Raw genomic sequence first — 68,659 nt, forward strand, 5'->3', positions numbered from 1 at the left:
AGCTCTTTAATGAGGCCATTAATGACCCTTTAATTTACTCCACCAGGGCTGAATTCATAAAACATTTATGTTCCATTTACACAGGATTTTCCTGAGACTCTTCGGGGCAAGTCACCATCACAGAGCAGGTGGGATGAAACAGAGGGCTCTTCTCTTCTGTTCCCTCTCTTCTTCACCCTGGCGCTGAAGCTCCGCGTGTGTCTTTTAATTCTGCTGGAGAAGCTGCAGGGACCCGGGAGGGAGAAGAGCCATTTTTGACCCCTCTGCATGGTAAATAGATGCAGAGCGCTCTCTTGTATTTCTGCTCTAGGAAAAATGAAAGCCTTTTTAAGAACTAGCTGGGGCATCGACAGCCAGCCTTAAAAAACATATTTTTAAAAAAATCATTACAGCACAACTCCAGTTCATTACTCTCCTGCCCGCTGGGAGAGGTCTCGCTTGCGAGATCAGATTTGCTCTTGGGGTAGTGCTGTTGATCTCGGAGCACCTGGGGGAGATATGTCCCACCAACTTTCCAGGCTGCTTCCCACTGCTTTGGCTGGTGATGGAGGAAAGGACGGGGAAGGCTTAAAGGATGCAGGTACGTAGGTGGGTGCTGAGGCTGCCGATGACTGCTCTGTGTGCTGGGGAGGAAGGGCTGGGAGCTGCTGCCAGGCTGAGCAGAGGCATGCACTGGGCTGCTGGTAGAGGTAGAAGCTGAGATCGCCCCTTGGCATCTCAACATCTCCTGTCCCTGGAGCTGTGGGAAGGTCGGAGCACTGCCAAGGCGCCCATAGGGCAGCACCCTGCCGTGAGAACAGGGCTGGTTCCTCACCCCTATTTGGTGCTCCGTGAAAGCCACACCTGGGCTGCAGGTGATGGTCCAGTCTGGTTGTCCCTTAACCCAAACTACATTATTTGTCTCCAACATTTTTCCTGCTGTTACAAATGGCAAACAAGCAGAGACACCCAGGAATGTGTAATTGCTTGTAATGTCTGAAACAGCTTTTTTTTTAAAAAAAAAAAAAGAAAACAAAACCAAACAAAAAAAAACCCCACACAGCACCTCTTCCTAGTTTATTCCAAAGACCTCACTCTCATTACTTCAGAAAACGTCAGTTTCTAAGCATCTTCAGATAAAGAGAGCCATAAATCATCATAACTGGGGTTCACAGCGTCTTAAGTTTGCTTTTATCAGCCTTCTCATCTGCTTTCTCAGCTTCAGGACTGTTAAGCACTTCTGGGCTGCTTGTGACCTAAGGAGGGTTTCTTGCACCAGCGGACGTAATATTCATGGCAAATTCAGGAGGACAGAGGTACCAGCCCACAATAATCAGTCCTTCAAAAGGCTCTGCAGAGAGAGGAGGGGAAGATGCTCTCAGGCTGTCAGCAGAGGAAGAAGTTAGAGCCTGTTGGAGAGCGTTGTCAAAAATGAATGTTTCCAATATCCGTAAGTGACAGGAACAGTCCATGCCTGAAGGTCTGCAGAGCTGGGTCTCCCTGCAGCATGTGTCTGGTAAGGAGTGGGGACACAGGCTCAGGCGGAGTTTTATTTTCCGTATCACTTGCCATCTCCCCCTCAAATTCAGGTTGGGTTGTCAATCTCATTTCCTTCTTCACCCCTGATTTTGCTGACGCAGGTTAGAAACCTGATGGACCATCGAGGTACTGACACCACCTGCGTCGGTATGGTTCATGAGTCATCCTCCTCGTTTCACAGCTAAAAGGACGGCTGACGCTGATGCCCTCAGAAAGGACACATCAGCAGGAGCATTTGAAACCATGTCAACGCTAATCAGCAGCAGGCTGCATGCACGCTGGTTTGTTATTGTAGGGTGTCTTGCATGCACGGGGTTCTACGCACCGGGTTTGTGATTGTAGGGTCACTCTTTACTTCAGGGGAAGGAACCAGAGAGGAAGATTGCTTGACCTACCTGGTTCATTCGTGCAGAACTGCTTTGCAGCGTAGGGTCAAGTTTGTCAGAACACTTACATCACAAAAAGAAATTATGTCCAAAAGAAATTTTAAACATGGACAAGTAAGAAATAACAAAAAACCACACAGATATACACTCCAATGGAGAGGAAAAAAAATAGACACCATTTTTCAAATATTCCAAGTGATTTTGGAATCTCACACTCAAAAGTGATCTAAGCACTAAAAGCAGTGGGACCCTGACAGGGTAACTGGTCCCAGTTCAAGTCCAAAGTGCCCAGTGTCAGCAACGCAAGTGGTGTTGCAGGAGATCGGTGAATGGGCGCTGGGGAGGGAACCTGTGGCAAGAAGGACGAGGCAAAATGGAAGTGGCTGCCCAAGGGACCGGCACATTCTGGCAACAGAAGGTTGCCCACTGCCTGCCATAGAGGGATGCTCTCCGTCCCGGTGCGGAGGTGGGACGCAGCTGCATGGATGCATCTAGTCTTTGCAGACCACAGAAGCAGGAGAAGCCAAATTTCCTTGCCAAAATCACCCCCAAAGGAGAATGGAGAGGCAGGAGGTGCGAAAGCAACCATGCTAAGGGGAGCCCACGAAGGGAGCCCAGGGGTAGGGTCATTCCTGGGACCCATCAGTGACAGGTGACTGACGGAGAGCAGGGAAAGGAGCCAGGTCTGGGCAGCACAGGGACCTCTCGCAGTCACACAGAGCTGCCTGCGGACTTGGATGCTCCAGGGGCTCTCACTCCCTTCGGCTCTGGCAACAGCTCTGGGCAGCTCCAGCAACAAGTTGCCTTAGCTCGATTCTTATTTTATTTCCAGAAACATCAACGCAGGGATCCCATCCAAACTGGACCCCGAATTGTTTACTAAGCACAGGCTGCCATTTAGTTAGACACACATGGGCGCTTATTATTACATTTTCCTAGGGAAAAAAAAAAAAAAAACAACAATGGTTTAAATTAAAGAGGAAAATATTTAGTGAAAAATCAAAACTTGCGCTCACACAGAGTCTCTGATGCTTCATAACCACTCCATTCCCCGCTCCTCCATCCCAGTTTCCTGCTCAGCGCGTCCCTGCTTACAAACACCATCCCTAGGGAAGCCCACAGCCGAAAGTTTCAATTTGCTTAGGTTACCCACGTTGATCGTGTGGCCAGCCACATGGGGTCAAGACTTGCAGCCTACGAAGTACAGGCAGGCTCTTGAAGCTGCCTACACCCGCACCGATTTCTTAACATCGCCAGGTAGCTCACGCACCTCCAGGGCTTCAAGAGCCAAGACCTCACAGCTACTGCCCTTGAGGGCATGCGGTACTTGAAGCCAACAGACACACCACCTTTATGAGGATCATTTTGTACTTTAGCTAAAACCAGAAATGCACGGTTTCAGCCACACTGGAAGACCCCTAACGCATATATCCAAGAGTGCCTGGAGCTCCTCTGAGCACTCCAAGACCTCCCTCTACCACTACAACTGAGCGCACAGACACCTGAGGATCCTCATGCACCCATTTTCCTTCTTCTGCTTTAAAACCCCCGGGAGAGGGCAGCTGAAACATTTAAAGCCTCAATTTGGTCACTTCGATGGCTGATCAAAAATCCTCCCCACTGCGGGCCAGTGCTCGCAAGGTGTCTGGCCTACTGGTGGTGTTGATGCTGCCTGAAAATCAAGGTGGTTTCCCAGCCAAACCACGAGCTACAAACAGGAGAGGATCAGCAGGCCAGTGGGAAAGCCCTCTTTTCCTTAGTACAGCTGCTGGATCTTATAATCAAGACTATCTGATACCCTGATGTCATGCTAGTAATGGCATAACTCTGTATCAGCCTAATGCCACAATGGGTTTACGAAAAGAGCGGTATATGCAGCAACACACATTCATGCTTGCTAATCTCTCGTAAGCCTGTAAATCCTGATTCTTTCTTTCCCAAATAATAAGTGCAGATCCATTAAGACCCTATCACTAGCTGCATGTTAAATTCTCCTCTTCCTGCCTGGAATCTGCTGCATACCCTACATGTCGTGGAGCAGGGGGACACTTGCCATCCCCTTGTAATGACGACTGCGATGGTGGATGCTTGAAAATCCCACCCTGGGGTTTCTCCCTCACCGGTACCAGGGGGAGCACACGGAAGCAGCCACTGCTTCGCTCCCACTTGCTTTCTGGAGGGTCTGAGGATGCTTTCCAGAGGGCATTTCTGCATCAAAATGAAACGTATTTACTCACAGGCATTCACCTAAGCAAGGGGATACCTGACAGTGTTTGTCAGCCTCCTCCAGCCAGTCCTGGCAGAGTTTTTCATGCCCTTCTTGCCAGCTGTGTCCCAGCGCTGCCGAATCCCCACCTCCACCAGCATCCCCAGCCACCAGCAGCTACATCCAAGGAGTCTTGGTATCAAACAGCACTTCGTAACCATTCCCCAGCCACTGCATGCATACATACATACAACCTGGAAATAACCTTTCCAGGAGTGACAGAGTAATAGTCACTAATTACACAATTAATTTATTCTTTGGCACTAATAAAAAAAATGAATTTGAGTTACAAAGGAGGAGGGGGAAAAAAAACAACCTAAGGATTTGTTTAATTAAAACTACAATGTACTGAAAAACCAAGTAATTTTAATGATACAGACAAAGCTGCAATTGTATAATTAGTAATTAATTACATACCGAAATGACACTTTCCTTTCTTTAAAGCTATTCATTTTTCTTCTTGTTTGTTTTTTCTTTTTTTTTTTCCTTTTTTTTTTTTCTTGCATACAACTGTCTCCAGGGCACACAAATCATGGGAGCGAATTGTGGCGTGGAGCATCATCTACCAACCTGGCTCTATGTGCAATTCCTTACCTGCGGGCAGAGGTGCCATATCCTCTCCTCTCACATCCCGATCCCCACCGAGAAGCGACCGCAGACCTCCCTCCCCGGCCTCTCGCTGCCTGTAAGAGCCGCTCTCTGTGCCGAGAGCCGAGCAAAAGCGGGCAGCACTGCAAATTGTGACTCCAGCCACGAAGAGCCGCTGGGACAAAGCTGACAGGCAGAACAGCTACGGCTTCTGTAGAGGGAGTCAAGGAACAGACTGTTAGCCCAGTGCTATATATATATTATGCTTATATGTCCTGATGTTAACCAATGTTATATATATATATATTTTAAGTATTCATGTATTCATAGCTATAAAGGCCTTTTCTCTACTGGAGCTAAATTGTATAACCGTGACCTATTGTCCCAGAAGGCTTTTTATTCATGTTAAATGGGTACTGAGATTATAGCGCTCCTTGATAGTAGGTGCAGAAGCCTTCTGGAGGAGACAGGAGAAGACGGATGGTCCTATTGAGGCTCAGCGAAGAAACCAAAAACATGAGAACCAAGCAGCTCTGCAGCACAGCTGGCTTCGCATCTGAAAAATCAGCTGGGGGGTTGGCTCACTCCTAGGAGAAGGAGTCACCCAACCTTGTCCCCTCCCCAGGGAGGTGCTAACTGTACCCATGGAGTGGGGACACCAGCGCCCAGCACGCAGCCTTCGCACATTCACATGCCCCCATTTCTGGTGGCTCCAGCTTTCCACGGTGGTCTCAGACTGCTCGCCAACCCCATCTGTTCCCTGACCTGTAAGCCAAGGAGACTGAGCCAGGCTGGCCCCCGTGGTGCCACTGCTTCACAAGCATTCCATGCTGCCTCTCCGACGTGCTCTTCCACCCTGCCCTGTTCCTTGGGGACAGCGTGCCCACTCACATGGTCCCCCACAAACAGCAGGATTTATCACTGGCTCCCTGATACTCACAGGAGCCTCCAGCCCCACCACAGAGCCCAGATGCAGCCTGGCAGCTCCCAATTAATATTCAAGGGGAAACACAACCTCCTTGGAAAAAGCTCTGCATCAGCAAGCCTGCAAGGAGCTCCTGTGCCCTCGTCCCTCCCTGCCCAAGCAGGAGATCACTACAAATCACGTTAGTGAGATTGGCAGGTCCCCCGCTCAGATCTTCACCTTTCTCCGAGGCGTGGGCACCCCTCTGGCTGCTGACTTTGAGTCTCATGGTCACACAGGCGCAAGCAGTGAGATGTTCCCAGCCTGTCTGTTCATTCCCAGCGCACACCAAGGAGAGACGTCAGTTCCACAGAGACGTGTTACCTCCACGCTGTTTTAGGAAGAAATAAGGACAAGGCTGGCCCGGGCGCCTGTGCCAGGACACACGGTGGTGGCCAGGGATGCTGGTGTCCCTTCGCCGTCTCTGGGACTCCAGTCGCTCCGACACAGTCAGGGTGGAAGCGGCAGTCAGCTGGCTGCTGGCTGTTATGCTGGTGCCAGATGGCGGATGAGATTAAAAGAATTTGATTTTCAAATAATCCATAAACCTGGCTGAGCTAATGTCGTTTCATATGCATTATCTTGTAATCCCAGGGAAGAGAACGTTTCAGAGCAAAGAGCCTTATTCTCCCTCCCTGCAAGGACTCTAACAAGCTACAGATAATCCCCTTTTTGTTGGAAGGTGCTTACAGGGGACCTACAACACCCAGAGCACGACACAGGGGCTGCAGCTCTGTGATGGTGCCTGAGAAGAGGACAACCAGGCACCCCGCACCACAGAGGCTGTCTTGCCCTGAGCATCGTAGGGGTGGGAACAGCGCGTAGCAGGGCCCAGGGACACCTTGAACTCAGACCTCTGGCTGATAAGGGAGGATAAAAGAGGGATTTTGCCACCCCTGCCCTCTAACAGCCCATGGGAGCCCATGCTGCATCACTAGGGTAGGGAGGGAAGTACATCCCTTCTTCTAGGTAAACCTACTTTTATAATCACTTTTGGGGATAAACCCCCAAAGCCCAACCCAAATAAATCAAGGGCATGCTGTGCCACCTTGTGGAAAGGATCAGGCCCCCCCAGATGACTGAGCCGCACACCCAGGGTCCATCAAACACACTCCCTCTCGCAAGGTGAGGGACAGCATACGGCTGAAAGCTGGACGCTGCTGGAAACACCTTCACTGCCCTCTCCAAAGCAAGCGCTGCACAACAAGGCCGTAGGAAATTCATCCTTGACTTCTCCTTGCCCATATCAAACACCTACAATCATTTTTTGCCCCTATCCCTACCCCATATGGAGGCACCCCTTCTGCGCCTCCATCCCTCCCTAACGCCCTGCACAGCACCCACCCACCATCCCCCCCCACATGCTGCCCGCCTGCTCCCTGCCTCTTTTCTCTGCCCTAGAAACTCCTTTGAGCCTCCAGTTACTTCTCAAGCCTCCGTGGAGCAAAGATGACCCTTTGCCAATCGCTGGGATCCTCCAACGTGCCAGGCACCAAGCTTAGGTACAGCGGTTAAAAATCAGTGATCCTTACTCCAGGCTCCAGGCTCCCACGCTGAAGTGTGCGAGAGCAAGAGCAGGAGGTGATTTTAAGGGGAAAAGGAAGGAAAGCTCCATGGATGGGATTTCCCAGTCACTGCCTGCCATCTAGTGCCTCGCACCGAGTTGTTTCACAGGCAGCAAGCGACATCTGCCTCCATCCTTGGGGGAATTTAGCTCATAAATTAGAGCCAGCACTGGGGAGGTTCCCATAGTGCTCCTTGCCCTGGGCCAGGGCCAAGGCCAGGGTTTTGGAGTCAAACAGCCCAAATCCTGGTGGGACTTGTCAGGGAAAACGGCCCAGGAGCAAGTGGAAGTGATGATGTGTGCTCGCCCGGGTTGCAAACACAAAGCCCAGCTACAGCAAGCTAACTAAATACAACACACCTTGCTTCACCGCACACTGTTACCTTCAAGGTCATGTCATTGTCGTCATTGGCTCCAAGCAAAGCAGTGCACACAGGCATTGCGTGAAGAACGCCACAGAAAGGCTAAAAATAGGGAGACAAATGGAAGTGCAAGGGAAAGGGGCGAAGGACGAGGGTTGTCAGCTGGGCAGGAGAGTGAAAACCTACAGAAAATCAGGAAACAAAAACAATCAAGAAACATTGACTTTGTGACTCGGATATTCCGAGCACTTGGAGACACTACTGGAGTTTCCCACTCAGTTCAATCCATGGGCAACTGTTGCAGCAGGAATATGGTCGCTACAAGCCACTTGTAGCCTTTGGGTCAGCACCAACAGCAGGTGATTTGGAGTGTTTTACAGAGCTTCAGGCAATTTGCGGGGGCTGATGGTCTCCCTCCCCTCCCTTCAGTAGGGGTCTTCCTGTTCCAGCTCACCTTAGGGGCTGGTCATCTGTCAGCTTCTTGTCCCTCTGAAAGGGCTCTGATACCTACCTACCTACAAAGGCAGGAGAGCACAGGCAAGACGGCTACAGCTCATCACAGTCCTGTTTCCAGCCAGAGAAAATTCAGGGATATGAAATCCAGAAGGGTCTGGGATAGGATAGGCAACATCCATCCTGCTCACTGCCTCCAGCCCCTGCTGGAAGGGCACCTTCTGCTGCACCACATCCCCTAGTTCTGCACAAGGGACAAGACCGGACACTGAGCTGTGAGCAGTGGTAGAGCGGAAAAGCGCGTCCCCATGGGTGCCACCTCCAGCAGTCACCCATGCCACACCCTGAAATGGGGACCTCGCTGTCCCTCCACGCAGGGCGTTGGTGGGATCAGACACCCCCAGTGCCCAGCCTCCCTCCTCACCAAGCCCCTTATCACTTGGCTGCCCGCTCCCCATCCCACCCCGCTGCTTCCCTTAAGCTCATCCAACATTCGCAGCCTGTGCCCTTTGCTAGTACCACAGCTCGGGAAACAATTGCTGTTTTGTGGAGGGGGGCTTTGGGTCTGACACAAATGGGCTGCACTGGTTATTTGGAAAAGGCAAGGAGGGCAGGCCAGCAGCTTACAAACTCGCAGAACCAGATTTACTGATTAGCACATGGCTCCGATTTCCTCCAATGCTTCCAGAAAAGCAATAGGCGACATTAACAAAAGGATTACTCAGAATTCAAAAGCAAATGGGATTTGTGACCCATTATATTAACCGGGGACTGGGGAAAGCTCTACAGAGAGAGAGCACTGCCGGCAGGTCACCAAACCAATTATTAAGAGCTCACAGATCACGAAGCTAGATATATACACACATCAAGATAAATTTCTATTTGCCTGCAGATGCAGGACACTGGCTGAGCCACCCTCTCAACCCAGTGTGCTTTTTCCCTATGTGCCCATTAAACCAGGATTATATCTAGTTACTTTCCCCAATAATTCACTCCCCCCACAGGTTTAATGCTGTGGAATAACATTTGGGAGGGTAAAACCTGAAAGGAGAAATGTAATGGGCATAATTACTTTGACAGATGAGAAAGAGCGGAAAGCAGGCAGGCAGCACATGGCGGGAGCAGGCCAGCAGCGCACACACATTCGCTTGCCACATCCTCCCCAGCAGCAGCGCTGGCCCGTGCCTCACGCCCCGATGTCCCCAGCTTCCCTCTGCCCAGATGCTCGAGAGGGAGAGCAGCCCTTAGACACAAGATAACCCACCTCCGACATCAGCTCTCACCTTAATCTCCGGTAGAGATCAGCTTAAGCTGCAAATTGTTAGCTGTAAAGTCTTTTCCTAAAAACTTTTGCCCTGGGCGATTATGAGATTGGATGTTCATGGCAGCCAGGTAAAGGGCCAGCTCCTATTAGCACACAGTCCAGCTTCTGGAGTAGGCTGTGGTGGTGAAGCCTTGTAGACGCTGCATAAAGGCTTTATTACCTTGCCTAGGTTTTGAAGAAGCTTCGTTTTAATGTTGCTGAATAACCCTTCATATTTCGATGGAGAAATGCCCCTGGGTCTCCAAGCATTGCCTATGAAGTCTTGCCAAAGGATTTTATCCCCCCCGCAAGATCTGTTGGAGAAAAGTAGCCTTGACAGCAAAGCTGTGTCTAGAACTACCTGGAGGGGCTTCCTGATGTCAACATTTTGTACTCATCTCACAAATTCCTGGCTTGCTTTTTGAGGGCTTGGTGTTAAGGATTGGGTATTATCAGCAGAGCTTCTGAAGTAGCAGATATTCACCCAAGTGCTGCCTTCTGCCTGCCCCACTCTGCGTCCTTCCAGTGTGCTGGTTGTGTCAAAACATAGGCATGCTTTCACAAGAAAAGGGAGGAAAAAGGTGTCCTCAAAATAGAAGGATGAGACCTCATCCACTCCTATCACTGGTGATCTCAACCAGATTTTCCACGCCATTTTCTGCTGGGTCTCCGGGCTGGCACAAGCAGAGGACCCCACACTGCTTCTCCCCCTGGCTGCTGAGCACAGCAGGGACGGGCAGCGCTCACAGATACCCCCGGCACTGCCAGAGAAACCTCCATCCAAAGAGATGGATCCCTTCCAACACAAGCATGGGAGCTTGAACAGAACAAAAGCAAAGTGACTGATGCTGCTGGAGATGCCTTATCCTCTGGGACAGGGAGTGAGCCCAGAGGCTGCCCCAGCTGGGACAATCTAACTCCTATCGTCCCCGAGCCAGCCCACCCCTTGTCCTGGCAGAGAGGGACACCACTGGGTGCTCCCTGTACCCGAGCAGCTCTCCCTGCTCTAACAAGCCCATGGCTGTATTTGGGAGCAATAGCAACTCTCCTCCTACAGGTTTTTAGAGAGCAGGAAGCAGTGTAGCCCATGGCTCCAACAGCCTCTCCTGGCTCTGCATGTGTTTATCTTCCAAATGTTGAAGCCTTTGGTTGCTTGGAGCCAGCCAGGAGGAGCAACAAACAGCAGCTTCCTATGACGCGAGAAAGCACACTGTTCTGAAGAGTTCACAGTGTATCACAAAACACGCGAGCAGGGCTCTGCTTAGAGAGCACCAATCCCCAAAACTCCCGCAGACAGAAGGGATATCAGCTAGGGAAGGTATTTTGTAGGGGAAGGAGAGGAAAGCTGTATCTGTGAAGTGGTTTTATTAGGACTTGTTATCACTCGTTTGCTGGAGGGAAGTGCAAGCATCAATTTGTCACAAAGAAAACCATTTCTCTCTTCTAACATGGTGACATAAGCAATGGCTTAGATGCTTGGTGGTTTAGACTGCAACTGATCCTTCCATTTGTTTCTGCTCCTGAAAGCTTTTAGCAATAGCTGCTGGACTGCATCACACCAGAGAAAGGTCATCTTGATGAGCCTCCTTCCCCCTTGGAGGGGCGAAGGATCTGGCTTTTGAGTATCACCCTCATGAATGAAAGCATCCCATGCTGAAAATGGCTTCGAGGAGCAGAAAGTCCCCGCAGTCCGACTGCTCTCCAGCTTCCTCCCCGATGCGCGCAGTCAGGGGAAGACAACGCTCCGACGCTGGCCCCAGCAGCTGCAGCACTGATCCTACCTTGGACTTCTTAGATGAGCCCCGCGTTGCTGCTCTCAAAGTGAGGAGTCACAGGCCCTTTCCAAAATGCCCCTGTCTGGTGCACACTTCACAGGAGAGCTCTTCGATTGATCTGACTGCGCCTTGCGCTAAAGAGCCACAGCAAACTCGGTGCCTTCCCAGGTACTTGCCGCGGCTTCAGATTTTAACAGAGACCTCGTGTGAGGAGGCCTTTGCCAAGGCGAGAAATACCCTCCAGGCTTTGGATGCAAACAAGCTCCAGACCCCCTCGGCACCCGGGCAAACGCTCCTGCGGTTCTGTGTCACATTTGCAAGGGGAGTTTTGTGTTTCATGCTCAACACAGGCGAAACGTTCCCCCTGCTCTTTGTGCTGGATCACAGGAGGCGCAGCGTGGCTGCGGCAGCTCTCTCCCAGCCGCGACTCAACAGGTTTTTTCTGCTCCAGGAGAGAGAAAAGCTCTCTCAGAAAACGTTTTAAGGCTTTGTGCTATCCTTTCAGGAGTTACCAGCAAAATATATCCCACCAGCCTGCCTGATCCAACTTCTGCAACTCTGCAAGGAGTACAGGTATAGATTTGCTCTGTAGAAAAACAGCCTGCAGCCACCGAATTCTCAAAGGAAAATAACAGCCTCACTGATCTATCATGGGACCTCTGGGAGTAGAGAGGAGATGAGAAGATACAAACCATCCTCTCTGCTAGGAAGCCTGCATGATACGCTTCAGCCTTCTCTCTCACTGAGGCTGGGGGCAGAGAGGAGGCCACATAGAAGAACTGAGCAAAAGCACCTGTGATGCAGGATCTGGGATTATTTAGAGCAACTGTCTGAGGGTTTTTAAATAAAATCAACTACAGGGGGACAAAAAAAAAAAAAGACACTGTTCCTATGCAGACTGCAAGCAGGAATTTATCTTGGGTGATGAGAAAACAACAATTTCTGCTTCCAGAAAAGCCCAAGCTTTTCACACACCTGTTACCTGTAAGAACAGAGGCCTGAGCCCAAGAGGAAAAAAAGTAATAAAAAAAATGAAGGAGGCTGTTGATTACGACCTTCACAGTGCTGGAGGGAGCTACACCTCTCTCAGCACAAACTGTGCCCAAAGACTCGTAGCTTGAGCAAACCAGAGAATAAGAACTGCCTGGGTTTGTAGATCAGCAAGCTTTCAGTACAGCCTTTTCTTGCTTTTGTGCTCCTGGTTGTGAGAGCAAGCAAGCACTGATCAAACAGCATTTTATATGCTTTGAAATTTTCCCTCCAGCAACACAAAATCTGCCTTTGGGAAACAGGTCAGAGACCTTTGCAAAGGGCACGCCCTAAGCCTGTGCCCACAAAGCTCTGCTCTGGGGCTGTGCGTTGCAGAGCCAGCAATGGCCTAAACCAGGGTGACAGAGAAAAGCCTAATCCTGAGCTGAGTGCACCCATAAACCCCCTCGCTGGTGGGACACAGCCTGAGGGGAAGGACCCACCTGTCCTCTCTGCAGGAGCTTTCAGTCCTGGAGAAGGCAATAGCCTCCCCTTCGGCAGTGCTGACATCAGACAGAAGCCAAAAAAATCGGCCGTTTTTCAGGCACATATTCTGCTTCGCATTTATTTCCTCTTTGTAAGTGCTCTCTGTCGCAGACATAGCCTCCTTGCCAGGCCTGCAAGGGTGCTTCAGGAAAACAAGTTTTGTTTTGTTTGTAATTTATGGCAAACCTGCAGCTCCCAAACTGCCCAGCGTTAGAAAACAGAAGGCTGCTGTGCTACGCCCCCACCCCAATGGCTTGTGGAGTGATTAAGGATAGCTTTAATTTGAGGCCTGCAGCTCAACAGCTCCCAAAGGATTGATAAAATATATATAGCAATCTCCAGTTCCACCTCTGGAGGCCGAACTCTCTCCCGATGATTAACGACAGCTATTTCCTCCCTCTCTCCCTGATGCTGAAGAAGGCTGATTCTCTGCAAGGTCCAGACAACACACTGACTACCAAACAGCAACATTAACAACCTGGAAAAAAAAACAAACTCCAAGAAATAGAATCAGCGCCAGAGAAGTGAGAGAGCACCACATCAGCCCAGGATAGATCTTCTTATAAACAAATTGGGGTAATAGGGTCAGGCTACTTGAGGCAGACCTGGCTTAGCTGGGTTAGCAGCACTAGCCTAACACCCCAGGAATGGGAGCCGAACACTCGCCAGAGCCACCTTTGAGGCTGCTCCTGGGAGCAGCCTTCCCCCACCAGCAAAAATTAGCCTCTCGGCCCAGACTTAGAGCTGCTGCTCAAATGTTGCCCTCCTTCAGTGTCCGTTGCTACAGCTTGAGGCTCAAGAGGAGGGCAGTGTGGGTGGGGAAAGCAGCGCTCATCGAAAGAAAGAGCTGCCGACTATTCCTCATGCATCTGTCCCCTCCACAGCCACCGTGTATTACAGACTCTACACCAGAGGCAGCTCCAACACAGATTAAATGTAAATAAACTGTGAATATCCCAGTTTCCAGCTCTCCAAAAACCCACCTTGGCCAGCCTTATGTCCAGGAGGGTCTGTTCCCACCTGGACACACAGACAACCCTCCAATGCTGCTCTTATTAAAGAGCAGGTGCCAGAGACAAGCATTAGCCATTGCTCAGAAGCAGCCACTTGAGCTCTAGACTATGACAGGAGTCTGGTGAGGAAAGCGAGCCTCCCGGCTACCACAGCCCCAGGGAGTTGCACGCTTGGGAGAGGAAAAGATCATAACATGTATTTCCAGAAGAGTTGGAGGAGGATTCAACAAGAGCAAAGAATTCCCTGATGTGAGCTTCACTTCCTAGTATAAGTTTTAATATTTATTTAGTACAGGCCCGGTGAAGAGAACTGGGAAATAAGGCAAAGGCAAATTATCCTCCAGAGCCCAAGTTAACATCTCATACACACAGACCATGCAAAGCAGCAGCTGTGTTCCTCCCTGGAGTCGCATCCCACGTCTTCCCCATCTGCTGGAGCACAGCCTATCGCTTATAAGTCCAGAAGGAATCGATTGACTTTTTTCAGGTATTCTGACTTCAAGTAATCTCCCAGCTCATCCTTTGTGACCCACAGGTAATCTTTCTTCAGCTCTGCCTGGGGCAAATCATCACTTTGGAGGAAGGCTTTGAAGAAGAATACTTTGGCTCCTACATTATCCTCAGTCCTGATGGCCCTGGGGAATTTATACTTGTAAATCCCATATGGCGCATTCCCCAGGATTTTGGCTTGAATGTGATCTCCTGCAAGACCCCAGCAACATGAGAGAAAGAAAACAGAAAACAGACATAAGAATACAGAACAACAGTAACCACTCTCCTGTAGTAACAGAAAGACAGCATAAGCCACTCCTTGTTTCTGGTTCAGACCAACTGTTCCTTCTTAGCAGAAATATTGGCAATTGTCAGCATTTTCTCATGAAAAAAAACGACTTGTCCTGGAGTCTAGCAAGTGAGGTAAGAGAGTTTTACCAACCCACATCAAAAAGCAGGGACACGTGGGTTTGCTATCACCCATCTGCGACAAAAGCTGCTACAGGGTGACAAGGGGGAAAGAGAAAGCGTATACCTGGAGCAAGCCTAGACCATTCGGGGGCATCTGGTGATGCTCCAACATCAAACTGTGAGCGCCAGTTCTGGCACCGTGGCTACTGGCAGCCAGAGATCCCAACTCACAGTCTGACAGCCCAGTCAGCCCCCCACATGCTGCAGTTGCTCTGCAACAGTGCACAGTTACAGAGCTGATTACCCAGGACCATGGCTCTTGCCAGAAAGCCCACCCCATTGAGCTTCACCTCTCTGCCATGAAATGCCTTTACCCAGCAGATGGGAGGTGATTTCCCTACAGCGGATGGCAAATATCCCTCAGACAGGGCACAGGAAGAAAGCCACTGGGATAAAGAGGAGGGAGGGTCAGGCACACAGCAAACTACACACCCAAAAAGGTAGCCATGGCTCGCTCAGCTGTGCTTCGCAGTGTCTCTCCAGGCTGCCATTCCACTTGAGGCAGGAGCCACAGCTCCTGGTTACCGATTTTCTGTTTCACCAGAAGCATCAGGTTTCTGTCCAGCTTCCTGTTCAACGATGTTCGATTGTTGTTTTTATCAGCATCTGCCAAAAACCAACACATGCTGGAAACAAAGTCTCCTGGCAGCACTGCTCTGCTGCCCTTGATTCATCAACGCTCTGCATCAAACACCCTTCCAGCAGTAATACGCAAACACGGATACATGGAACTGTTCAAAAATCTACACAGAAATGCTCTCAGTTGCTCTGGAAGCCAGTGCAGGATTCAGCTGGAATCCACTGCTAGACTGCACTCCAACTGTTTCATTTCCAAAGGGAATTTACAGCAAGCAGCCTGGGTCTCCAGCTTAACAAAAATCAACAAGAACGCTACGCAAGTTCAAGAATCAAATGGGCCAAAGTTTCTTGTCTGGAAGCAACATCCATTTTCACCACTTTGCTCTAATAAGGTTGTGTGAACATGCATTTTGCAGCATGGAAACACTGATTCTCTTATCAGACAGTTAACTCCTCACATGCTAACGCTGATGCCATGAAGTCACAATCCTCTTTAAAACAAAAAAGGCTCAGCAAATGCCTTCTCTCCACCGAGTTACACTCAGCTGTGTAAAAAAAACACTCAGTAAATGCCTCCCCTCCACTGAACTCCACTCAGCTGTGTTTGGCTGACAATTAGGGTGTTCTCACCCGCCATGAACTTCAGCCTGTACCTGTTATACGCGGAGCAGGTTTGAATCGCAGTAACTTCTGTTCCCACTTGTCCTCCAGGTCTTGAGCCATGATGACCGTTTTGCCGGGTGCTTCATCATCATCGTACATGCTTTCCTTCCTCCTCCTGAGCTTCTCCTCCTCCTCCAGCTTGCGGATTTCATGATCTGAGTACTGGCTTTTCTCCAGCTCTATCTAGAAGGGCAACACAGAGAATTGTTAAGACGCCAGCACGATGGGCTGGACTTGGCAAGGAAAATCAAGTTATTTCTACCTCAGTAGGATGCAAGACGACGGGAATTTCCCCGAGCATGAGCAGGACTTCCCTGTTCCATCAGGGACACCAACGACATTGAGGAAGACCACGGGAGCGCTACCAACACCCACGATACCTGGTGCAAGCAGCAAATCCAAATCGCGCACAGGGCACGCTGTATTGCTTCATGGTGGGGAGTAACATCACTCAAGGTCCCCCCAAACTGCCTGTACAGGGACATCAGATCCTCCCAGCCCTCGGCCTGTCGCCCCCTCGGGGCTAGCAGCCGCGGCCAGCTCCGCAGGGTGTCCTCCCCTCCAGGCCTGAGGCCATTTTCCTGTCAGCACCCCCTTCTATACCTGCCCCATGAGGGCCGCCATCTCTTCCTCCTCCTTCTCCAGGGGCTGCGTGATGCGGGGGAGCCTCAGCAGGCACATGGCCCCGAAAAGCCGCCACGGCCGAGGCGCGGCAGCGGTACAAAACCACCGACCCCAAGCCGCCGCCGCCGCCACCGGCTGCCTGGGCGCCGCCATGATGCTGCCTCGCCTCCCGGCATGCACCGCACCCCCGCCGGCCGCCATCTTTCCTCCTCGCTCCCGTCGTGCCTTGCGGCGACCTCTCCGGGCGCGCTGCGGGAGCCGCCATGAGCGCGGTCGCCTGGCAACGGCTGCTCGGAGCGGCCTGGGGGTGAGCGGCGGCGGGGACCGGGCCCCGGTGAGGGGTTGGGGGGGGGATACTGAGCCGATCCCCCTTGCCTTGGGCTGCCTGCTGGGCCGCCTTTCCTCCCCGTGATGGCGAGGCCCGGCCCCCTCCGGGCCTGCGGCTCGCCCCCCCCGCAACCAGAGCCACGGGGCAGGCCCCGGTATCCTCCTCACCCTTTCTTTCTCGCAGGGGCCGTGCTGCCGCCCTGTGCCGTGGCCTACGCACCGGCCCCCCGAGGCTGCAGGACTCTGCGGAGGCGGCGGAGAAGCAGAGCGCGACCGACCTGAGGTGAGATACGGCCAGGCCGCGCCGGGAGGGCTCTACCATTTGCCTCTTGCTGGGAGGCTTTATCGCCTTCGGTGGTGTTTCAGGTGAGGAAGGAAAGGAAGTGACTTGATTCAATCAAAAACGCAGCTTGTGTCTTTCAGAGACTTGGTGCCTTCTTTCTTTCCCAATATGAAATAAAACTTTGCAAAGTTTAAAGAGTAAGAGCTTGATAACTCTCATTTTGCTCCTCAGCCCTTTAATCCTGCAGAGGAACTCCATGAGATGGGATGGAAAGATCTATGAAGAGATCCCAATAGCTCACATCAAAGCTACATACAACAAGTAAGCAAATCAGCTGCTTCATTCCTCCTCTCATGCAAAATGAAAGCTTACAACATACCCAGGCTTTGGCCAGTCATCATCTTGATCAAAAGGCTCAAAGGAAGAAAGCCACAGGAGGGATGTCCATGACTGGGAAGATAATAATACCGAATCTGAACCTCTGCGCTGTTCAGAAAGCATAACTGTGCTTATAGTGTCTTTAACAGCAAGAAGATTGTTATTACATATTTTGACTACATTCTGATATGAATAATTAGATGCTGACAGCTTTAATGGAGGGTTACTTCCTCAGTTCTAGCACTGTTGCTGTACAGCTGTTGAAAAAATTGTCATATTCTCTACGAGAGATTGTTGTGTTTCATTAGCGATCCCTAGGGTGACATTTCACTGTTTCTTAAAGCTCTTTCAAATTCTAGAAATGTTTTGTGCTTTTTTTTTTTAATGAACAGAAGAGGTAAAATACTCACAGTGAGAGGTGCGTCTGAAAGGGCTAAGTGGTATATGAGAAATACCTAGATAAAGTATACCTTATCCAGAAAGCTTTTGCCACCTTGCTCAGGTTCTCTAAGGTGACCAGAAGGTCACCACTGGGAGGTCTCTGCAGGGGGTTTGTGAAAGTGGGATACCTCGAAAGGGAGTGCTGAGTTAGGGTGGCATGGAGAAGGGAGGCAGGACTTCTGTGGCAAGCTGTGCCAGTAAGGTGAGCAGGAACAAGCTGGAGAACTAGAGCTTTGTTCTAGCTTGCTTCTTTCTTCTGCCCCTCTCTTTCTGTAGCACCCACATCCAAGTGGTCAGCTTTGACAACAGGCCATTTGCCCGTACGTCCTGTGGCACAGAAGGCTTCCAGAATGCCAAGAAAGGAACTGCCATCGCGGCACAGACAGCAGCCATGGCAGCAGCAGTGGTGAGTCCGCACTGATGATTCTTGCACTCCCAGAGGGGAGCACCAACTGCATCTCCCCATTGCCTGGGTACACACCTCACTCGTGGGCAGCAGCAGCCCAGAGCTCTCTTTCTTAGCGCTCGAGCAGCACACTGCTGTTTGCTTACAGTTTCCCTAGCTTCATCGGACACAGTGCACATCTTCGCACAAAGTGTGTTCAAAACAGCAGTTGGAAATGCCGAGAAGGTGAACTTAGCGGTACAGGTTGTGATTGGGAAATGTAACTTGGAGTGTATTCTTTTCTAGCTCCAGTTTGCAGAGCTCCTTTTTTCTAAGTGAACATCTTTCAGCTGTTTTGGAAATACAGCCCCTGAATCAGCAGCAGTTCAATTTTTGCACTGTAGGGGACTGAGAGGTGGCTGTAATTACTGCCTGAATGTTTTATATTTGCTCTCAGCCACAGGAGAATTGAGCTGCTGCCAGCAGTTCCAGTCAGAGAAAGTACTGTCCTCGCACGTGTAGTTTCCAGCTGCATACAGTTTACTGCAATTGTTCCTAAAAAAACACATAGGTGTCCAGGTGGCAGGAGAAGATGAGGCTGGCTGTGTCATGGTCCTCATTACAGCAGAATGAGGCAAGGTTAAACTGAAAATCCGTATCTTAAATTACGCAGAACTTGCTCCAGCCTTTCATGTCAGAGGTGCTTGGTGCCACTGCTGGCCAACAGCTTATTGTGGTTGACTCAGAGGAATATAAGAACATCTTCACTATTAATCTGTGCTCATCAGAGCCTCATAATAGCTGCATAGCTGTGCTTGGACAGCTTTATTCCACTGCTGTTAAAGTTGTGGCACATTAATTGCACCAGAACACAGAAAGCGAGAGGCCCAGCAGAGCTCCATCCACTTGGTGGCAGCACATCTATGCTTTACAGGAGCTGTTTTTCAGTTTCAATTTGCAGGCCCCTAGAATTTTTGCACTGAAGGTGTGGACTCCTGCACAGCAAATAGAAAGCTTGCCTGCTTTTCTCATTTACCCTCTAGAAGGAATCCACTGATCACAGGAGAGAAATCACTGCATTAGAGAAGGGGAAACATCTTTGAGTTAGCCCTTGTTAGTCTCTTGCCAGTTCAGTCACGTATCCATGGATATGTCATTTTTTGCCCTGGCTTTAGGTCACAGGTATTTTGATGTTCAAGCTTTCTCTGAATGCAGAGTTGACAGCCAAGCACAGAAGTTGTCTTCAAACTGCCATGGCTGTATCCAGGCCTCCTTTTCTCCTAATGTCCTTGTTCAATAATCCCCATATTTGTCTTCTGTGTCCATTACTACCTACTCTTTATTTTTACTTAAAGAATACTATGATAGGGGGTCAAAAGGGAATGAAAGACTCCAGGGGAGCCAGAGCAGCATATCAAAGAGAACACTAACCAGTTGTTCTTTTTGCAGAAAGCACGTGGGAAGGGAGTATTACATGTACGAGTCATGGTGAAAGGACTGGGACCAGGACGCAAAGTAAGTGTCAGAGTTTCTTTTCATTTTTTCCTTTCTCAGGTTTTGTAATTTCAGGCTGGTCTCATGACTACATCTATTAACTTGGTTTTTGTGAAGGTGATTTAAGAATTCATCACTCAAGTGCCTAGTAATAAAATTTTAGAATAATTAAAATTTTAGAGCAATTTCACTTTGGAGGCAGAATAAAAAGCTCTATTTGGGACTTCTTCCAACTAAAGTAGGAAAATTGATGGGAACTCTGATGAAAGGACTGGAGCAGATAGGTTTAAACTGGGTTTTCTCATATGAATTACTTATTTTTATGATAATTACAAAGTAGAACCACTGGAAAAAATTGATTTTTGGACAGGGGACCAAACTTTCTCTGAGCTTTTTCCCTTCTCTGCTGTTCATTGTGTTGATAACAGCATGTCGTCTGCTGTTTTGTTCTTCCAGGCTGCCATCAAGGGTTTGACTATGGGAGGTCTGGAGGTCATCTCCATCACCGACAACACCCCCATTCCACACAACGGCTGCCGCCCACGGAAAGCCAGGCGAATGTGAGAGGAGAATGGAAGACACACTGCATTCAACATCAGTTCATGCAACAGGGACTGGGTTGAGTGTTGCTCCTGTGGCAGATTATGGAAAGACACCCTCCCTGGAAATGCTTTCTGAGGGAAGCTTGAAAAAGAGAGCCCATCCTGGGCCTTAAAAGCCCAGGTAGTAGAAGCTGGTAGTAAAAGCAGGAATACGTGTACTCCCTTAGTGGGAGGCCTCTTGTGTACAAAGTTTGCTGATTAAAATGTTGGTCTTTTGACAGCCGTTCCTGCTGTGTTTGCAGAAGTATTTTGGATTATTATTGCCTCTTGACTGCTCTCTTCCTGTTACCACCGTATGTGGCTCTAGTCTAGCCCTCCATGCTATTATTGCCCTTGTTAGGCAGAAGGGAATCTTGAGGTCTGTACCGAAACAGATCTCCTTCCAGTCATCTGTAGTAAACAACTGCATGGGGTCACGTCATCTTCCTTCCCTCTTTCTCTCACTGCACACGTTTAGGAACAAGGGATGGGGTAACTCTTCCACTTCCCCCTGGCTTGCAGAGCTCAGCGTGCCGTGCGAGAGGCAGCTCTCCCTCTTCGCACAGCGTGGAGCACTGTAGTCTGGATCCATTATTGGCCAAGATCTGTTGAGATGCTTTGTTTCATTCAAGCTGTAGCTGGCCAGCCAGTGCTACTGGCAAACAGAAAATGCCGGTCCTTCTAAAGGGGCTGGGATCTTGCCAGTTTTGATGCTTGCCGTCTCTTTGGTCCCGCCTTGTGCACCACGAACTGGATTTTCTGAGGTGCTGGGTAAAGCAAGCAGGGGGTTAGTAGGCCTGAGGAACAATGAAATGCTGCCAAGGAGATTTAAAATACTTACGTCCCGAACTGTACCTCTGTATATCCACAGGCGGCATGAGCTTGTCGTGGGTCTGTGATGTATTATTGCTGTCCCAGCTCCATCCAGAGAGAATTTCTGCCAAGCAAATATGTCTGAGGCTCTCTGGAGCATTAACCAGGGCAGGCAACAGCAGTAACTGACTACAGGATTGATTTCCCGGATGGCAGAGGCACACCGCCCAGCAAAGGGCAGCTCCTTGAAATCCACACTGCCAGAGAAGCCCTGGCTGTACACAGCATACGCTGGGCAAATATTTCACCTGTAAACAGAGTATTTTGGTGCAGCCAGCAGTTCTACCGCCAACCCAGAATCTTCCTTTCTATTATTTCTCTTTCTGTCGTTCCTCCTTAGTTTCTTAAATTGCATAATTAACTATTCCTCTTTAGAGAAAGGGTACCATGGCAACAAGGCAGTGAACCTCCTTCATGGGGCCGAATGGCATACGATAGGTTTTGAAAGAAATCAGTCTGCTGAGAAGAGCCTGTTGAGTTGCATTTGACAGAAGAGAAGAAAACAAGACTCGGATGAATCCTCTACCTTACTCCAACTGTCTGAATTTGAATAGAGGGTAGGTTATCTTAAAGGGAAGTTCCTTGAGCTGTCACAAATTTGACAGCGAGGAAGAGACGTTCTTCCATAGGTGTTTGACACCCTAGAAGAGCTTCCCCCTCGCTCCAGAAATATGGATGAGCTTCTAGTGACTTCATAGCTCTCTTTTTATGGAGAAGATACCAGGGCAGCTCTAAACCGCAAAGATTAACTCCCCCAGTATCCATGCAGCCAGCTGGGGAAGCGTGTGTGAACGCCGATGTGCCTTACAGCCAGGCTGGGCTGGTTTCTGCGCCAAGCACAGTGACCAGCCCTGCGACAGGAGGAGCACCGGTCCGTGCTGGAGGCTTGTCAGCGATGTACTGTCTAACACACGGAGAAAACCAACCACTGCCGCTCTCCGCCACAAGCCGCTCCTCGCCTCCATGCAGCAGAAGTGCCCACGTCAGATAAAGACGACAGAACAAATTGAAAAAAGAAGCTTGGGAAGAGATTTGCAGTCCTTCCGAAATTCAGGGAAGAGTGGGTGGATGACTTGAGAGTCAGAAAGCAACAAGAATAAATCTTTTGTCTCATCCAGACTTAGAATCAAGGCTGTGCCCTTTGTAAAGGCCACCTCTTAACACTCTTGGTTTCTGAGCGTTTGGGAACATTTTATGAAGTCTACCAATACAACACCAGGGCTTATACAGTGGGAAGTTTTATCTGCCCTCCCTAGTTCTGGTACCTATCCCTACTTCTTCCTCCAACTGATATTTATACAGCACACTCTGAGCTGCACAGGAGAGGCTGACGCTATTCTCCATGGTTCAGTGGTTGGATCTGTAGAGTACCACCAATATTTGTCTTCCAAACCCCCAGCTCCGCGTACCCTCCCCTGAGCTCTCCGGCACAGTACTTCAGCCGCACAGCTTTTTGTTGAAGTCGTGTTTTCCACCCACCATCTCTCCTGCCCTGATGGAGCAGCCCCAAAGCCACGTCCTCCTACCTCAATGCTCGGTCTGAGCTCTTTATCCTGCAGCACATCCCGGGCAGCCGGCGGTGAAGTGGGAGAGCGCAGCTGTACAAAGCAACCTCTCCCACCTCGTACAAGGGCTCAGCCGCTCCTTCCTGCACACGCTGTAGGGTGAAAGAAGTCTTAAAACTCTGTTGTTGTTTGTCTTGCAGGGAATTAATAGACACCAATAGCACTTAATGATTTCCTTACCCTTCAGATGAAACTATTAATTAAGGGCCCGGTTTTAGTCAGCCACTGGTGTTTACCAGTTCTAATTGCTTTTCTTGGCGCCTGGGTGGAATACTGTTTTCTGCTGGCTCACATTCCTCCTGAGCAGCAATTACTTCACTTGTCAGTAGCAGGGCCACAGCATTAGCACCCTCATTAAGGTCACATCCTCTCCCTTTGGGCTTCCCCATTGCTTTGGGACATTCTTCTCTCCACTCCCTCTTAACTTTTAATTCCCTGCTCTCAAAGCAGCCCTTTTCCTGGAAACAAGCTCAGAAGCTGCTACTGACCACAAAGCTTCATCATGGTTCAACCCTGGTCCTTCTGGGGTATTGCCCTCTTGTTTTAACATACCACCTGGATTTTTCTGCATCACATAGGGGCTGAAACACAAAACAGACCTGCAGATAAAATGCTACCTCAGGTCTGTTTACCCCCTAATGAGTGCCATACCACCCTGGGGAGTCAGTCTAACCCAGTTACCCTTCCCTTGGACAGGGATGGCACCTGGTAGCTTGGAAAAATGGCCCCCAGCCTCCTCCCTAATAGTACGTTATTTTGAAAATAGGAATTATTCCCCAATCCCCAGCAACAAAGACTTTTTACCTAGAGCTGCAGCTTTATCTGCTGAATTGGTGATTTACTATTTCTTATGTGAGCATCCCCGTGACAAGTGTCAGGCAGCCAGTTTCGATCCCTTTATGAGATTCAATTAAACCATCAATTAAGTGATGTCAGTGTCCTTTAACAGCTGACTGTATACACAAGCGAGCAAGGAGAAGGGGACAGACCCTGCAGTGCCAATAAACTGTAGCAGCAGGGGTGGTTTACCGCAGCCCAGCTGCAGCTGTTAGGGACATCTGCGCAGGTTTTGCCGGCTTTCCTTCTGGTGTGGGAATACCTGGCTGGAGATGTGCACAAAGCGGGTCAGTGAGTAGGTGTTTATAACCCTAAATCACCCCTGGGTAGCTTTTGAGAAGTAATGGTTCAAGTCAGGTTATGTTTTTGCACTCAGGCTTGGGCAGATAATCGCGGTGCTGCTTTCATGCCTGGCATCCATCCCTGCCTGGCCCCTCTTCCCCTCCCAGCTGCCCCTCCAACCTCAGCCCATGACCTCTCAAGACCAAAAAGAGATCAAGGACCCTCAGATTGTTTTTGTGCTTTTCCGATGTTCTCCTCTCCCCTCAAGAGGCATTAATGGGTACTCAACGGCAGTGGGAACTGCTCAGAGGTTTTACTAATGAACTGCCTAATAGCATCCAAGTTCCCGTGCTGATGGTGAAGCGGGGCTGCGGGGTCCTCTCGGGGAGATGCAGAAGGGAGCCAAGCCTCAATACTATTCCCTTTTTTTTGAAACCACTCACACCTCCTCTGCTGGGGTCTCCAAGCTCCCCCTGCGCTAGTGCCACTTGGCGGGGTCCTTTCCTTTCCCTGGACTTCATAGCTCTCTTCCCATACCCACATCTACTGAGAGTCGGAGGCTGAGCACAGATCCGGGACCTGCACCCAAACCTCTCAGCAGCTACAGAGCCCTGACAGCCATAACTTGGGGTAGCTGCTCCCGACAGCAGCTTCACGGCTTGTTTTTTCCGGAGAAAGGAGGCAGAAGGGAAAAAGGGTTGGGTGCGAGAGACTCGGTTCTAAGCAAGGATGCGGGCAATGAAAAGGTGGGTCGGGAAAGGGAGAGAACATGGAGGCAAAAATACAGGAAGTGAAAATACAACATTAAAAAAAACCTTTTCCTAAGGCTAAAATCTCCCATCGGGTGGTTCAAGAGCCAGCAGAGATTCGGAGAAGGTTGCAGGGAAGGGCTCTCCCGCAGCAGCTGTGCTTCAGGATCGGGCTAGATGCACTCCCCTTTGCTGTTCTCCCAGTCAGACCTTCACATCAGAAGCACGGGGTGGCTTTGCTCCGGGGCCCTCCCTGCCAGCATGACCAGCTCTCTGGGGCTTTCACTTCACCATTTTAAAGAGGGCACAAAGACCATCCCAAAGCTGTATTTAGAAACTGCTCCAAAGCCTCTCCAATCGGCAATGACAGTCCTCAAAACCTTCCTTCCCCTTCCGAGCTGGCTCCAAAATCCCTCCTCTGTGCTTCACCACTTAACGATTCATTTTGTAAAGCCAAATTCTAAGCCAGAGTGGCCGGGATTGACATCCACATCACTAAAGACTCTAGCTTTTGGCCCCTTCTCCCTCTGCCTGCTCCTCTGGGCAGAAGCAGACCAGGTTTCCCACGGCATGCAGGATTCCAGGTAAATAAAACTTGGGGCCCCAGGCAGGAGAAAGACACATATTTCATCCCTCAGCAGGTCCCAAGATGAGGTGGAGAAACAACTCTGACCTCTTCATGCACCAGCCTGCAGGTAAACAACTTGCTCTCCTAATTGCCTGCCATGGCTCTCACACAGCCCCTTGCCAAGACCTAGATGCTGCCTTTCATTTTGCTCCTGCCAAATCCATTGAAGTAAATGATCAATTTCCTGAGCTGCCAGGGTCAAACCGACCAAGGAATGCAAATGACTGTAGATGGGCCAACCCTCTGGGCTTCTCTGTAATGCCAACAGGCGGGAAGCAGCCTGCTCCAGCGCTGGGAGATGCTCTGAAACAATCTGCCCTTGGACATGGTTGTAAAACCATCCCTGTTTACTGAAACCCCTGCAAGAGAAGCAGCGTGGATGGCTGGGAAGATCCCCTTCCTCGTGATCCTGCAGCCAAGAGCAGCAGCGCTCTCACCAAAGGGACAGTGTGAAACTGGGACAAACCCTGCTGGGTCTCAAGCAGCCACACGGCAGGGCTCCTCTCCCCAGCCCTTATCGGAGCCAGCGGGTCAGCACCGACATCTCCTTCAAATCTGAGCCCTCTCCGGGGAAGAAGCTGGTGTGGGCAGAGCCCCTGTCTGGGGGGATAAGGGGGTAGGAGACAGGAGGAGGAGAGATTAACTCGGACTTTGCTGCCCGAAGCCAGATGGGCTGCACTGCAATCGCGCTGTCAACACGACATTTGTCTGCCCTATGTTACAGGAGACCTTGTTTGGCTGCCAGCTGCCCCTTCTCCCTTACAAAGCGGGATTTTACTGGCATTAAGGACTCACCGGTCAGGGCTGAACCAGCGACCTAGCTACGCTGCCACAGCTATCAGCACAGCTAATCTGCACCTTACCCAGCCCTCAAAAAATAGGGCAGCAGCAATGAAGACCACCCTTCACGGCTGGAGATGCAACGGGGACGATGCCGGTGTTTCAGGAGGGGTGTCCCACCATGGGGATGGTGGGACACCATCTGCTGCAACATCCCACAGGATGTGGGTTCAGCCCAGTGGAGCGGGCCAGGGCTCCCCGCCAGCTGCCCCAGGGATGCCGGTGCCCCCCACCTCTCCAAACTCACCATTTGAACCGTCTTCCCGAATCGGTTGCTGGGCGCAGCAAGGCCGTTTCCATGTGAATGGCTGTTTCTCCCCGTTGCCGTGGTGACTGCGCTGGGTGCCAGCAGGCCGGAGGCGGGAGGGCGAGGACCGTATCTCCCCGGCGCTTGCCAAGGGCAGCAGGTACATCTAATCCGGCATCGCTCCATTTTACGCCTTTGAGGAGCACCAAGGAGCTATCAAATGATCAGCTCGGCGGCAGCGAGCAGGCGGTCGGAGGGATGCAGTGCTGCCCACTGCTGTTATTAACACCCTAAAATCATGTCCATCAGCGGCCAGCTAGCTCTGGTGGGGCCTCCCTGCTGTCCATCCAGCTCCCACCCCCGCAAGACCTTCTCGCACAGTCGAGACAGCCGGTCTCACAGCTGTCCTCCAGCAGGGCTCAGGCCTGGGGTTGGATGCCAACACTGCCAGCACATCCCCACCAGCCCCATCCAAGGTAACCAGAAGCATCTACCCAGGTCATCAGGCACTGGGATGGAGACAGGTTGCTGGGCCACCCAACTCTCTTGTACCACTCTGCCTCCCTACCTGGGGTTGTCACAACACGCCTGGATGGTGGAAGGACACCGGCAGATGAGAGGACAAACCTGTGCAAAAGCAGCTTCCAGAGGGGGATGGCGCACTGCAAAGAGCAGGGGCTCAGGGAGTCCTCCGGGCAAAGCCAGGGCTGCTTTGGCCCACGCTCTGCATGTTGCAAAGCTGCTGGTGAGAAAGAAAGAGGAGGACAGCCACGGAGAGTAGAAGTAGCATGTTGCTGGCTTTAAAAAGGCTGAATTCAAACTAGTTCTGTCACCCACAGAAAATAAATTCCTCCAAAGGCTCCAGTTTGTACCTGGACAAAGCCAAATGCAGAAAGTGATGGGGGCTTTGTGTTACCTCCAATTTTCCATTGCCTTGTTGACAATGGATTTTCTTCCACAGTGGCCAAGTGCTGTGCTGCTTCTCCTCTAGGAAAGCTCCCCTGGGAGACATCTCTCCCTGCGGTCCTCATTCCTCTGGCCTGACAAGGGCCCTGGGCACCCACCAAGCATCTCTCCGCCACGTTCCTCTAAAACCATCCTCAAATTTTCAGGTGCACTTGGCAAAACCGAGGACAGCAATCACCCTGCTAGCAAACTGCAACAGCTAGAAGGTGCCCTAGGAAAAGATTTGGCTTCTGGGAGGAAAGAAGAGACACAGTGAAAAATTATCTCTGCACAAATGCAGCAAAGCCTGTAGGCTCACAGAATGTCCTTGACTCCTTGTTAACGAAGCAAGGGCCAACATGCTACGTAGATGCTGCAGCACAGTCCTAAACGGTTGGGACTAGGGGCACTGTGCCCCTTTTCAGTTCTCCTCGCATGCAGGACCACGATAGTCACCCACGAATTACTAGTTTCCAGATTAAAAAAAAAAAAAAATGCGGTATTTTTATGGCAAAACATCAGGAAAAGAATGTGCAATTCAGGGTTTTTCCCACATCGGTATTTTTCTGAGAACTCATTTCCTTACGCAGTAAGTACAGCTCTTCCCCGAGACAAACAAAGGCAAATCAGACCTCAGCCAGCGACCGGCTCTAGCAGGGGACGCTGCTGCCTGGTGAGCAGTCAGCCTGGTGGGCAGGTAGTGCCAGGCTGTTGCTGCTACAATGACCGACTTTGCACAGCTCAGCCCATGTCCCCTGCAGCCCCAGAGCAAGGGAAAAAGAAAAAAAAAAATAAAAAAAATAAAAGCCCTTTCACCATTCCCTCCTCCTGGCCAGAAAAGCTTGTACAAGCATATAACAAGACAGGGAAGCACAAGGATTCAGGCACATCAGCGGCCAGGGCTCTGAAACTCGGAAAGCAAGGCAAAAGCAAACCCACAAAATCCTGTCCCGTTGTTTGCCCACGGGACCATCTATTTGCTCTGCAGTGTCTGGGTTATCGGCCATCTGATAAAGGTCCACACAAGGACAAAAGCTGTCAGAGGGCCACATGTCCCGTTGCCATCCAGCCTTTACCATCTCTCTGCCCACAGCCCCAAGAGATCCTGCTGAAAAAGCTGGCAGAAAAGCAGCAAAATAGAGGACACAAACAAAAAAGACAAAGTAGACTTCATAAAGCATCAGAAACCTGATTCTTCAGGCTGGGTCAAAAAGGACCAAGGGCAGCATAATAGACGCCAGCACCTGAGCAAAAGGAAGGTCCTCTAAGTACACCGAGAACATCAGGGAGTTAAATCAGGGCCAGCCACTCAGTGCTGGAAGGTTAATTGAAAGGAGTCTTTAGTAAGGACACACCATTAATGGATACATAGGTTTGATTCTAACGGGATTTCCGTGGCTTGCTGTCTAATGCAGTTTATATAAGAAATATTGCAAGTGTCCTGCTTTTACAACTTTTTTTTTTGTTTTCAAAAAGCAACGGCAGCACAAGAAGTAACAAAAGATGGGATTCTGCTGCCAGTCAAACATGGTTTCCAAGTCAAGCATCTCCTTGTCACTCAGTGCCTGTCTGAAAAGCCACAGGCTCAAGAGCTTTCTATGTGCTCATGGTCTCCAAAGAAAATCATCAGAGAACCGCACACGGGAAAACAGAGGAATGGTTCAAAGGAAAGTGGCTTTCATGCCAAGATGTGGATGCTTAGAGGAGCTAACATAAACAGGAATGCTACTAGGTCGTTACAGAGCAGCAGTGGATTACAACGGGATCCCAGGCTTTGGGAAGGTCCTGTCTGCATGTTCTCAGCCACAATGTTCTGCAAAGCTGTATCACAGCTGGGAGCAGCACGTAGCGGAAAATCCAAGTGCTTTAGCCCAACCTAAAAGCAGTGGGGAGGCGATGGCTCTTCTGCCAAGCAAGGTGTGTTGTTTAACTTTCATCTTTCGATCATGGAGCATCATCATAAAACGGCCACAAGGTTAGACAAACGCTAAAGGAAGTGTTTCTGAATACAAGTTGGGCTAGTAATAATACACAAAGGGGAAAACGTAACTGAAGGCCAAGTATTCATCCCCCAGCATGAGCTCACGTAGACAAGAATTTGAGAAATTCGCAGTAACTACGGAAATGCCTCAGGTAGGAACATCCTTGAACGCGCTGGTACTCCAAGTGCCTGGAAGAGGCAGCAAACTCACATGCGATATGTGTGCATGGTCCAAGGCACACCCCTGCCCTCTCTTCTTAGCAAAGGGATTCCTGTCCGCACGCACCATGAAGATTTTTGGAAGACAAAGACAATAAATCAGGCTCTTAAAGCAAATTCTGTTTATTCCATTTTTGTCTTGTGTTGCTAACAAATGTTCATCCTAGCCTAGGAAAAATATCTGGTAGAAAATATCTCCCCTTTCCTCCCACCCTCCCCACCACACACACACTTTTTGTTTCTTAAATTAAAGAATCAAAATTTCAAGCATGAGAGACTTTTCTTTCAATACATTTCTGTAATAAAATTAACTCTGTTGTAGATATAAAATGCAGCAGCCAAGACCAGAGGATCTGCTATGCTACTCCAAGGCAATTAGTACCCAGAATGATCAATCAGTTTGTCTGCAAACATAATAAGAAAATACTTAGCACTTATCCAGCACTTTTTATCCATGAATCTCAAAGTGTTTTACAAAAGCTGAAAATATGTTTTTGGCCTCATTTACGGAGAAGAAAACACCAGCTGGAACAGGAAGAGATTTGCCCCCTGTCACGGAATAATTTAATAACAGAGCTAAGAACAGATCCCTGCTCTCTCAGTCCCAAGTCCAACAATCCGTGCCACGCTCTCTGCTTCACACAGGACAGCCTGAATTTGGCAAAAAGCCCCAGCTGCAGAAATGCTGAAGTAGTTTATATTTTTTGCAACAACAACAACAAAAAAAAAAAAGTCTAAATGGAGATCTGACAGCTATTTTAGTAAGCGCTGACCTCCCAAGGCTGTGACGCCAAGGAGTAAACTCAGTCTTGCATGGAGCTGCTGAGAGCTTCAGAAAAGAAAAAAAAAAATAGTCTCATACTGGAAGCGTGAACAAATGTGAGAGTGGTGCAGAAGGAGGTAAATCCATGATCTACAATGTGCAAATGATTCTCCACTTGGAGCTTTAATTGAATGTTTGAGGAACAGATCACAGGATAAAAACCTAAAACCTTGACAAATAGTGTTATTAGATGGAGAGGAACCCGGAGCTAAAGCACACGTGGCCTGACACCTCCTCTATTAGCAGTCTTCTGACCTGAAGTCGCTCCTGACAGACCTGAGAAACCAACAGTGCAAACAACAGGAAAAGAGCGGTGAAATACAATGCCTTAGCCTAGAAACATGTTTAGCAAGACCAGGAGAGGAGAGAAATACCGTAAGACAGAGAGGAAAGGCTGATTCAAGGACCCCAAGGCACCCTCCATTACGAGGTCCACTATTCATCCTATAAGCAGGCACCCACACGGTTATCTTCCTGTGCATTACCATGAAAAATGAATGTATGACTTCAATACTGTTCTTCACAGGCATGTGGCCACGACGTATCACCTACAGCTCATTTTGGTCCAAACAAGACAACCACAGGGTCCTTTGAAGTAGAGCGTCTCCCATCTATAAGCACCAATTTTTTAATGCCCCCTCTGTACCTCCCATGGGAATGGGACAACGGCAGGCTCCGGCTTCCAACAGGGCACCTCGCGATGCCAGGATGGTTGCACAGCCTGGCAGCATACAGTCATATATCAGCCTGCGTGCAGAAAAACCAAAATGTTGGCCTACAACCGAAAACTCCCTTTTTTTTTTTTTTTATGAGAAGGGCAGGCCAGCATCCTCACCAGCCCACAGTGGCAGGCAATATTACACCCAGGTGCTTATTTTGTCAGCAGCATCAACACCGCAGTGGTCCAGTCAGCACTGACACACCAGCCAGCTGTGCTTTGAAACCTGGGAACAGCAAATTGGGTTCTCACAGAGAACAGCATATCAAACAGAGATAGGTAAGCAACCTAAGTCAACAAGCTCATCTTCTAACTGCAAACCTGCAGCAATGCACGTTAATTCAGGTCTCCTCCCTCCTTTGTGAGCAAATCCAAACGCTACTAATTCTCCATGCTCGTACTCCAACACGCAGGAGGGTGCCAGCAGCTGGATCTCCCTTCCCCTCAGCAGCAGAACCTGCAGATGGCCATGGGGATTCACTCCCGTGCTGCAGAAAAGCCCATCCAATGTGATCAAGGAGCTGCTGTTGCTCCTCACACCCTTCCCAGCCACCCGTCTTCTGTGCCCACCTCCTCGGGCATTAGACACACGGCCAGCTGCCCTGGCTTTCTGGTATTAACACACTACCTTTCACTTAGGAGCTTTTAGAGATACTAAGGCACAAAGATTAAGTGACTTGCATAAGAGTCAGCAACACACCTCATGTCTCTCAATTGCAGTGATTTCTCACATCTTTTTTTCCTGACCTCTTGCATATTAAAATCAAGCAAGTAGATTGTGTGGATGAGAATAGGATTTCATTTCCCTAGTCATACTGAAGATACAAACTCATGTAGCTGTATTTCTAAGACCTCCCCATGGCTCCCATCCACTTCCTCTACGAAAGGCTGTTTGTCTCAACAAGGTGGAGTGCACTGACGTTCTCCTACAATGTGTTGCAAAGCTCCATCTTTGCCATCCTAAGACCTATAACAGGAGAGAAAACGGACATGCCTCTGGGAAACCACGACAGGAACCTCAGCTACACTTTGTTCATCAACAGGAACAGGGAACAACAGCAGAGCTTAATGCAGTGGGGACCTCTGCAATACAAACAGGGTCAGAAGAAACATTCACAGTCCTAATTTGACTGGATCGGCTTTCCACAGCTGAGGTCCCTGCAAGATGCCAGCTGGTAGGAGCTCCCAGGTCAGGTTTCTTGACATGAGTGATGGTTTGGTTTCCTAGAAGGCGCAAGCTTCTGGCTTTGGTGCATCTGTGGCAGAGGCCCAGACTCAAAGAGAGCAGCCACGCCAGCTACAGGTCGCACTACGTGCAGCTGTGCCTCATGTGGAAGTTAACCACGTACTCTGCGTTAGTGCGCTGCACTGAGATGGCAAAGGGCTCGAAGGGGTGGAAGGTGAATGCAACCAGGCGTCGCACTGTGTGATTGATGGGTCGCCCCAGGAGTCCCGCCTGGATCTCAAACTTCAGGAGGCCAGAATCACGAGCGTAAAATCTGAAAGGAAGAGAAAGTCAATTATGGATGTTTCCGACTATTGTTTTCCAGTTTTCCATCTGGGCTCTTCACACACAGAGACAAGTGCCTTGTTCAATCTCTGGTACTCCCTCAGAGGCAGGAGATCCTCAGCTGGGTGTCTGGCTCTTGGCTATACAGGAAAGTCCCTCCCAGGGCAGCTAGTTTTCCACTGTCTAGAAAAGCTTGACTTCATTTTAGTATCATCAGTGAGAGAACTCTGCCTGACATTTTGGTGGATGTAGCTGACTTCACAAGAGGGAATAAGTTTGGTCCAGACCTCACCTGTGCTGGCTCTCCATCCTCTCTTAATGCAAGCTGCTCCCCTTGATTCCTAAGGCAGATATACCGTACAGAACCGAGCTCACTTCCTTTAGCAATGGCCTTCACTCCGAGTGTAAGGCCACCCCTTTCCTCTCCTGCTGCTGCCAGGTAGGCTTTACGCTGCTGCTCTTGTGCCTCGCTACATCCCCATTCAGTCAAGGAAGGCAAACAGCTGGATCCAATTCTGCTCAAAGGCACCAAGTTGTACTTTACAGCTCAAGCAAGGCTTTGCAGTTCCTTTTAGATTTCCAGCAAAAGCATCAACAAGATAGGCTGGGCAGAAAGTACCTGGTGGATTGCATTCAACAATCACAGCAAGAGCAGAGGTCAAGGAAAACCTTGCGTCCTTCTGCTGTCACCCACAAACCTGCCTGTGGGTCAAGCTCATTTGCGTTTCCAAACAGGTGAGCTCTGGGAACACACGTTCGGCACAAAGCAAACATCGCCAGGAGATGAGGCAAACAGCACTGAAGAGACAGGCGAGTCTGGGAAGCTCTTTGCTTCTTGAACCTTCTCTGCATACTCTGTGTAACCAAAATAAACCCAGGTAACACCACTGTCCTCTGCTGCTGCGGGAACAGGAGACTGGGATGACCCCACCCTCCTAGAGACTGGTGGAGATTTCTGGGATGTTGTGGTGGAGGTTTCTGGCTGTGGCACCTTCACAAAGCTGCTGGGCTCTAACCCAAGTCCTCACCCTGAAGTTCTCTCAGTTCCTCATACCATTTTCTCTGCTCTTTCAGTTTCAGGCGCAGAATTGCCATTTTGCCTCCCAGCTGTTTCTTTTTCCACCATCACTTAGTACATGTGAGTATTTTGCATTTTCCTCTGGTTTTAACTCCGACAATGCTTTTAATCTCAGAGCACATTTCCCCCCTGCCAGCAATACGATGCACTCCGCTCTCAGCCTGCAAGAACGGGTGATGACAGATACAGGCGATGCTGTTTCAGGAGCAGACATACTCCACATTTTAACAACACAGCCTATTGAGAACCTCATGTTCTTCCTGGAGGGCCACTCTCCTCTCCCTTCCTTGAATCGAAGTGCCAGCCAGCCCTGCCTGAAAATTGCACACAAGAACCGAGCAAAAGAGTCACAATCTTGGTATTTGGCTTTTCAAAAAGCCCTTTCCCTCCTACACAAGGCTGGGTATGCAGAGGGTCATTCTTTAAATAAAGCACAGTCCCCCATCTGCTCCTCTCTCTCCCCTATTCACAATAATTTACTACTCGAGATGAAGCTCCCTGTAATCTCAAAGATGTGCTCAGTTTGGTATTTTTAAATCTATTTTTAAAAGTGCTCTGCAATCAGAGGCCATTTCCATGGGCTCTCACTCTGGGGATAAATTAGGCACTGCAATATAAAATTGTATGTCAACAGAAACAGCAAGACCAGCCTTTTCAAACTGTATGAAAATGGAAGATTTATCCGCAGACCAATTTTTTGGTTAAATGGCTCCTTATTAGCCATCTAGATGGATTTTAGAGACCCCCTACTATAGGTATGGCTGTGTTAGAGCCGCTTCCTCACAAGTGCCATCATTTCACACAGTGAATATCTCTTCAAGCCTCCTGAAAAGATACTGGAAGACGACAGTGATGGAGAACCTAAAGTCCTTCCCTCCTGAGAGCAAACAACCCCTGGTCTCTCAAGTAGCCAGAGAAGAGAGTTGAACCTTCTGGGGTGCAGAAACGCACTAAGGGTTTAAAAGGACACAGTGCACAGCGGCACTGAAACCGACATGTAAAAGGTATGAAGGCTTTCCTGTCTCACACATCGAGCCAGGAAACTGCACAGAGATTATAACACCCTTAGCTGCTGAAGGGTTTTGCACTCCAGCCAATTATAGGACTTACATTACAAATCCCGTGGCCCCTCGTTTCCAAGCCCTCTACCCACAACAGGCAGCAGCATTATTTTATCAATCCCTTTGTTTTCCATGTGAGAAAAACAGCAGCACTATTTCAGCTACTGAATGGTTAAGGTTAGCCCCTCGTCTTCTGCTTACTTTCCAAAAACCAGGAGCCCCACTGCTCCCAGGCCCTATTCAAGTCCTAATTGACTCTGCAGAGCTTTGAGCTTTAAAAGCTCTGGCTCTGAAATGCCGGTTTGCTCGGGGGAGGGAGGGAAGGTGGCACTTCGTTTTGTTTACTACAAAGACGTAACCGCAGCAAATGACTGCGGTTTTGCTCCCTTTTGTCTGCGGGAGCCATACGCAGGTTGGCGCTGGCAGACAACTGCCGCCCTGCAAGTTTTCCCAACATCAAGCACGACAAGGGAGAAAGGGCAGGCTTTTCTCTGCAGATAACATGGGAGCTGGAGATGAAGCCAAATCATACAGGCAGAAAAATCAATTAAATATACATAATTTGGGAATTGAGAGCACAGGAATAATCAGTGGTTCCCCGCCACCTGAGTCAAGGCCAGGGGAGACATGACACCACTTTTTGAGAATGCATTGATGAAAATAAAGTGGGAAACCGGCCAGAATGGTCTCCCTAGGCTGCCTGAGCCCCCAACATGTGGGCAGTCACTAAATAAAGCACTTAGGCATTGAAGGCTCTCTTTGTTTTCAGAGCATAGGTTTGATTTTATGGTACTGTAAGTGGAAACACTATTCTGCCTGGAGAACCCAGCCTCTTTGAGCCTTTCAGGACAGAGATGGTGGATTTTTAACCACTACTACTTGCAGCCATGGCTGCAATCAACAAAAAGAAATAAATAACCCCAGTGTTTTTGCAAGAAGCATTGCAAACCTCCTTATTCCCAAGCTTAGACTATTCCTTCTGCCAGCATCAAAGACTCAGCCAGGAAAGGCACAGAATGGCCCTTACATCTGGCTAAAACTCCTACTACGGAAACAAATTTCCTATGCGTCACAGAAAGAAGAGGGTATGAAGAGGAGTATAGCTCCCAGGGTGAGAACCGTAAACAAGGAAAGTCTGAAAATAGCTAAATCAATACCATAAGGATTCCAAATAACACCTAACCCAGCTGCTATTTTATTCACAGGACAAACCAGATCATCCTTGCCAGCTAAACCCATGTGCTCCAAAGGGATCCCTCCAGCAGAGGAAAGCAGGCATCCAGAACCCTATCACTCTGCAGCCCAAACACAACGGCAGGACTGCAAGAAGAGGAGGAGGAACAAGAGCATTCATACAGAAAAGACTCAGGCTTTGCTACCCAAACCTCCCCCAGGGCAGCTCAGCAAGACCTGAAGAGCCCTCCCACACATACAAGATAAAACAGTTACCGCAAGGAGAGAGGCCAAGCTTTGTGGGACCGCTGAAATAAACCCTCTGGTGAAAGGATGCCGTAAGAGAAAAAGGCCTTCATCTACTGCCTTTTCTGCACATTTGATGCCACATGGCAGGTTTAGAGTTACTCTCACACTGCTCTCCTCACATAGAGCTTCTTGGCCTCTTCCATACCTTATAGGGTGATCACCGCAGGTCTTGGGCCGCTCCATGACTGACACCCACTTGTCATCATAGCTGAAAAGGGAGAGGTCGAGGTACGGGCTGCCACTGTACGACTGGGCGCTGATCGGGAGCTGGCCCAGCAGCCTCCGCACAGCCTCCGTGTGCCCTCCATACTTGGCATTCACGATAGTGTCTTTGAACCTGTAGCGAACCAAGAAAGAGGTTTTACTCACAAAGGCCACAGGTGAACAGCACAGCTTAAATAAACTAAGGAGGAAAACTGATAGGGAAAGAAAAACAGCAGCAGCGTAAGAACTAAAACAGCTCATTTCCAAAGATGTATCACAGTGATTCAAGCATCGAACAGTTCTGGTGACCTTTTTATCCTCCCTCATTGTTACTGCTTCTGCTCTGAAAGCCCAAACTGACAGAAGGACAAGACTGTGCCTACCCACAAGGTCTGGCCCCAGCTGCCCTGCAATACAGGAAATGAACAGGATCAGAAACAGGGAGAGATGGATTAGCAGCTTATCGGTCAATCCAAGTTTTACCATGAAGCCTGGAAACAGCACAAGCAAAGGCCAGAGGGTCTCACAGTAACAGCTGAGCCCTTAATGTTGACTTGAGAATCTCCCTCTCTCTAGCTGCTATGTTTTAAACGCGTAAAGGGAGGAACCTTGACAAGAAGCCTAAAGCTCTTCAGAAACAACAGTGAGATGAACGTTCTTCCTACTGGAGAGTTAACACAGGCTGGATTTCTCTTTCCAAGTAAAATTTAAGCTTTCCATGCGCAAGAACAGTCAGATCAGCTGCATGGATGTCATACATCACGGAGGGTAAAACATTTCCATTTGACCAGAAACACTCAGCCAAAAGCCACCTCGCTGTGGATTATGCTCTATTATACTTCGCTATGTAAGTTAAATACTCCTGTTACAGGCCCTTGTAGCCAAAGGGATGAAAAGATTCTCCCCTCTACTCCACAAGGCAGGAGTTGTTCTCCAGGTGTCTGCGGTGAGCTCTCTCATTCTCTCTCCCAGTAAGCACTATGAATTTCCTGACAGGTAGCTCTACAAAGTCACAGACACTGTCAACTTCCTCTTACTTATGTGACGTCAACCTAAAATCAACAGAAGCTTCATGCCCATAAGTGATTGCCAAGTACCTTGGAGGATGTGAAACAAGTCACTGGAAGAACAAAAACACCCTGAGTCATATAAAAATATATTCCAAGAGAAAAAACACACTCAGCCTCATTAAAACCACATTTGACTGTTACAGCACATTCTAGAAACCCAGGTTATTTTGATATTTTGCTCAGCTTTCACAACAGGTCTAGGCAGACAAGTTTCCTTTCTCCTAGTACAGTCTGACAAGAACCACAAGATTTTGACTGATGTTGGAAAGAATGATACAGAACCCAGTTTGATACACACTAAATTCAGAGAATGCCAGTTGGCAAAATACATCCAATTAGATGACGCCAAGATCTTGACAAATCTTATCTTCAGGGACCCAAGCTACTGGGCAGTAACAGTTTAATAACCTCCAGAAGAGTTACTACTCAAGGAGAACCGGAAACATCTTTCCCTCAAAATTCCTTTTCCTTCTTCTAAGCACTGGATTGCCACTGCTTTATTCCTTCCTGTAACAAGACAGATGCTGTGGAATATAAAATCAGATGCATCAGGCTGCAAGATCAACCATGTACAAGCCAGATCCTTGCACCACCCAGCGACTAAAGCAACTGGTTTTCTCAGTGTTGCCATCGTTATTTGATACTAGCCTTAGCTGATGGGGGCGAGCGTGTGTCTATACGGTATAAAGCATGCTCCGAATGGCTCACCGGCGCTGGATCTGCCTGGCAAAGTTGTTGCTGGAAGCTGAGCAGGGGAACTGGACTGCCTCACTGTGCAGGGTGGCATTCCTGAAGAGGTCACAGAAGTTCTCAAACAGCTCCAGCAGCTCATCGGACGTATTCTCAAAAACGGCAATTACTTCTGTGCTCACCATGTTGTACACGACGAAGAACGAAGGCTGGAGAGAAAGGCAGAAGCAGCGGTTACCCAGGAGAGCACACGTGGGGAAGCTGTCCCTTCCTTCTCCCTGCATAACACCGCTGACCCTATCCAAATTTCTCTGCAGTGTAGGAGAATCCCACGTCCTCACACTAATTCATTCTGCTATTCAAATGCCCCAACAGGTACCAAATTATCCACCTCTTAACTGTGACTACTTAGCAAGGAAACTTAATGGTCTTCCAATTTTTCAGCTCAAACCTGATGTCAATATTTCTGTTTTCTCTTCCTCTCTGCCCTCCACCAAATCCAAAATGCTTTCTGAAGTGCCAAAATTAATTTTCATTCCTGCTGACAAAATGATTTTAAATCCAGTGCAAGCTGGTCACAAATTATTTTTTCCTTTGTGTAGAGACATTATTTTCTTTCCCTTCTTAATATTTCCATCACGTAGAGATCAGCCTTTTTAGTGTACTGTGCACTACACCACTGCCCACAAAAAGTTGTGCCCTCCAGGTACCCTGCCAGCACAGACATGAAAATCTGAAAGGCACTAACGACTTCTTTTTAATGCCGACATTCACCTGCAAGAATGGTGCCACCCAGGCACCGCGCTGCGGATTGGCAATGGCAGCGTTTCATGGTACGAACAAGCAAGGAAAGGGGAAAAACACGACATTGTGTCAGAGCAGCCACATCGAAGGGAGAGGACATTCCTATCCCATTGGGAAGGGGCAGATTTAATCTTTAGTGTCCTGGTTTGAGATAACTTTCTCTAGAGACAGGAATGCTAACACCCCAGCACGCCAAAGTAAGAACCTGCCCCTACTTCAAAGGTAACTAATTCCCATGGTATAGGCACGTATCTGGTTAAATCTTCTGTCAATAAAGGCAATTTCTAAATGCTTCACCTCCCGGTCCCAAACAATGCTCAGGGATGACGGCAGGAACCCTGCCCACCTTACCCACCTGCAAATATCACAAGGTTTGTTTGTTTTACAGCCTCAAAATAAATTGTGATAATACAATCCAGCCCCCACATGTCAAAATGAAGCGCGCTAGATGAGGTTACTCACTAGACTACTGCCTGAGGAAAGGAAAGCCCTTCTGAAATACAGGGTTGGAGCAGAGAGAAAATAAGAGGAGACAGGAGAAGGAAAAAATATTTACATCATCGAAGATTGCAGAGAGTATCCTCCAACCTTAAATAAAAAAGTTCCTTTGCCAGGTTAACACACAGACACATCTACAGGATGCCCTTGACCACAGAAACTACCCTCACTGCTTTTTAGCAACACCTGTAAGACAGGCAAAACACCATCACAGCACGGGTGGTGTAAATTGGGTGTCACAGAAACCACACAGCAAAGCTGGCAAGTCTAACACAAGCCTAAAACAACAAAAAAACCCCACGCTACATACACACAGCGCACGATTAAAAACCTTAAAGGATTCAGTGCACACCTTGACAATATAAAAGCAACCCACGAGCATGAACAGCGCCTTTCTTGACCTTCTTGGCAGAGAAATCAGGCAGAAGACAGGAGCCTGAAACCGGATGAAACCTCATGTTCCTCTCTGATAGGTGAAAGAAAAATCAGAGGTTTAGTTATTTTGTGAGCCAAGTTTTCTCCAAGAAGCCCTAACAGAAAGCCTACATTCAGGCAGGTCTGTAGAGACTGCTCCGCATCTGGAATTATCTCCTGAAAGAACTGAGAAATGAGATGCTTTTCCTCCAGCAGAAAACACACCACCTGAGGAATACTGCAAACAAATCACAACCTGCATCTTAAAGTAACCCTCAGGTGAAGCAAGTCAAGAGCACGCTGCAGCAAACCAGCCACAAAAGCCTTGGTAACCACGGGAGAGAGCGGAGCCGAGACTACCTCAAACGTTTACACTGGGGTCAGGAGCACCACTCCAGGTACCAGCAAAGAGCGGAACGCTGCAGGCCACTTCCACAAAGCTTGAATGTTTTTGAGACAGCCACTCAATTTTACACAAATGGGTAAAATTCATTAGATTAAGCCTCACCTATTCCCTCCCAAAGTAACTCCACCGACAAACACCACATGAGAGAAAAATAAAACAAAACAGTCATCTTCCAGGAAGAATTAAAATAAGGCAACACAAAGAACTACTGTTCATTTCTTCTAGGATCCAAGTCCTGGATCTGGCAGATAGGGAAGAAGAGAAGGGTATGAAAGAAAAACAAACATAGAATGGTTCGTGTTGGAAAGGACCTTAAAGATCAACTTGTTCCAACCCCCTGCCCTGGGCAGGGACACCTCCCACTAGACCAGGCTGCTCCAGGCTCCATGCAGACTGATCTTAAAACACTTCCAGGGACGGGGCATCCACAACCTCCCTGGGCAACCTGTTCCAGCACCTCACCATCCTCACAGTAAATAATTTTTTTCTAATATCTAACCTAAATCTCCCCTCTTTCAGTTTAAAACCATTCCCCCTCATCCTATCATTATACTCCCTGACAAAGAGTCCCTCCCCATCCTTCCTTTAGGCCCTTTAGGTACTGGAAGGCCACTCTAAGGTCTCCTCGGAGCCTTCTCTTCTCCAGGCTGAACAACCCCAACTCTCCCAGCCTGTCGTCACAGCACAGATGTTCCAGCCCTCTGATCACCTCCGTGGCCCTCAATCAGACCTACATGCAGTACTGCAGTTTTATTACAAATTCTTGCTAAACACTTTCAACAAAATAAAACCCAAGCAGACTAAAGGAACAGAACACATTAAAAAAATATCTTTCTCAGTTTCACAGAGCTCAAAACCTGACCACCACTCTAAAAGTAGTGAAAAGAGATGATCAACCTGTGGGCCGGTGAAATGCCTGGAGGGACCCAGCACTGACTGAGCTACGTTTGCTCTAATTCGAGTTCTTTAGTACCAAACTGAAAGGAGAAGCAATTGGCACATTAGCGAGATCTAAGAGCTGCTACTCCAATTTGGAGAGATCATAAATACTAGCTCTGATAGAAACTTGAAAGAGTAAGTATGTGGCCAGGATAGAAAAGGTAATTCTACTGGGAAAAAATGAAGACTATTATATTTGAAAAACATGCTTGAAGATGCATGAGAAAAGAGAGAGCTACCTCTACAATATAAGTGTACTACGTGAAATAGCAGCTGAAAAAAAAAATTAGCTGGAGTTTTGGAAGCAGAAGAGGGTTGTACAGCATCTGTGAGCACAGGGAACAATCCCTGGACGAAGGGGACTCGATAACCACGTCAGAGCTTTTCTCTCTCGTTTTTAGTTGAGAAGGAAGCAATGAAATTGTGAGAGCAAAAGATAAGGAAGTTATTCAGTATCAGAGGCTTCAAATGTTCACACAAGAATGAAGTACTGGGGATCCTAAACAACAGTCACAGGTTCAGCTAAGAAAGGCAGCTCACAGCATTGTACCTGCTTGAGCACTTGCCCCAAAGCAACGAGCTGCCAGAAGAGGCAGGCAATACCTGGGATGGATCCGTCACCCGCAGCGTGACCACGTCTTCACTAGTGTATTTGATAAATAGATGATTCTCATCCAAAAGCTGCATCTTCCACATGCGGAGCTGCCTCAACTGATCAAAGTACTGGAAGAATCTTCTTTTTGCTATTGCGCTTCCATCCTGCTCAGCCCGTCTCCACAGGTACACCAGCAGCCTGTGCTTCAAAGAGTTTATGAAGGGCTCTTTGTAGGGGTTGGCCATCCCCGTCTGAGTGTCCCGCTGCACCTCGGGATACACCGCAGACAGAGTCAGGAGATCGTCCTCGTAGCAGAAGCGGCCAATAGTCCGTACGTCAATGAACGTACCCTCGGGTGTTACTTGAAAGACATGAATAGTCTGCTGCTGCACAGAGAGAATGGCCAAGATGTTCTTATAGAGGTACAGCCCCTGGTTGTGAGACAGGATGACTTTGTCACATTTGAAAGTCCGTGTGTCACAGAGCCTGCCCGTGTGGAGATCTATGATATGCAAGGAATAATCCTCCAAGGGGGAACGGGGATTAGGGGTCACCGACTCGCTGTTGCGGTAAACCTCAAAGAAGGGAGGGTGAGGCTCCTCGGGCAGGTACGCAGCAGAGCCCACGATCACATACCGACAGTCGTCAGTGAACAAGCTGCACTCACGGTTCAAGTGCTCCCCATTGGAGGCCACATTGGTGATATGGAGCAGGACAAAGAAGCGTTCAAAAAGCCGCCCCCGGATGTTGACAGATCTTTGGTCATTGCCATTGGCCAGGATCTCTCCCTCGTAGCCTTGCAGGAGGTCTTCTGCTGCCTGGCAGCCTTGATACTCGTAGATCTCCAGAGAGGTCTGATCAGAGGAAAAGGCGATGAAGTAGCGGCCATCAGGGGAGAACTTGCGCAAGAAGCAGGGTGGCTTCTCCACATTGACCACGGTGAAGTTGGGGAAGACATTCTGGTGGAAGATGCGGACTTGGTGCCAGTGGGTGCCAGCTTTGCCCGAGCTGATCCGGCGGCGCTCCAGGCGGTGGATGACATTCTGGTTCTGGATGCGGCGGGGCCTGATCGTGGGGGCATCATGGTCCATGATCAGAGCTCTACTTCATCTTCACCCTGCCGCAGAGGAAGCACATACATGCCATGGGACCACACAGAGACAAGGGGAGAATCCAAGATACTGAGGGACCTGCTTGCAGGGATGGGGTGTGGGAAAGCCCCATAGCACTCAGGGTGCAGAGGGGTCAGCTGAGAAGTGCAGACATGCCTTGGGAAAGTGGTGAGATAACACAGAAGGACACTGTGGAGAGGTGGAGACAGGGAGAGAAACCTCAGCAGGGAGTACCAAGGAAGACAGAGGAACTCAGAGGGAACCCCAGTGCACCTGGAGATGATGGTATCTGCAGGCTTGTCTGCTGATGGAGGCACAGGGGGGCATCGGGAGATGACAGAGGAAGTCAAGGAGGGGGGGTAGGTACAGGTGGGCTCCAAGGGAATGGAGGGAGCGCCCAGGCACCAGAGAGGGAGTGAGGGGTGCCAGAAACAATCCATAGACCTGCCTGCTGACAGGAAGGCACAGGGGGGCAGCTTGGAAAGGATGAAGAAAGCTGGGGGCGGGAAGACACATAAGGGGTCACCAGGAGGCCCTACGGGCCTGTCTGCCGAGGGGGACCGCAGAGAGGACCGGGTACCCGGTGGTTGTGGGGGGACACCGAGCTCCAGGGGAAGCCTAGGGCAGGCTGCAGGCCCGCCCGCCGATGGGAGCGGGGCCCCCAGCAGCTCTCCCACCATCCCGGAGAGTGAGGGGACACGGCGGAACCGGGGGCCGCGGGGGCCTCCTAGCCGGGCAGGGACCCGGGTGGGACCCGGGAGCGGGGCGGGAGGAGGCCGCGGCTGCGCTCACCGCTGTGGCCCGGCACTGGGTCCCGCCGCCGCTCACTCTATGGCCGCCGCCATCTTTCCGCCACCGCACGACGACGCGCCGCGCCGGGGACGGCGGGAGGGTATCACCCCCCGCACTTCCGCTTCCGACCGGCGGGTCAGCGAGGCGGGCCGCGCCGGGCCACACTGTCGGCAGGGCGGGGGAGACCGCGCCCCCTGGCGGCGGGAGGGAGCGCTGCGGGGCGCGCCCGCGCACCCACCCCGCACCCCCCGAAACCCCGCACCCCCCGAAACCCCGCACCCTCTGAAATCCCACACCCACCCCGCAGCCCCTGAAACCCCGCAGCCCCTGAAACCCCGCACCCACCCGGCACCCCCTGAAACCCGGCACCCCTGAAACCCCGCGCCCGCCCTGCACCCACCCTGCAACCACCCTGAACCCCCTGAAACCCCGCACCCCCTGAAACCCCGCACCCCCCCTGCACCCACCCTGCACCCCCTGAAACCCCGCACCCCCTGAAACCACGCACCCACCCTGTCACCCACGCTGCACCCATCCTGCAACCTTGCACCCACCCTACACCCACCCTGCACCCTCTGCACCCCCTGAAACCCCACACCCACCCTGCACCCACCCTACACCCATCCGACGCCCCCTGAAACGTTGCACCCACCCTGCACCCCGGGCACCCCCTTCACCCTTCCACCCCCTCACCCATCCTGTTCCCTACCCCACTACTCCCTCCACCCACCCTGCACCCCAACCACCCCATCACAGCACCCCCTCCACCCCCATCCAACCATCCCCAAGCTCCCTGCGCCGCCCTGCACCCCCATCCCTGCACCCCAAACACCCCCTGAACCCCCCCATGCCTTGAGCATCCCACACCCCTCCATCCCCAGGCACCCCCTGCACCCCGAGTGCCCCGCATGGGGACACCCCAGGGGACATCACACCTGCTGCCACCCAGCATATTTGGTTTGTACCCCAACATCTCAACTCCGGCACTGGCAGCAGAGGTTGGGGTCACCCCCGGGCACACCTCTGGGCTTTCCAAGGGCCTTGAAAGCTTTTTGCTCGCCCAGGCTTTTAGCAGCATCCCCCCTCCCACCCCATGCATTAGCAGCCGAGGCAGCGAGGGCAGCTCCGAGGGGCACTTGTCCTTCAAAGGGAAGGAAGGAGGAATGTCAGGGGGGCCCTTGAGATCCATTTGCCAGCCTCTTGCCAATGCCGAGCCGCCATGCTGGTGTTTGGAGCCACTCCACCAGCGGGCGAGGGAGCTGGGAGCGGGGGCCACGGGGCAGGATGCTCGAAGCAGGGTGCTGGAGAGCCCAGCGAGGCGCCCCCCCACCCCGGGGTGAGTGGCCCTGCAGGAATGCAGCAGTGGTACCCAGCCAGCGTCGCACCAGGATGGAGGGGGGATGCTACTGCTGCTCCAAAGCTCTCGCTGATGAAATTCCTGGGGATCCTCCGTGTGTTTTGGGGAATGCTTTAGGGTCCCATCAGCAGCAGGGCATAGCGGGACCCCACTGCCCCAGGGGATGGGACCTGGGTGTTTCCAACAGCCTTCCCGAAGGGATGGGGGAAGGTATCCTGCCTGGCACTCCCAGGCAGTGGGCAGCGGACCCTGGGGGACCCAGTGACCTTCAGGGGGACCCCGCTGCCATCCCACCTGCCCACCCTGTTCCCATCTCCCGGCGATTTCATCCCAAGCATCTGTATCCCATGTCCCTTCCTGCTCTCCCCACTGCCTCTCAGTTGCAGAAGGTGCGATGACAAGACTAAAATTAATGTCCCCGGCGTCTCTCTTTGTCTCTCAGCCTCCTGCCTAATTAATTGAGATCCACCTTAATAGGATCAAACTAAATACCAAAGAGCATCCAACCACACAGCAGCTGGAAGAAAAACAGCCGCCCAGCACACATACACCTAAAGACAGCTCGCTGGACAAAAGAGCCATTAATACAGCGGCAATTAGTGCTTCCGGAGCTAACAACTTCATCACTGCGATCTTCCCACGGCCGTGCCCCCCCACCAAGTGCTGGGGAGGAGGTTGGGGGACCCTCGCTGGAGTGGTTTCACCCATTGTCAGGGATTTGCATCACGTGCAATAAATCTCATTGCGGGCACAAGGCTGGGAGTGAAGTTAATTCCCACTTACTCTGGCCCCAGGAGAGGCGGGAGGTGGGAGGTGGGGGGGGTCGTGGGGCCAGATTCCCCCCGATTCCCCCCAGGTGGATGCTGAAGGCTCAGGGCTCCTGGGATTTTTCACCGGTTGCGATTTCCCCCCTCTCACAGTGTTTCATGCCGCCCCTTGGGGGTCCGGCGCCGGTGGGGATGGGGAACATGTGACTGTCACCATCCTCATCTGCTGGGGGACAGTGGGGAGGAGAGGAGCCCATCTGCACGTCCCCAGGCCAGGGGTAGACGCAGAGCCCAGAGCACTGGTATGGGGGTTACTGGGGGCTGGCACAGGGGTTACTGGGGGCTGATATGGCGGTTACAGGGAATGGGTACGGAGGTTACTGGGAGCTGGTCCAGGGGGTTGCTGGGCTCCTCCAGCCTTACAGAGCAGCTGTGGGTCCGTGGTTTTCAGTCTCATTGGGCTGGTTTCGGTGGAAGAAGCGGTGTTTAAAGACAAGCCCTGCTCTCCCCAGGTCAGAGCCCGCAGCCGGGCAGCTGGAGCGGCCAGGGGCGTCCCTCTCCCAATTCATCCCTTGTACAGCTCTGAGCTCCCCACTCCGGCTGCTTCCCTATGCAAATCCCCCTGTTCCACCCCAAACGCCCTCCAGCGTGTCCCTTCTTCCAGAAATGAGGGATTCCTCCCCGGGAGAGGCAGTCCCTTACCTAGGCTTTAGCAGCGTGCGGAGGAGCGGGATGCTCGGTGCCTTCGCGGCAAACCCCAGCGCTGGAGCAGCATCACCAACACCACCACTGCCCTGCCAGTGCTGCAGCCATCTCCAGCCTGTTTCTCAAGAGCCAGCAGGTGGGTTAAAAGAATTAAATGAATAAATCGCAGCCCATTTGAGCTGTTTTGGATGATTTCTCCCATTCCTGAAGCAAGGACCCTTCTGCTGTTCTTGCTTTGGCTGTTTACCAAGAGCCTCCTGGCTTTGCATCCTGCGGCTGCTTTCCTGGGATTAGAGAGGGTGTGTATGGAGGACAGAGCTGGGGAGATGGCAGGGGTGGGCTGCTCCCGTCCTGCCTGCCCCACCAGCCAGGTACAACCCCCAGCATGAAATCACTGCCGGGAAAAGCTGGACCATCTTCTCGCAGGGATGCTTGCAGAGGAAGAAAACCCTCCAGGTCCTGAGCATCACCACCTCCACCCTCCCCACAGCCGCCGAGCTCGGTCGCTGTTGACTTCCCCATTGTGCTGAGGGCAGGGGAAAAAAATAAACCAATTCATTTTTTTTATAATAAAAAAAAAGGAAGGTGAAGTTTGAGCAAAAGCCTGGCACGAGGCCGGCACGCTTCAGCCCTGAGTGGTGCCTTGGTCCTCCCCGAGGCCCAGTGTGGGCAGGGATGAGTCCAGTTGCTCTACGGGAACCAGCTGCCTCCATGGGGGGCTTTTTCAGGTGAAAAAAAACCCATCCTAGAGATGGTAGTGACAAACTTCAGCTGGGAAACTCATGTTGGCATGAGAATAGAGCAAAGGGAGCAGTGTGAGACCTTGCATGTCTCTCATTTTTCCAGGAAAATAAGGATGGAATTCAATATTTAGTTCTTCCCCAAGCCTGGGGGACTTACTCATGTCTACAGGGTTTTGGACTCCCCTCGCGTAGGGATCCATGTACACATTCACACACAGTTTTATAAAGGGGATGAAAAGGTCTTGTCTGCCGTGGCCGGGACTCGTGGCTCCCCAGCCCCACGGAAACACCATGGGACCTGTGGCCCCTCTCCCCACGCCAGGTGGATTTCACTGGGGTCGGGCCCCACCAAAGCCAAGTTTGCAGGTCACAACATCTGCGGAACTTCGCAGTGCTAAGGAAACCTTTCTTTGCCATCAAAGCATCCCTTGCTCTGGTTTTAACTGGTGCCAGAGGCTGTTTGAAGTGGAACTGGGCGAGTTTCGGAGGCTGTTAATGGGATCACCACCACTGGGATGTGGTCTGTGAGTCTGGGGTCTGTGAGTGCGGGACTGGTCCCCCCTTTTCTTGCTCCCGGGCTTGTCTTGTCACTGCTTGAAGGCAAGATCTGCTTTAAACACCTTCTGAAACTCTCCTGGCCTTTGCAAAATGCCCCGTTGCAGGGGCAGAGCCCTGGCAGGATCCAAGGGGCAGGAGCTGGGGGCTCCCTGGGGTGCCCATGGGGACGGCTGGGGCTGGGTGCCACCTCTGGCTAATGGGGATCCCCTAAGCGTAGGGGACAGGCAGGGACAAGCACCCTCCTGGGTCAGGGGGACAGCATCACCCACCCCTGCAGCAGAGTGTCCGGGCTGAGGGGGGCACCCGGCTGCTCCACATCCATCCCGTGGTGAGAGCTGGACCTGCCCACCCGCCGAGCCCACAGCCAGCTCCCTGCGTGGGGTGACAGCCCTGTCCCCTCCCAAGCACCCACCACAGGACGACAGCCCTGTGCCACCCATGGGGTGACAGCCCTGTCATCCCCGTGTCACCTATGGGGGTGATAGCCCCGTGTCCCCCCCGTGTCACCCGTGATATGGCAGCCCTGTCCCCCCCCGCCATGCCACCCGTGGCGTGACAGTCCTGCCCCCCCCCCCCTCCCCGTGTCACCAGTGGGGGGGTGCAGCCCAGCAGCCTCCTCCCGACTGATGCGCAGTGACATTTGCAATCTGTTGCCATGGGCGCTCGGGGACTTTTGCTGTGGAGGGGGATCGCTTTTCTCCCCCCTCCTCCTCCTCCTCCCCTTCCCTCCCTCCCGATGACGTCATGGATGACCACGGTGGTGACAGGGCCACCTGTGGGCTGGTGAGGGGTTTAAAGAGACAGTCTGCAGCTGCAACAGGAGCCCTGGCTATTGTCTCCGCACCTGAGAACGGGGGGACCCGCAGCCCCCAGACCACCCACCCACCCACCCATCCATCAAACCCACCCCATCCCACCCGTTTCACCCAGCCATCCCACCCAATCCCATCCCACCACATCCATCCCGTCCCATCCATCACATCCCACCCCATCCCCGCATCCCCTGCCTCCGGCACCGCATTTCTCCCGCGACCGGGGTGGCCCAAGCGTCCCTCCACGCTCCTCCAAGGTAAGGCTGCGCTCCGTGACCCCTTGTCCCACCCGGGGACCCCGGTGGGATGCAGCCCCGAACGCCGCCGGCAGCGTTCGGGGCTGCAGCCCACCGGGGTCCCCCAGGGAATCCAAACCCTGGACTGGACACCCCCAGCTGGGACTGGTCACTTCTGTCCTTCACTGGGACCCTGCCACCTTCCCCACCCCTCCAGGCAGGACACTGGGATTATTCCAGAAGACCCCTGGGACAACAGAACCCCTGGGGTGGCAGGCTCCTGCTTGCATAAAGGGACTGGGCTGCTCCCACCCCGGGGTAGCACCGAGGTGTGGGGGTCTACAGGGTCTTCATCCCCTGCCAGCTGGCTTTCCCAGATCACCTCGGAAGATGCCAGTCTCTCCGAACCCCTTGTCTGGGCACCTGCCTTGCTTTGGGCAGATGCCTTGGGCATCTCCTTGTCCCTGCTGTAGTCCTCAGAGGTGGTACCTGCTGTAGCTCTCAGAGCTGGTACCATGTTGGGCACCTGAAACCCAGCATGGCCAAGCCTTGAGGGGCCATGGGTGCTGCCAGGAGCCGTGGGTGATGCCAAGAGTCTTGGGTGATGCCAGGAGCCACAGGTGGTGCCAGGAGCTGTGGTGCATGCTGTAGGAGCGGGCAGGGACAGGGGGAGAGGAGCTGCCATCCTTGTCTTGGGGGGGAGAAGGACTATCTCTACTCGGTCCCCAGGGCTTTGTCCTGTCCTTCCAGCTCTGATGAGGCGAGCGGCAGGTAAGTGCCTCCATTCAGTGTCACTCGGATGTGCAGGCAGGGAGCAGGGTAGAAAAAGGGTCTGGGAATTGAAAGAGGCTTGGAGAAGAGCAGGGTGGAGATATGCGTGTATGGCATACATGTGTGTCCTGGCGAAAGGAAGGATATGTCCCTTCCCACAGGACATACCCCAGCAGTGACCATGCAAGTCACTAAACTCCTTGTTGGCTCCCACCAGGCAGCCCTTTCAGGTCTTCCCGAGCCCACAGCTGCCTGCAAATCCAGATCCACTGGAGCCTGCGTGGACTCCCAGTAGATACAAGAGCTGCTGGTTGCACAGGGGTGGTCGTGATGGGAGCAAGGCAACTGGGGCAAACCCCACGGCTAGTAGCCTGGGCTGCCTCTGCAGCCTTCCCAGGGGCTGATGGCATGGGGACATGGGGCAGGTGGGGAAGGGGACCGTGCTGCAGTGACTCTTTGGTCCATCCTTGAGGACCTGGGCAAACCCAAGGATGCAGCTGCCCTTGACACCCTGGGAGAGAGGAGCCTGCCAGAGCTGGGCTGTCCATGTCCCACTCCTGTGGTGCTGGGAGCTGAAGGAACAAGCAGTGGCACATTTCTGCCATCCGTCCCGCAACAGATGCAGAGGGCTTGGGCTGGGCCTGGGTTTTGGGTGGAAGGGGTAAAATGCAAATTGTCTGATGGGTAGACATCTCTGTCTGGGTGGCCTTGGTATTTACGCAGCTGGCAGCAGCTGAAGCGCAAGGGCACAGCCTGCACCTCCCAGCTCATGGCCTGAGAGATGTCGGGGGAGCACCCATGGTCCACCGTGATGCTCTGCCATGGGTGCACCCCGCGGGCACCGCCGGTAAGCTGCGGGGCACTGCCCTGGCTGGCCCACCTTGCTTCAGGGGACTTTGGGGAGGCTGAGGCTGCTGCTCCATGGGCAGCTCCCGGGAAGATGCTCGGAGGGAAAATGTAGGGTCCATGGCGGAGAGCTGCTGGAGGAGGTCTGCTCCCAGGCGTGCAGTCGGGTTCATCTCTTCCCCACACTGTGCTGTTCCCCTTGAGCAGCAGCCAGGGAAAGGCTAAAGGAGTTAATTTAATACTAGACAGGCACAGCCGAGGGCTGTCTGTTGTTCCAGTGGGGCATGGAGTCTGGCTCTGCTCCGTACACGGAGCAGGCAAGGGATGTACAACGTGAGGGAGGAGTTGCAGAGTAGTGGCTGGCCGTGCCAGGGATGCTCTATCTAGCTGATCTTCTTCTACTGCTTCAAAATCCTGCGAGAGCATGTAACCAGAAGAGAATTCATGCCTGTGTGTGAAGGCACCCAAATATACATACACACGTGTTGTACCCAAATACGTCGCGGCACTGGGGAACACCAGTGTGCGAGCCGGTTACGCTTCCAGCTCCCCCTGGCAGGTGCTTCCACCTCCCCCCATTCCCACGGGGGAAATTGTTCCAATGCTGGTGATGGATAACGCCGCCGGAACGCGGGCTCCTCTCTTGACCCTCCATCTGGCAGCATCCGAATTCCCTTTGCCAGCTTTTTAGCCTCCGATTCGAGACAGCGCCTGAGCTCGAGGCTAAGCGCCTTCTTGCCACTGTCTTAAGCAGGGATGGGGTCTCCAACAGGGATTTCTCCAGGTGGTGAATGAGGTCGAGACCTTGCTCTGGTGGTGATGAACCCAACCTTTTGCCTGTGAGAGGCAGAGTTAAGGTGAAGTGACCAATTCCACCTTCAAGGTTCCTCCCTGCTCTGTATTTTCTCGTTGGGGTCCGAGCCCACCGAGGCTCAGGCTGTCGCCGTGTGCCGAAGTGACGGCTCCCTCTGGTCAAACACTGAGAAGGGATGAAGGTGCTGGCTTTCACGCCACCCTCGGCATGCTTTGGGCTGAACTGTGCCCAAGCCACGGTGGGGGAAGGCAAGGAACCGATACCACCGGGCAGTAGCCAGCACCCCTCACCTCCCAGCCAAGCTCGGCATGTGCACACAGCAGGCGCCGGCTCCTCGTCAGCGATGCGCAGGCTTTTCAAGCGCAGCCTCTTAACCCCGCTAATTCCCTTGTTTTCTCCTGCCAGGCCCACTGCACCCCTGCCAGGGGGTTGCCCAGAGCCCGCTAATTGAATAGACAGCTAGCGAGCTGCAATGTCTCTCTCCATCGCCGGGGCTGTTATTGTGTGGGGTTGTTTTGGGGGCTGCTGGCTCTTGTCCGGCAGCGCGGGACAAGGTGTTGAGCGGCAGCACCCTTTGGTGCTTCCAGTTCGGCATCTCCAACCAGATTATCTGGGTTCTGGATTGACTCCCCTGCTCCCAGCTCATGCTGAGACAGGGTCTCACCAGGGATCGGGGCAATCCTAAACACAGTGCTTCATCCATTCAATCTTCTCCATCCCTTCTTCCCTGTCAGGAAGGCACCAATGGCACAGTGCAAAGAAGGGCTTCCTGAGCCCACCTAACCCCCTCCTAGCCCAAAAGTCCACGTCTCCAAGGGAGACACTGATTTGGAGGTGTCAGAGCTCATCCCCACACTGGTCCCCTGCTCTCCTCCCCTCTTCATCCAGGGGAGGCTCAGGGTTCCAGGAGCACCCCGGAGCATGCCTCACCTCCCACCTCCCCATCCCCACCTCCCGTCCCCAGGCCATCTGGCCACACTCATCCATGTTAAACAAACGCTGGAGTCTATTATCAGGCCCTGCCTCCCCCTTCCCCCCCGGACAGATGGAGGCTGAACGCACCCGGAGCCCCGGCCCGCAGCATTCATGTGTGTGAATGAGAAAATTGAATTATTTATGGCCATGCGAATAAGGCTGGCGGCTGCGGAGGCCAAGCGGAAAGGACTCCATTACGTGGCAAGTACCTGTTGCTATGGAGCCGGGGCTTCTTCCCCCCAGCCCCCCGTGCATGGCTGCATCTCTGCCTGCCCCCCATCCTGCCCTGACCCTCGCAGGGCTGGGATGGAGAGCAGCACCGATCGCTGGGCTGGCCGCAGTGCACCCGACCGTGGGTGTTTTGGTCCCTGCAAAACCCACCGTTCCCCCAGACTGGTGCGGGGGGTCACACTGAATTTCCCCGTGTTTTGGAGCGGAACCCCCGGTGCAATGCGGGGATGGTGTGATGCTGGCAGCTGGTGGCTCCCTGGCCATTGTGGTCCACAGCTCACATCAAAGCCGCTGGGAAGCGTTGGGCTGGGCAACGCAGGTCCGATCCCAGCACGGCACAGGGTGAGGCATGACTCTCAGCTTGGACCCCTTAATTCCCCGTAACCCCCGCCTCCCTGGAAGCAGCAGGAGCTGTGACTCAAGGTCCCCCACTCCCCCCCATGCCCAGGCAGAAAAACATCTCTGCAGAAGCCAGGACCCCTTCCAAAGCCGCCTGCATTGCAGCCGCTCCCCAGGGATGCCGAATCCTGCAGCGATGCTGAGAGAGGTGCTGGGGCATCCCTCCCTCCCACTGTCTCCTCAACTCTTCCTTGGCCAAAAAGTAGGGCTTTGTCCCCAGCAGGGCACAGTCCCTCCTGCCTCGATGTCCCCCCGGGGTCAGGCCAGGCTCCCAGGGAGCGGGAGGGGATGGGACCCAGCAGCCCCCAGCCCTGCGTGGCGGCCGCACAGGGACTCCCGCTCCCTTCCCTGCAGGGCTAAGAATAGACTCCAGCTCCGTTCCCGGTGCTGAGTGGGCTCTGCTGGGCTCGGAGGAATAAAAAGCAGGCAAACGCTTATTTTAGTCGCTGCAGTCGGCAGCTGTGACTGTTGTACCCAAGGAGTGGCTTCGCACGGTGTTTACCCACCCGCTGCTGGGAGCAGAGGCACCATTGCAGACCACTCATCCAGGCTGAGGGTGCCCCCAACGTGTCCCCAGCCCCAGCGCCAAAATCCCAGCTGGCTCACAACACTTCTCCAGCACACCTGGCTGCTTCCCCCATTCCTTCCCCCACGCTTCTGGGATGAACCTGGGGGATGCAGATGCTCCCACTATTCCCTCTGCCTGGGGGATGCTCCCCTCCCATGTCCCCATGCCGTCCGCTGCTGGAGGCCAGCAGAGCCCTGCTGAGATGCTTAGGGCTTGCACAGGGTCCTGGGACACATCCTGCTATAAAGGACATAGGGGGCATGTCCCTGCCACCCAAGATAAAGGGGGATTGCAGACATCCCTATGTCCGAGTGAGGCATCTGCCCAGGATGCCTCAGTGGCCAGCTGGGTCATGCCAGCTACGGCTCCGAGCACAAGGCCAGGGGAAGCACCCGCTCCGGGAGAGGAGCTCTGGGTCCCTCTCCCTAGCATCACCCAAGGTAAAATCAAGAGAAAGCTAATTGTTACCATAGTTACGTGAAGTGGCCTTTCTCAGGGAGCCGCGTCATCACTGCTGTCACAAGGTTAAGGCAGTGGGGAGTGGTGGTGGGGAAGGGGGGGAGAGATGTGTTTTCTTTGGAAAAACCATGGCAACAGCTATTTCTAAGGGAACAGCTGTGCACGACGAGGCCATGGGGAAGGGGAAGGGGCCGGGGCGCCTCGGTGCCAGCCGTGCTCTGAAGGCAGCAGCAGCGCCAGGTCCAGTAGCTCTCCATGGCAGCCTGTATCGCCAGAGTCCCCTTCCCACCGCTGCCAGGGCTCAACGGGTGTCTCCCACGGTGCCAGCACGGTGCCATGGGCTCCAGCACACCCAGCAAAGCAACATGAGGCCACTCCAGTTTGCTCGCCATGTGGAGCCTCTCCTTGTCTGCTGACGTTGGACAGGGAAGGAAGGGGTGCCAGATGCGGGGGATGGCTGGGACCACCCACTACAGGGAGCAGGGATGTGACTCCTTGTCCAGAGCAAATACACCAGGGAAAAGCCCCAACGGAGAGCCCAAGGTTAATCAATGGGTGATATGAAGTTTGAACAACCATAATGCAAATACTGGTAGAGATCGTAGGCATGGAGTCAACAACACCAGAGCCAGTATGGCCCGGGCTGGTAAAATGGCTTTCTGCAATTAATGCAACCACTTCTGACGGGAGCCCCTGCTCGTGGGGCCCGAGGAGTGGACGAAAAGGGGAAGGTGTGCTTGGGGCTGAGGAGCAATAGTGGAGGTGCAAGGGTCATGGGGATGTTCTACAGGTCAAGGGAGGGCTGGCCAAGCCCCAGAGATGCAGAAGTGTGAGGAATGCATACCCAGTTCTACCCTTGCTTTGCAACAGCCAAGTGGACACAGCAAGGAGATGATGCTGGTCTCAGCCACAACCTCCATCCTGGCTCCTATTTCAACAGATAGCTGGAAATTATCTCTCTTTGCAAGACAGACTCTTAATTAAGACCATTTCCCTGAAGGAAGCCAAGATGGAGAGCTTCACTTCTCGGTATTCCAGCGCTTTCTGGCATTCGTTTCCACACCAATTAGGGCGCAAATTAGTCATCCAGAGTGCGATTCAGTGGCTGTGCTCAAGGGAGGCTCTTCAGTACACGTCCCATCTTCTTCCAGGAAGGCGGGTGACAAGCACAGGCAGGGTGGCCACAGCAGGGACAGGAAAGGGACAAGCAGGGTCCTTGCGTCACTGAGGTCTGTGGCTGGTGGTAACAGGGGGCCCCAGGGCCAGGCATGGAGCAGAGTCAACAAGAGGGTTTAGGGTGTCTCCATGAGCTGTGCTTGCTTCTCCTTGGCCACTGGACCTTGGCATGACTCGGTGGACAGCTGGATGCCAAGACTAAGCATTGGGACTAAATGCTGTAGAATCTGCAAATTGCAGCAAAATGGCAACAAAAAGAGTGGGAGGAAGAGCAAGGACCTGGCTGCTCCCCTTCTGCAGGGTCCTCACCATCTGCCTTTGCTCTCCATCAGGAAGGCTGAGAGGGGACAGGGGCTTCATCCAGCCTTGGAGGATGGCTCTGTCTGGCTGTCCTGAGCAAGAGGGTAGGAGCTCCCTGATGGCTCTGACAGGGGAGGAAGAGGGATATGAGGATGAGATGCTCATCTCTGTGCCCTGCTGTGACAGCCTTCGATCCGAGGCTGTCACAGAAATGTGGTTTAAGGGAGGTTGACATCTCATTTGCTAGGTCTGGATGATCTCCTGTTCAGGTCTTAAGATGGACGTGTGGCTGCACCTCTGCTGTGGTTGTGGCTGTGCATCCATCTGTCTGTGGGCGAACTTGTCCTGGTTTGCTGAGAGGCTTTTGAAGATGCAGCCAAAATGTGGGATAGGGTTCGGGAGGAGGATGGTCTTCAGGGGAAAAACCAAAGTCCCTCTGGGCAGCGGCACGGCCGGCCAGGCTGCTCTCCCAGTGGAGTGGCGAGGGATGCTGTGGTTGTAGGAATTCATTGAATATGACTCACAGTGCCTACAGGGAGCACTGGTGCAGCTGCCTGTAAGAAAGTTGGGATGGGAAGGCTTCGGCTATAATACCAGTTTCTTGATGATCTCAGTTGTGAGGCTCAGTTCCCCCATTGCTTTTGAACCCGTTTTGCTGAGCCTCATGTCTATGCCTCCATGGGACAACCTCAGGGCCACACGCTTGGCATGGCTTTCCCTAAATAGTCCTAATTACAATCAAACTGTCTCATTTCCCATGGGCACGGATGCCATGCAGGGACCAGGAGTCTCCCTTGCCTTCTGGCCAGCCTGACCGCTATCTGCTGCCTGCTGCCCGCTCCCGCTCCTGCTCCTCCAGAAGAGCACCAGGAGCCCTGCCAGGAGCTGCCTGCCCCTGGGGCATGCCCTCCAAGCCCCCATTAGTTACTGGTTGTCTTAAGCACTGCAATATTTGTAGCCTTATTCTTCCTAATCCCGCCTGATGTAACCGTGGCTGTCCTCATTAGCCACATAATTGTCTAGCAAACACAAAACAGGCCCTGACACGGTCGAAGGAAATTGGTTTAAAAATATGAAGACGCATTCTCAGATGTTGTCGAAGGGGGCTCTTTTGTTTATTTGTATTCACACGGTGCCCCGTGGAATAATGAGAGAGCGACTCCGCTGCAAAAATACCTGTTTTTCTTAAAGACCATCTTACGAGAAGGTGGGTTTGAAATGCCAGCTGGGGAAATCCAGCCCAGACCCTGCGCTGGTGGAGGATGACTGCCTCTCCACTTGGTCTCCTCTGCTGCACCAAGGGGGTTCCAAGCAGAGAAGGTGTCATCTCCCACCCGTCCCCATACTGGTACGGTTGCCCAGGGAGAGGATTATCCATCCACATCTCCGAGCGATAACGCCTGTGAATTTCAAAGGGGCTCCATCCACTTCTGATGGCAGGCGACAGGGCTAAGTTAATGGAGGCAGCAGTAAGAAATCTAATTAACCTGCAGTATGTTGTTTAATTTGTGCAAAGTTGTTGTGGTTACTCAGCTATAAACTCCGTCCCCAGCTCTAATGACAGCGACTTGCATGGCGGTGGCGGAGAGCATCCTGGAGGTGAGCAGCCACCTCGTGCTCACCCTTGAAGGTGCCCTCAATTATGCGCGGAGCGTTCCAGTGGTTGCCTCCATCTGGTTCTTCCATGCCATTTGAGACACTTCCCTAGCTCCAACCTTTGGAACGGGCACCTGTGCTGCTTCTCCGCCTGCTCTGGCATTCAGCCCCAGTGCGTGGCTTCCAAAAATCAGCCTTCAGGACCCAGCAGTGTCAATCTGTTGATTGCACTAAAGTCCAGGAAATGGGTTCGGGTTGCTGAGTTCCCACTACAGCTCTTAGGGCTGTAATTATGTTCAAGGCTCTTTGCTTCAGTTATTTCTTCTTGCTAATGCTTGGAGCTGCCGTACTGGTCTTTTCTTCAAGCCTGACCTCCATGTAGCTTCCCAGGAGAGAACCAGGCCTGTTATTTAAACCAATTCACAAACCGGCTCCCGAAGGCCAGTTGTTCATTACACGATTTTTTGAACAGCAGGAATCAGCAGGGCTGATGGCAGCTGAGCTCTTTGTGTTGGTTTGGGAAGAAGCACAGGAAAAGGGATGGATGTCATGCGTTAGCATCTCTTCCCAGGTTAACCTTACCCCAAGATCCTGGACCCCCTAATAGCTCCCCTGCAGCGCGGCGAGACTGCAGTGCCTGCAGAAGGATGATCCTGAACCTCAGCACCTCCTTCATCTCACACCCAAGCTCCGCGGTCCCCCTCTGACCACTACAAGAGACACAGACACACTCATACCCTGCAGGGACATCCTTCCCATGGAGGGAAAAAGCTTTTAACCAGGTCCCAGAAGACTCCCGGTTGATCAGTGAGGTGAGGTTTGACAAGAAGGGAATTGAGAAGGAAGAAGAACCACCTCTGGAGTCCATCAAAGCCAAGTGAGCTGGGGCCCTGCTGCTATGGGGTTTGCTAGAGTGGAGACCTCCAGCACTGAGCGCACTGAGGTCCCACTCGACACAAGTGTATTGGGGATGTGAAATATAAGAGCGGAACACACGGCTACACTGAGCCTGGCTTGATCCACAGCCTCCTCCCTGCAGCCCACGGCAGCTCCCACTTATGTTTCGAGGGGACTTCAGCCCCTCTGGCCAGTGGGGAGCCTGGAGACCTTGGCCTACTCCTCCCTGGCCACAGGCTGCTCCTCTAAGCCAGCCATGCCAGGAGCCCAGGTGGTGCCACTTGATGCTGCTCGGAGTCTGCCTGCAGACAAGACGGGATTCCCAGCAAACAAGACTCCCAGCAAGCCAACCTGATCCACAAATGGGGTTCCTGGTGAAGCCCCATGTGCAGGGACACTAAAACACCCCCTGAGCAGCGGCAGCTCAGCCACCACCAGTTTGAAGGATGGACCAAGAGCGTGTCCCCGTGCAAAACTCTTGGCATCCCATCCCCACGCTGCTGAGCTCCACGGCCCTTCCCCTTCACCCCTGGGACAAAACCAGGTCCCTGCAAGGCCAAGGGGAGAGGCAGCGACCACCGAGGGGGAACAAGAGCTCAATTTGGGTTTTCCTTTCTTTTTTTTCTTTTTTTAAGAATTAAAAAGTGGCAGCGCTAGCGAAGGGTAATTATCCCTCTGTTCCAGCTGAAATACAATTAAGGCAGCTCTCAACGAGCCCCCGGGATATTGTGGTTTACTAATTAACAAGCGGATATGCTGTGGCCCCTGTCATGGCAATTACAGCATGAGACAGGCTTCAGGAGCTCTAATTACACGTCAGCCCGCGACACACGCTGCAATACAAATTAACGAGGGCTGGCGACGGAGGGAGTTTACCCGGCGAGAGGCTGAGCTGGGCAGCAGGGATGGGGACGAAAGGGACAGAGATGGGGGGACCCAATGTGGCTCCAAGGGATAGCGGTGCACGCTGCAGGGTCGGGAGGATGCAGGGAGCAAATTGGGGGTAAACAGGGAGTAAAATACACCACGGTCGCCAAAAATAAAGGTGCATTGGAGGAAGGAGAGGGGCTTTTGCTTTGCGGAGCCGTGGTCTGCTGAGATGAGTGGCATTTGGGATGACTGCAATGAATAGCAAGTATCGCATCTTCCGCTGTTAATTCCCAGACCAATAAAGCCACTGTTAAGAAAAGAAGTCAGATGGGAAATACCCAACAGGGTTTTGACTGATGACAAATAACTAACAGGTCTCCCAGAGCCAAGAGGAATTTTTCTGACAAATTGTTCATTGGGAAAAGTTACGCAGTTTCAGGTTGAGTTCAACTAATAGCTTTGGCCAGGTATGGGGGGGGTGGAAAAAATGCAATCAGGATTTTTGTAAACGCAGTTTTGACAGGTTGCATTTAAAAAAAGCTGTTTCATTTCAATAGGTATTTAAAAGATATAATTAAAGCAAAATACAGACTGCACACCTAATGAGGACATTTTGTTTCTGACAAAATGAAACAACAATTTATCAGCTTTGCTGATATTTATCAGATTTTGGCTGGTCCCAGCCCAGCAGCGACACAGGTTTTCTGTGACAATAGTGTGCCTTTTGAATTTATCTCTCCTGCCATCGCCACTCCAGCACTCGCCTGCGGCAGGAGAGACGGTGGGGAGGTGACGTGACGGATGCCCTGGGATTTGGCCACCGGCATCGCTGGCAAATGCCGCCACAGACGGGGTGGTTCTCAGGCAGACGGGAGGATTTGGAGAAGCTGAAGCAAAGCCCCTGGGTTTTTGGGCCCCCTCCAGCATGACGCAGGGGTGGGATCAGCGGAGCTCGGGGGCAGCCCTTGCAGGGGAGGGGGTCTCATGCCATGGGGGAGCACAGCATGTTCATCGTGTGCTCCTGGCTGTGATAAAGGGTGAGACGAGGCCGCTAAAGGGGTTTTGGATTAATCCCCTCTGGGCGTGCTGCCCCCATGCACCCCAGGGAGGAGACTCTGCCCAGTCCCCGCTGCCAGCACCCAGAGCACGAAGCCACCAGAGGCCACCTCCACTGCAGAGCAGTGGCAAGGGGATGGCACGCACCTCCTTGCATATCGCTCCCAAAATAGATCTCATTAACCATCGCAATTAACACGAGCTGGGCCCTCTCTCCTCCTCGCCACCCCAGCCAGAGCCATACATAAAAATAACTGTCTATTACACAGCGGGCAGAGCCTGGCTTATCGCTGCAGACAGGAAATTGCTGCGCAGAAACCGCACGTTTCACTTTTAATAAGTTTGGCAATAAAACGTCTCGTCAAATGAGGCCACGACAGGGTGATAATGAAGCTTCCGTGTGGCCCGTAATTGCTTACTGCTCTCCTGGGGGTGAGCCAGAAAATGGGGAACAAGGGGGGAGACGAATGGCAGCATCATCTGCCCTCACCTCCTTCTTTGGGAGCATCCCTACTTGTCCCCGGCAGCATTCCCAGAGCACCGGTACCTGCCGGGACATGGTTGAGGAGGAGGTCTGTCCATGTTGGAGGGATACAGGCAATTCCCATGGAGCAGTGGGGGAGGAATCAGAGGAAGAGAGAGGTTGTTAGTGCTCCAAGGGAAAGGAAAAGATTTTCTGCCTTCCAAGCAGGAATTTTCAGCACTGAGTAGTCTTCAAGGTTGGGTAGGTGCTGTCACACCCAGTCTGTCCCCATCTTTAGCCAGGAGGGGTACGGTCTCCTGGAGGTTTTGCACAAGTTGGCTCAGGATGAGGAACTCAAAGAGCAGCTACAACTGAAACATCAAGGGCATAAAGCAGGAAGGAGGAAAGCACTCATTGATCAAGACCCTATGGAGTCTCCTCATTTCTCCACAAAGGTCCTTGCTGACGGGAGTTGCAGAAACCCTTGGTTAACATCCACAGATTTCTTGCCTTCCTGCCCACTTCAGGTTTAAGGTGGTTGAGCATGAATCTGAAAGACGTGCCCAGTCCCAGTTCAGCTCTGCAGAGCAGAGAAGCGCTGGAGGATGAACCACTTTGTTCTCTTCAGAGGAGACTGAGACATGGCAAAGGAGAGGTCCCAGGGGGACCCCCTGTGCCGGACCTCTGCTACGGAGCAAGAGGGCTGCAGCGCTCCGAGGCCCATCATGGCAAAGGCCAGGGAGCACCGCAGTGCCTGTCTGTTCTGGTGTCCTCATGCTGGTGACCTCAGAGCAGCAGCTGGTGACATCTGCAGCCAGGCAGCACCAGCCATCCGAGCCAGTCCCTTGCAGCAAAGGATGGTGGTGATGTTTCCAGGTGCTCCCTTCACGATGAAATTTTCTTTCTCTAAAGGAAAACAGGTCCAGCAAGGGACCAGTCACTGCCCTCACCCGCTTGTGTAGCTCCCCATCTTCTGTTTGATCTTCTAGATGGTGGGAGACACAAAGCAGCCCTGCCGCAAGCCTTTTTGGATTGATGGGAGCAGCTTGAGGGAGCCCTGGTGGGGTGCCCCAACCCATGGGTGGTGACAGGGAGGCACTGTGCAGCCAGCAAATCCCAGGACGGTGAATCAGCCCCTCATCACCCATGGAGGCAAAGCTGGGTCCTTGCTGCCTTCTCCCATTTGACTTATCCCTGAGTTCCTCATTCCCACCAGTTGTCCCCGATGGCAGGGAGGGAACAGAGAGATCCAGGGGGACATAGGTGCAACCAGTCCTGCAAAGACGGGCTCGAGCTCTGGTGTTGCAGTAATAGGGGACAAAATGAGCCATGTCCAGGCTGGGACCGGGAAATGAAGCGGTTTAGAGTCACAGCAGGAACATGCTGGCGCTGTCGGGGACCGCTGGCTGCCACCGAGCCCCCAGGCGCGCGGGAGGCTTTGTTCACCCGTGGTACTGCCCTCGGGGAGTTTACCTGGAATTACTGATCCACATTCATAAACATGATCACGTTAATTGGCTGCCGCGGCTACAGCCGCCGTCTCCTCCCAGCGCTGGGACTTCATCTCTGTTCCCATCCCAAATGTCAAGATGTCTCTGTTCCTCCATCCTCTTGGCACCGCGGCCGAGGATGGAGAAGCAGCTGGAGAAGGGAAAGAAACAGAGGATGGGTTACTCCATGAACCTGGAGCTGGTGACAGACACCCACTGCCACCACCTCTGCTCTGCAAAGCAGTGCCTTGGAAACAAACCGCAGACAAGGGGACCACGAGCTCTGCAAGAAGCCCTGCAGCCCCAGGCAGCGATGACCTGGGGACGGGCACCTGGGCTGGAGACCAGCTTTTCTTGCAGGAGCAATGACCAGGTGGCTGGAGAGGGACCAGGTCCCGGCCGAGGACAGAGCCACCCAGGCTGCTCAGCCTGAGATCAGGCTGCTGCTCGTCTCGCTTGGAGCGGAGCCAATCACTTCTGCTAAATTATTCATCCGACAAATTTAGCCTGTTATTCTAGTCGTGCTCTACCCAGAGTTTTACAGATTTCGTTATTATTTCAAATTGTGCAAACACCGCAGAAACCTCTCGCGGGCTCTGGCACACTCTGCTTTCATCTCAGCTCTCAGCTCATCTGCCAAATCTGAAACGGGATTTCTACCACCTGGTGCCAAACCCTCCATCCCCAGCCAGGCCACAGGACCTCATGGAGAGAAGCGGCATCCCCATTGGGCACAAGGCTTCTACCAAAGGGAGAGCCATCTACCATGTGAGAGCCATCTACCGATAACCCAGAGATCCGCGGGATCAGAGGACGCCAGAGATAACCCAGAGATCAGCGGGATCAGAGGACTTTTTTCTACCTCCATCCTTGCATCTGGAATAGGGGAGAAAAATGACACCACTTTTTCCTCGCAGCCCGGGCTATCGTGGCCTTGGGAAACCAGAGAAAGCTTTTCCCTTCCTCCACGCATGCCCATAATTTCTCCTGTCAAGGTTCCTTTGTAACCACAGGGGTACAGCTAAAATTTCACCCTGACCAGGGGAAATCACACGCCTCTTGCAAAACAGCCAGCCTGGCAAAGAAGGTGTCACCGAACAAAGATGAGGGGAGGTGGACGGGTTTGTTATGGACGAGCCGAGACTGATCAGACCCACATGTGCGACAGCGATGTGTCTGGGGAGAAGCGATCAACCACGTCCATCGATCAGCACCAAACATCGAGACTCTTCAATCTCCTGTCCCACTGCGGGGCACAAGGGAGAAAAGCAGACGGAGATGCCACCTCCGTGCCCACTTGGATCTGGCAGAGAAATGCCACAGGCAACACAAGCTGTGCTCCTCTCGCACTGGGGCTTGAGTTTGATCCTGCTCATGTGGTGACGGTCAGCTCACACCCTGCTTAGGGGGAGGAAAACAGGGCAAAGAGCCCCCCTGAGCCCCAAACAAACCATCCCCGAGAGCTGTGCTGCACAGTTTCACTAAAAATAACAGAAACAAATAGAAATTTCTACATACAGACCTGCCAGGGTTCCCTAGCAAGTTATTGTGGGACACTTGAAATACTCTCATTAGGAGGAGCTAATTAGCTGAACAGCAGGGACAGAAGCAATAGATGCAAAACACAAAGCAACATATTTAAGGAAGAAGTTTACTAGCCAGAATCAAAACATAAAAGAAATAGAAAAAAAAAATAAATCACAGGGTGATCTAAATCTTTTCTTTCTGCCCAGGCTAAAGCTAATGCGTGGTGGAAAGGGGGAATGATGGAGAATGAAAACACTTGTCCTGCATCCCCACGAGCCTCCTCGGTGGCAGGGAGAGGGGGATGCTCAGCGCCAGGCCCCGTGGGACAAGGATGGACAAAGTGCCTGGCTCCTTCTGGAAGACTAGTGATTTTGTTGTTGTATGGCTCATCCCACCACAACAAGTCACAGTCTGCCCTAGGGAGCATGGCCATTCCGGCAATGCTAAAGGCATGGGGACAAGCTGGTGGCTGGGGCTGCCGGTGGCCCTTCTCTGCTTCTGACCACCTCAGCCGTTGCTTTTGTGATCCTTGAGAGCAAAGCAACGAAAGGCCGGTCTGAAACCTCATCTGCACCCGTGCCCCGGCCAGAGCTGACTCCCGCAATCCTGTGGAGCACGACGGGAGAGCCTGGAGGATGCAAACCCCATGCTACCTCACCTCAGCCCACCCCACAGGCATGGTGCTGCCCCAGCCAGCAGCCCGAGGATCCCTGACGGAAGCAGGGATACCCATAGGGTCACCACAAGCTCCAGGGTGTGCGGTTGGGTACCCTAGTGAGCACCACCACCCCAAACCCACCACCCAGAACGGCTCCTCTCCCATGCAGGACTGGAGGGGGGACAGGCTGGAAGCCCACGGGTCTGGGAGGCAAGCACTAGACAGAACACAGCCCCACGGTAGCCCGCGCCCCACCAGGCGACCCCCGCGCTGTATCCGGGGCGCCTTATAGCGAGGCGGCGGCGGCACCGCCCGACCCGCGCTGTATGCAAATCATCCCCCGTGGCGCAGCCAATGGGGAGGCGGGGGGGCGTGGCCACGGCGGGACTTGCCCGGGCATGTGAGCTCGGCGGCTTCCGGGAGAGACACGTGGGAGCCGGGCGGACGGCGGTGGGTCCGCGGGCAACCGGGGGGCGAGCAAGGGCCTGGGGGTGGGCAATGGTGCGGGCAGGGGCTTGGGGGGCGGGTATTGGGGTGGGCAAGGGCTACGGGGACGGCTAATGGGGCGGACAGGGATCTGGGGCCGGGAGTGAGGCAGGGAGGGCCCGGGTAAGGGGCAGACAGGGCCCTAGGAGTGTTCAATGGGGCGGGCGGGTGGGAGGGGACGGTGGGGTGGGTAGGGGGCTGCGGATCGGTAAGAGGGTGGACAAGGCCCTGGGAGTGGGAATGGGGCAGGTGGGGGCCGGCCAACAAGGCGGTAAGGGCGTGGGGACAGCGTGTGACAATGTGTCCGTGTCCCCCCCTTTCCCCTGCCCCATAGCTCCTGCCTGTACCCGCATACAGCGCGGGGGGGGGCGGGTTAGTCGCGGGGGGGGCAGGAGGGGGGGGTTACCGTGAAGCGTGTGGGTCATGTGACAGGGGGCTATGAAGGTTGCATGGCACTCACATCCCCCTGTGCCCACTCCAGCAGGGATGCCACCTGGCAAAGGGCAGATGACCCCGCTGCTGCCCACCCTGCAGGTCTCCGCACCCACCCCGCAGAGCACCCATGGCCCCGCTGCAGGGACCCACGCTCAGCCCCTGGAGGGTCCCAGCAAGAAGAAGAGCCGCAAGCACCAGCGGTTCATGGAGCGCCGGGCACTGCTGGAGCAGAAGGGGCTGCTGAGCCCCCACCGGCGCCTGGGTAGCCAAGCCCCCGTGGTGGGGCCGGAGGCAGGCAGCACACTCACCAAGATGGGTGGCACCACAGCACCATGTGGCAGGAAGATCCCCAAGCCCAAACAAGTCGTCTCCCCATCCCTGTCCCCATCCGCCTCTCCGGACAGCATAGCCAGGCATCACTCCGTGCTGCTGTCCCAGGGGAATGGCAGCTCCAAGGGGGTGCGGATGTCCTCCCCGCTTCTGCGCCCACGCAAGTACGTGGCCATCGACTGTGAGATGGTGGGCACTGGTCCTCAGGGCAGGCTGAGCGAGCTGGCACGGTGCTCCGTGGTGAACTACGAGGGGGATGTCATCTATGACAAGTACATCCTGCCCGAGCTCCCCATCGTGGACTACCGGACACGCTGGAGTGGCATTACCAAGCAGCACATGAAGAGCGCGATTCCCTTCAAGGCTGCTCAGGCGGAGGTGAGGAAAAAGAGAGAAATTTAAAAAAAAGAAATAAAAAAAAAAAAAGGCTGTGTGTTATCTGCCAGCCACAAATTGAGATATTTGGTGGTCCGTGCTGAGGTACTCTGAGACAGAGACACCAGCACAGGACGAGGAGCCTCCGAAGCCATGCAATGGGTTGGTTTACTTGTTATTGCTCCATTCTGAGAACCTAAAAAACTGGAACTGGAGGAACTGAATTTAACACAAAATTACTTATTTTATGCTTAATTAGTATTTCTTTTGCTGCACTGTCTGCCTAACCATTTCTGACGCTTCCAGATCCTGAAGATCTTGAAAGACAAGATTGTGGTAGGACATGCCATCCACAATGACTTCCAAGCCCTGAAGTACTTCCACCCGAAAGACAGGACCCGAGACACCAGCCGGATCCCTGTGCTGAACCAAAGGGCAGGGCTGCCCGTCAGGGCCAGCGTCTCCCTTAAAAGCTTGGCCAGGCACCTACTCCAGAAAAAGATCCAGGTAAGCAGCAGGAACCTTGAGATAGGGAGTGTTCCTGGGTTTGCTACAAGCCTGTGTGGTTAACCTGGTCCCCCCATCTCCTTGGATGCTCTTTGTGAGATGGAGATGAACTTTGTTCATCCTGTGCTACTGGCCGTCATCAAGCTGGGGGAGCCCAGGACCTCCCAAGCTGACCATTAAGCATCTCAATAAAGCATGGACAGGAACTGTGCCCTCCAGAAAGTGCTTGAGTTGCATGTATCTCCTGGGTTGCATCGAACTTTTGCTATCTCCAAAACCCACAGCACTTGTGTCCTTCTAAGCAACAAAGTGACCTGTTGGGTTTTTGTCAAACCCTTTTTTTTCTAATGAGGCTTTTCCCCCTTTGCTCAGGTTGGCTGCAAAGGGCACTCGTCGGTGGAGGATGCCCAGACGGCCATGGAGCTGTACAGACTGGTGGAAGTGCAGTGGGAGACGGAGCTGGCCCACAGCCTACCCCCCCGGCCCCCCAGCCCTGTCATAGACCCCACCACAGACAGCAGCCACTACATGGATGACCGGTACTGGCCCACGGACTTGATGTCAAGCAGCCTGTGATGGGGGACAACGTCTCCTCCACGTGTTTCAGACTATCCTGATTCCTCCAGCTATCAAAGGTGGAGGTGGCTGCCAACCTCCTTCCCTGAGGCTTGTGCCCCACATCCTCTGGGTGCCCCAGCATGCAGAGGAGTCAGACACCCCCAGCCCCTCTTGGGGACAGAGAAATGGTGGCACTTGGACACTGGCAATGTCCTGAAAACGCTGTCTGCGGCCTCTTACTGTCACACAGAAATAAATGCCGTGGCTGCGCCGTGTTCATCTGTCACTTGGTGCTTGGGGGCGTGCGGGGTCCTGGTGCCAGCCTGGAGGAGCTGCTGTGGGCATGCGATGGCTGTGGCGGTGGGCCATGGCTGCCAGGGCACCTCCAGTATCCTCTGGGAAGGGGGTTACCCCGATGGTGGGTGAGTGGCAAGTCTCCTCGTGGGAGGACAGAGGTGTCCTGCTGATGCCCAAAGGCTGCAAACCATCCAGGGCCAGTTGAGCAGTTTTTTCCTCACTTTGTTTGCACAGGGAAGCTGAAAAGAAAGTCTGTGTCTAATCAATGTCCAGCCTGGACAAAAGCATAGGATGCACTTCATTTTAAATAGACTACATGCATATTTGTCCAATTCCGAATTAAAAAACTGTTGTTGCAAAGCCCCTGTGTGCAAGTTGCGTGGTCTGATCAGGCAGCTCTCCAGGAGGGAGGAGAGGGCAGGAATGGGGTCGGCAAGGTGGGGGACATGCTCTGCCTGCGTCCTGTGCTGCGACTGGGTGCTTAAAACCCACCTGGAACCAGAAAAGGTGCTTTGAGTGGCCTGATGATGGCTGGTGTGAGCAGTTCCTTGGGGAATGGGCTGCTCCCCTCTGCTCTGGGGACATCCCTGTGAAGGCAGGAGGAGCAAGGGATGGGCTCAGCAAGAACCCTGTGGTCCAGCACTGCCGCCTGCTTGGAAAAAGCCCGTTTCAAGAGAAAGTGTCCCAGTGTGTCACACTCCAGCAGCTGGGCTGTCACAGCTCGGGGAGGCACTGCTGGGGTTTGCCCACCCTGTGAGATGGCATCCTTGTGTGCAGACTCTGGCAGCGAGAGCTGTGCCTGTCCCGGAGCGGGGGAATGATGCTGAGCTGTGGCGTGGGCTGCTGTGACGGTGTGGGGACAGGGTGATGCTCCCCTGCAGCGGCTCTGCCCACAAGCTGCTGCTCCGTGGGTGCCGTATGTGGTTGCACAGATGTACCCCAGCTGGGTGTGAGCACCAGAGTGGGGTTTGGGGCTGGACATGGGGAGTCACGCGCTTCCCCGGGGGGCTGAACAGCCACTGTTATAGAAAAATCAGTATTTTTTTGCCAGGTGCCTCAAGGCTGAGGCCACCCCTTTAGCACAGGGGTCCCAGTGTCTGGGCTGTGAGACAGAGGGGGGCTGGAGGGCTGCCAGCATCCCGGGGGCTTTCGGGAGCCCAGCCACAGCACGATGCGGGTACAGCAGCCAGCACTGAAACAGAGTCCCATGTCCCCCATGGCCAAGCTAGATGAGTCCCAGGCTTTTCCCAGCGGCCAGGGGAGGGAAGGAGAGCTCAGCCCCAGCCTTGGGAAGCGGCCAAGGAGCCGGTGACGCAGGCACACCTGACGCACACATCAGTGCCATTAAGAGAAGCATCTTGCACTTCCCGTCTTAACTCCTCCCTGCCCGGCAGATGAAGTCGGGGACAGCTCAGAAACGCTTCGAAATACATTGGACATGTCTAAAAAGCTCCGGCTTCCCAGTGGTGCGAGCACAGCCTTCCTTCAACAGAAACAATAATAACCTGGGCTGCATCGTGATCTCATGGGCTAGGCACTCTCCACCAGAGCCGGTGGGAAACATGCTCCCGCAGTAGATCTTTAAATCCTGCTCGTGGCAATTTGGCCCA

At 52.5% G+C, this 68,659-nt stretch overlaps 4 protein-coding genes across 8 annotated transcripts; 2 read left to right on the top strand and 2 right to left on the bottom strand.

Annotated features, from left to right (window-relative positions):
- Nucleotides 1–13,957: 13,957 nt before the first annotated feature.
- Nucleotides 13,958–16,754, bottom strand: MRPL46 (mitochondrial ribosomal protein L46). The gene is made up of 4 exons (XM_054214139.1): nt 16,516–16,754; nt 15,903–16,095; nt 15,103–15,276; nt 13,958–14,409 (listed from the first exon to the last, which is right to left on the bottom strand). The coding sequence occupies exons 1-4, from the start codon at nt 16,735–16,737 to the stop codon at nt 14,159–14,161; spliced, it is 840 nt and encodes a 279-aa protein (XP_054070114.1). The 5' UTR covers nt 16,738–16,754; the 3' UTR covers nt 13,958–14,158.
- On the top strand, nt 16,714–20,669 carry MRPS11 (mitochondrial ribosomal protein S11). Of its 2 annotated transcripts, XM_054214140.1 has the most exons (6): nt 16,714–16,843; nt 17,048–17,146; nt 17,378–17,467; nt 18,242–18,371; nt 19,800–19,865; nt 20,301–20,669. In XM_054214140.1, exons 1-6 carry the CDS (start codon nt 16,800–16,802, stop codon nt 20,406–20,408), a joined length of 537 nt encoding a protein of 178 aa, XP_054070115.1. In that variant the 5' UTR covers nt 16,714–16,799; the 3' UTR covers nt 20,409–20,669. The 2 variants fall into 2 exon arrangements, with proteins under 2 accessions (XP_054070115.1, XP_054070116.1); XM_054214141.1 differs by lacking the exon at nt 17,378–17,467.
- An 11,397-nt stretch (nt 20,670–32,066) lies between these two features.
- On the bottom strand, nt 32,067–43,907 carry DET1 (DET1 partner of COP1 E3 ubiquitin ligase). Its single transcript, XM_054214138.1, has 5 exons — nt 43,788–43,907; nt 41,892–43,000; nt 38,246–38,436; nt 36,409–36,600; nt 32,067–32,631 (listed from the first exon to the last, which is right to left on the bottom strand). The coding sequence occupies exons 2-5, from the start codon at nt 42,972–42,974 to the stop codon at nt 32,442–32,444; spliced, it is 1,656 nt and encodes a 551-aa protein (XP_054070113.1). The 5' UTR covers nt 42,975–43,000; nt 43,788–43,907; the 3' UTR covers nt 32,067–32,441.
- Nucleotides 43,908–64,441: 20,534 nt separating this feature from the next.
- On the top strand, nt 64,442–67,409 carry LOC128915287 (apoptosis-enhancing nuclease-like). Of its 4 annotated transcripts, none has more exons than XM_054215443.1 (4): nt 64,442–64,511; nt 65,029–65,690; nt 65,994–66,194; nt 66,567–67,409. In XM_054215443.1, the coding sequence occupies exons 2-4, from the start codon at nt 65,034–65,036 to the stop codon at nt 66,768–66,770; spliced, it is 1,062 nt and encodes a 353-aa protein (XP_054071418.1). In that variant the 5' UTR covers nt 64,442–64,511; nt 65,029–65,033; the 3' UTR covers nt 66,771–67,409. The 4 variants fall into 4 exon arrangements, with proteins under 4 accessions (XP_054071418.1, XP_054071419.1, XP_054071421.1 ...); XM_054215444.1 differs by having other exon boundaries at nt 64,452–64,511; nt 65,032–65,690; XM_054215446.1 differs by lacking the exon at nt 64,442–64,511 and adding an exon at nt 64,545–64,562 and having other exon boundaries at nt 65,032–65,690.
- Nucleotides 67,410–68,659: the final 1,250 nt, after the last annotated feature.

Source organism: Rissa tridactyla, chromosome 9 (genome assembly GCF_028500815.1).
Source record: "Rissa tridactyla isolate bRisTri1 chromosome 9, bRisTri1.patW.cur.20221130, whole genome shotgun sequence".
In the NCBI taxonomy this organism is placed as follows: domain Eukaryota; kingdom Metazoa; phylum Chordata; class Aves; order Charadriiformes; family Laridae; genus Rissa; species Rissa tridactyla.

Excerpts from the sequence above, each read along its gene's own strand:
- DET1 (XM_054214138.1), bottom strand. The coding sequence starts at position 42,974 with ATGGACCATGATGCCCCCACGATCAGGCCCCGCCGCATCCAGAACCAG. Across the intron at positions 38,437-41,891 it reads GGGTGACGGATCCATCCCAG|CCTTCGTTCTTCGTCGTGTA; the intron begins GTATTGCCTGCC and ends CTTTCTCTCCAG. Across the intron at positions 32,632-36,408 it reads TGCGGTGATCACCCTATAAG|ATTTTACGCTCGTGATTCTG; the intron begins GTATGGAAGAGG and ends TCTTCCTTTCAG.
- MRPL46 (XM_054214139.1), bottom strand. The coding sequence starts at position 16,737 with ATGGCGGCCGGCGGGGGTGCGGTGCATGCCGGGAGGCGAGGCAGCATC. Across the intron at positions 15,277-15,902 it reads ACCTGCTCCGCGTATAACAG|ATGCTGATAAAAACAACAAT; the intron begins GTACAGGCTGAA and ends GGTTTTTGGCAG. Across the intron at positions 14,410-15,102 it reads AGCCATGGCTACCTTTTTGG|GAGATCACATTCAAGCCAAA; the intron begins GTGTGTAGTTTG and ends GGGGTCTTGCAG.
- LOC128915287 (XM_054215443.1), top strand. The coding sequence starts at position 65,034 with ATGCCACCTGGCAAAGGGCAGATGACCCCGCTGCTGCCCACCCTGCAG. Across the intron at positions 65,691-65,993 it reads TCAAGGCTGCTCAGGCGGAG|ATCCTGAAGATCTTGAAAGA; the intron begins GTGAGGAAAAAG and ends TGACGCTTCCAG. Across the intron at positions 66,195-66,566 it reads TACTCCAGAAAAAGATCCAG|GTTGGCTGCAAAGGGCACTC; the intron begins GTAAGCAGCAGG and ends CCCTTTGCTCAG.
- MRPS11 (XM_054214140.1), top strand. The coding sequence starts at position 16,800 with ATGAGCGCGGTCGCCTGGCAACGGCTGCTCGGAGCGGCCTGGGG. Across the intron at positions 16,844-17,047 it reads CTGCTCGGAGCGGCCTGGGG|GGGCCGTGCTGCCGCCCTGT; the intron begins GTGAGCGGCGGC and ends TCTTTCTCGCAG. Across the intron at positions 19,866-20,300 it reads GACTGGGACCAGGACGCAAA|GCTGCCATCAAGGGTTTGAC; the intron begins GTAAGTGTCAGA and ends TTGTTCTTCCAG.